At 42.3% G+C, this 72,089-nt stretch overlaps 2 protein-coding genes across 3 annotated transcripts; both read right to left on the reverse strand.

Annotated features, from left to right (window-relative positions):
* Positions 1-16,895: 16,895 nt before the first annotated feature.
* LOC136504659 (protein NUCLEOLAR FACTOR 1-like) lies at positions 16,896-29,677 on the reverse strand. 2 transcript variants are annotated; one of them, XM_066499618.1, is made up of 22 exons: positions 29,197-29,677; positions 28,997-29,086; positions 27,159-27,351; positions 26,605-26,746; positions 25,903-26,008; positions 24,503-24,603; positions 24,291-24,413; positions 23,507-23,587; positions 23,148-23,293; positions 21,701-21,773; positions 20,321-20,380; positions 19,971-20,009; positions 19,798-19,886; positions 19,576-19,640; positions 19,271-19,317; positions 19,115-19,174; positions 18,838-18,909; positions 18,339-18,368; positions 17,623-17,717; positions 17,409-17,514; positions 17,245-17,307; positions 16,896-17,148 (listed from the first exon to the last, which is right to left on the reverse strand). In XM_066499618.1, exons 1-22 carry the CDS (start codon positions 29,234-29,236, stop codon positions 16,972-16,974), a joined length of 1,998 nt encoding a protein of 665 aa, XP_066355715.1. In that variant the 5' UTR covers positions 29,237-29,677; the 3' UTR covers positions 16,896-16,971. The 2 variants fall into 2 exon arrangements, with proteins under 2 accessions (XP_066355715.1, XP_066355716.1); XM_066499619.1 differs by having other exon boundaries at positions 16,898-17,148; positions 27,159-27,348.
* A 25,998-nt stretch (positions 29,678-55,675) lies between these two features.
* On the reverse strand, positions 55,676-59,604 carry LOC136505497 (stem-specific protein TSJT1-like). The gene is made up of 5 exons (XM_066500654.1): positions 59,260-59,604; positions 56,889-57,132; positions 56,687-56,807; positions 56,376-56,485; positions 55,676-56,020 (listed from the first exon to the last, which is right to left on the reverse strand). The coding sequence occupies exons 1-5, from the start codon at positions 59,460-59,462 to the stop codon at positions 55,985-55,987; spliced, it is 714 nt and encodes a 237-aa protein (XP_066356751.1). The 5' UTR covers positions 59,463-59,604; the 3' UTR covers positions 55,676-55,984.
* Positions 59,605-72,089: the final 12,485 nt, after the last annotated feature.

A 72,089-nucleotide genomic window follows, 5' to 3' on the forward strand; every position in this document is an offset into this window, starting at 1 on the left:
GGGAGGAGCGCGGGTGCGGGGAGGAGCAGGCGCGCGGGTACGAGGAGGGGGTGCGGGTCTGGGAGGCGGTGTCGGTGGAAACCCTGACGGCGTCGGAGGAGAAGAGAGCGCCCAACAACAGCAGGCGCGCGGCGTCGGAGGAGAAGAAGCGGCGTCGGTGCGCCCTTTCTTTTATAGTCGGGATGATTTGTACGGGCGGTTCCTGATCCAGCCGCCCCTACAAATGCATTTGTAGGGGCGATTCCTGATCCAACCGCCCCTACAAATATTTTTTATTTTTTTAAATTATTAATTCTGTATTATAAAAACAATTGTGTATATATAAAACAATTGTGACCAAAATAAAAAGTACTATAAAAACAATTGTGTATATGCACAAATATAATATTTTGTATTATTCTATATATGAAGAAATATATATAAACAATTATAAGTCAAAATAATATAGAAAACAAAAAAACAAAAATTAAAAATTTTAATTTTAAAACTTCGACTACAATTTTATGACATTATATGAAATAAAATGAAAATGTTGTAAACATAAAAGTTGTATAACTCATCAACATGTACAACTTTTATTTTGGTCATCTTGTCGTGTGACTTTGTTTGAACAATTCAAAATTTGAAATTCAAACAATTTCAACTTGAAACAATATTTTGAAAGAGTAAATGATTTTAGATGAAAAACTCATGAATACCAAAGTTGTAGAACTCATCAATATGTACAACTTTTATTTTGATCATATTTTCATTTGACCAAATTTGAACAGTTGATATTTTGAATTTCACTAAATGACAACTTCAAACAAGATTTTGAAACCTTAAATGATTTCAACAATAAAAGTCGTGAACATAAAAGTTGTTGAACTCCTCACTATCTACAACTTTTATTTTGGTCACTTCTTCATGTGACAAAGTATTAGTAAACATTGTTCATAAATTCACAGATGACTCATAGTTTCATGAATTATACGAGAAACATGTTGATTTGTGAACAACATTTACTATCACTTTGTCAGATGAAGAAATGATCAAAATAAAAGTTATAGATCTTGATGAGTTATATAACTTTGGTATTCATCACTTTTTCAGCTGAAAATCATTTAATGGTTGAAAATCTCGTTCGAACTTGTCATTTTTTTAAATTTGAAAATTTGAAGTGCTCAAACTTTGATAAATGAAATTTTATAGTAATAGAGTGGATATTCAAATAGAGTCATCTGGATGTTGCCAAGGGTAGTCTCACACATATGCATAAAATGTAGTCTCACACACATACAAAAATATGTAGTCTTACACACGTACATAAATATATAGTCTCACACGCATGCATAAATGAAGTCTTACAAACACACACTTGCACAAACACTCTACGTTCAACAACTAGCTAGCCCGTTGTAACGACTTTCCCTTTGACACCTTTTCGTTCCCATGGCATTATGTCTTTGGGGAGGTTCTTTTCCACAACACTGATCTTCTTAGGAAAGTCTATGAATAGCGGCATCTCATCGTAGTTATTGTAAGCTTCAACATCGTCCACGCCATCAACTCTAATAATGTGTTGTTTCCCGGAGGCAACCACGTGCTTTGTCTTCTTCTTCGGGGGGGGGAGGTTACTTTGTGGGTCAGACATATAGAAAACTTGTGCGACACGTGAAGCGAGCACCCAAGGGTCAATTTGGTAGCATAGATTCTCGAGGTCCAGGACTCTCAATCCGATCTCATTCAGTTGGTGTTGTTTGATCCAGCGGCATCAAAACAGGGCCATCGTTACATCCCTTCTATAGTCAAGTTCCCATATCTCTTCAATGATGCCAAAGTATTGAATCTTTCGCCCTAATCCATCGAGAGCCTCTATTCGAACGTCGCTGTTTTGGTTCATATATTTACTATCCTTTGCGTGGGTATAGTACGTATACCCATTGATGTCATAAGCATTCCAAGATGTCACTTGTCTCGATGACCCATCCGCCAACCTACTAATGGTAATAGAGTCTATGGTTTCTCCAAGCAATATGTTTTGGTCCTTCAACCATGTAGTTAGTCATTGCTTGTGTTGTTTCATGACCCAATCATCCGAACAGCTATTTCTCTCCGCCATAATGATAGCCAAGTGTTCATCAATGTACGGTTGCATCAGTTGTGTACTCTGCAAGACACTGTAATATACCCGACTCACCTCTTTGTAATCATGGTCGATGAACACTTTTCTAACACTGGTGCCCTTCCCAGCCAGCCTACCCTTGTGACGAGAATCAGGTTTACCAATTCCTTTTTGTACTTTTAGGTACTCTTGACAGCACTCGATGACTTCTTCAGTACTGTAACCCTCTATCATAGAGCCCTCTGGGTATGCTCGATTATGCACGTATCGACTTAGAACCGACATGAACCGTTCGTAGGACCACATTTCATGCAAGTAGCAAGGGCCTAGCGCCTGTATTTGATGAACCATGTGAATCATGAGATGTGGGATTATATCAAAAAAAAAGCAGGAGGTAAACACATCTCCAGTTGGTTTTGTGTCTCCATCACAAATTCATGTAGGTCACTCAGCTCTTGCTTGTCAATCGTCTTATGTGAGTTCTTTGAAAAGAAGTAGCACATGCGGGTGATGGCCATTTTCAAGAACTCTAGCTTTATAGCCCTGATTGCAATAGGTAGAAACACTGTCAGCATCACATGGCAATTGTGAGCCTTGCAGTGTGTTATTGACAAGTCCTTCATCGACACTAGCTTCTTCACATTTGCTGAAAACCCAGTCGGGACTTTGATCCCCATCAGGAAAGTGCATATAGCTCTCTTCTCGTCTGGTGTTAGGTTGAAGCACGCCGCGGGCAGAGTGTATTTTCTATTAACCTTAGGTACCGGGTGAAGCTGTGCCATCATGTTTAGTTGCACCATGTCTTTCTGTGCTTTTAGACCATCCTTTGACTTGCCTGTGTCCATCAAGGTAGCAATGAGACTCTCAAAGACATTCTTCTGCATGTGCATAGCATCAACGGCATGGGAGACCTCTAAGTCTGGCCAATAAGGCAGATACTGAAAGAAAATCGATTGTTTCTTGAAAGGTACGCCTTCGACAGGAGGTGTGCTTCTATCTCTGTTTGTCCCATTTGGATTCTTCTTTCCATAGACGACGCGTATGTTTTTCACCATTCTGTACATGTGTTCTACGTTATGACGTCTCTCCGAAGAGGGTTCAATCTCTGGGGCGTTGTCATAAAATCTAAAGAACAATTTGCTGCGGTACTTGTGACTTGTCTTTAAGAAGCGTCGGTTCCTTAGGTAAACTATCTTCTTGGATGCATCTAGGTACACCCATGTAGTACCATCCAAGCAAACCAAGCATCCCGTCTTCCCTTTGATCTATCCAGACAAAGCAAACAACGCGGGGTAATCATTGGTAGTAACAAATATTATTGCTCTACATATGAAGTCCTTTCGGAACGCATCGTACATCTGCTCCCCATGCCTCCATAGCCTCTCCATTTCTTACATCAAAGGCTCGAGGAACACATCTATATCAATGCCTAGTTGTTTATGGCCAGAAATAAGAATAGTGAGGAGAAGGTACTTTCTCTTCTGACACAACCATGTTGGGATGCTGTACATGGTCAAGATCACTGGCCATGTGTTGTGGTCGCTCATCCTCTCATTGAAGGGATTCATTCCATCGGTGCTCAAGCTAAACCGTACATTTCTTAGGTCATCGCTGAATTCTTTGTGCTTCTCATCAAACCTTTGCCACTGACTATAATCAGCCGGGTGTGCAATCTTATCATCATCCACCTTGCGCTCATCATCCCACCATATCATGAGTGCGGCTTCTTTAGGGTTTAGGAAGATATGTCTCAAGCGGTCGGTCATTGACAGGTACCACATTACCAAGGTAGGAATTCTTCTCGGCTTTGCATCGTTGCCTAATGGAGTGTCCTCTGGGGGCTGAGATTCTTGTACCACCTTTTTTGTACCCTTCTTATTCCTCTTTTTTCTGTGGAGGGTTCGTCCCCACCATAAAGGTCATTGTTCTTGTACCGGCTGGCTCCACACCGGGGACATTTATCCAGGGACTTGAACGTTTCGCCACAAAAAAGTATACAGTGGTTGGGGTATGCATGGATTTTTTCAACCCCCATTGTCAATGGACTTATGACCTTCTTCGCTTGGTATGTGTTGGCGGGAACTGAGTTTGGTTGTGGCAGCACCCATGACAGGAGATGCAATAGATCATTGAAACTATAATCTGACCAGCCGTACTTAGCCTTCAGGATAAGCAGCTCAAGCACAAAACGTAGCAATGTCCAATGTGTCGGACAACCCTTTTCAACACCATACACAGTCTCCTTCGATGCTTTTGTCACCCTTTCCAAATTTTCTAGACCTTTCGGGCTATTTAGTAAAATCTCTGGTCTAAGGGCTTGAATCATGTCCTCCAAATCATCTTCATTCCCGACACGTGCTCCACCATCATTATTGGCACCACCTTCATCGTTACCATCCCAACCACCAGCATCACCACCTTGTTCATTGCCAAACTCGAAATCCATTCGTACATCAAGCTCTGCTGAATATTGGGACATGGATTCTATGGTTTCGTCGTCGTATTCCTCCTCATCCTCGTCGTTAACAATAACCGTTTCACCATGATGAATCCACACTGTGTAGTCCTCAACAAATCCTCGCATAATCAAATGTGATCTTATGATAGTCACATCTATCCATGTCATATGGTTCTTGTAATCTTTACAGGGGCAAATAATTGTATCCTTATTCTCTTTCAATGTCGTTGCATGCTTTTTTGCGGCTTCAATAAATTTATCCACCTCTTTCACGGAAACCTGCCTTGAACCTTAACGAACCATACATCCAAGAGTTCCTGTATTCCATCTTTTACAACAACAACAAAACAAACATTAAAGGACTACTTATTCAGATATATATAAAAATGAATCAAATTAATAATTACTTGAGAATAATTGTATATACTTCAGATATATATGAATATAAATCTAATATAATTACATGAAGCATACAAACACACCATGATAGAGGAAAATTAATTAATGGCCCATTTATCCATAAATAATTAAAATACATATTTATTAATTATAATAAATAATTTCAAAGACAACAATTAGCAACAATTATACTTTATCCAATATCTTTCATACAAACCCTAGTCCAATTTCATCAAACATAAATTGACAAAAATGAAATTAATAAAAAAACCAAACCCTAGATCTAGATCCACATGCACATGAAACATCCATAAAACTAACTAATTGTTCACTAAAATAAAGAAACATGGGTATGATCTTGTTCGCATCCCTAATTTACCGTAGTACATTTAAAACTTGGGTCTAATTTGCTTCATACGTAGCTCAAGCACCATAGAAGAGAGAAAAAAACAAAACTCTAATTACTCACTAACCAACCATTAAAACTACAAAAACGTGTGGAATATCATTTTCTTATCTTCTATAACCTCTCCACCAAAGGATTTGAGACCAAAACCTTCCCCTTAGTAGAGCAATTTTTGGGAGGTGCCCAAGGCCCCCCCACCTTTGTTTCACGGGTTGAAGTGAGTGACCCGAGGAGGAAGAAAGTGTTGCAGTTGTTTTATATATGGGTCATTTGTAGGGACAGCTGGTGATTGAGCCGTCCCTACAAATCGAAGCTATATATACGGGGGGTCATTTGTAGGGGCGGCTGGTGATTGAGCCGCCCCTACAAATCGGAGCTATGTATACGAGGGCATTTGTAGGGACGGCTCAATCACCAGCCGCCCCTATAAATAGCAACTCCAGGAGCGGTTGGTGATTGGGCCGCCCCTACAAATCAGACCATATTTGTAGGAGCGGCTTATATCACCAGCCGCCCCTGCTGTTCTATTTGTAGGGGCGGCTGGTGTCTGGGCACCCGAGCACGTCACTATAGGGACAGCTCTATCACCAACCACTCCTACAAAAAAAAAAATAAACTATCGCTAAAAATCATTTTTTACATAGTGCCAAGAACATGCATGTGCTATCTCTCCGACCGATTCGATTTCCTGTGGAGGCCGGACTTCAGCCGGACAGCATCCTCCTCTCCGTCCGGCGTTGATTGCCGCCCGGCCCGTTCATGTCATGACATGCCTCCATCCGCACACCAAACCGCCTACAGCAATTGATCGATAATGCAATTGATCGATAATAATAATAATAAGGTCCGTGCAACCCACCATCTTGCATGCAGCATTGATAGGTCGTTTATTTCTAGAACGTGACACATGCAGCCTGTTCAGTTGTTCGTATACGATCGTGGATTATAAGTTAAAACAATATTTTTCTCTCACACCAAACCAGCCAGCAGTAAATAATCCACGATCGTTTACGACGAAACGAACATGCCGATGCATATTAATTGCTTGGTTAGATACAGTAGACGTCGAACTCGCGATGTTTTTTTTTCACGGTTCTCTCACAACGTAGAATTTGCTTGTCTGGTAACCAACATTACGAGGGACCAATGATCTAAAACACTTGACCCGCTTGAATGAAGTTTGACTCGATGACCGCCCCAAGGGTTATATTAGCTAGGGTCATGACACTAGTGCACTGTGCACATATGGGTAGCCGTTCCGGTTGAGAAACCCCTTCTAGTCCTGATTTCCTAATCGAGATTACCAATCCGAGACTAAAGGTCCGTCATTTAGTCCCGGACCTTACAACCAGGATTGAATAAGGTCATTTAGTCCCGATTGGTTATAGGGCTCCAGACCGACGCCCGAGGGCACGCACCTCCAATCCCGGTTGTTACCTTTAGTCCTACATTGGGCCTCCACCCGGGACTAGAGGTCTTTCAATACCAGTTGATGGTCCAATCCGGTACTAAAGCTAAATTTTGGTGCGTGCCGAAACTGCCGTCGTTTCCCGCCCATGCAACAGTTTTTGACATTTCCTTTAACATAAAGAGGCTGAAAATTAGAAATTGCGTAGTAAAAAAATATAGCACAAAAAATTACAATACAAAATTGCTTTCATATACAATTTATAATGCTTTTGTTTCATGCTTTAAATGTTTAATAACATAAGCTATAAATTATAATTACATTTTAAAAATTCAAATTTCAAATCTGAGAAATTCAAATATAGTTTTCCTTGACAAGATGATTTCAAATAAAAAAGTTGACAACTACAAAGTTGCATAACTTTTCGAGATCTACAACTTTTGTTTTGGATGTTTCTCCATTTGAGGTCATTTTAAAAATTCAAATTTAAAATTTAAGAAATTCAAACATAATTTTCCTTGATAAAATGATTTCAAGTCAAAAAGTTATCAACTATAATGTTGTGTAACTTTTCGAGATCTACAACTTTTGTTTTGGTCATTTTTTCATCTGACAAAGTGTTAGTGCACATTGTTCACAAATTTACATCTCTCTCTTATAGCCACTACCACTTTGTCGGACGAAGAAATGACAAAAAATAAAAGTTGTAGATCTTGATTAGTTCTACAACTTTTATGTTTATGAATTTCGCAGCTGAATTCATTCACTTCTTTAAAATGCTATTTGAAGTTGCCATTTGTTGAGAATCAAATTTTAAATTGATAAAACAAATTGACATGAAAAGATGACCAAAATGAAAGCCGTAAGAACACAATAAATTGATAGAGCATGAATTTAGAAAATTTTAGGAAAAATCATCAAATTTGAAGTTAGTATCACGGAGAAAGACTAGTTAGAAGTTTTAGTCAGAGATTAAAAAGAGAAATCAAACTTCTTTAAAAAATTAATTTCAAACATAATTTTGAAATAGTAGATGTTTCCAAATGAAAAAGATATCAACTACAAAGTTGCATAACTTTTCAAGATCTGCAACTTTCATATTGATTGTTTCTTCATTTGAGGTCATTTTAGAAATTCAAATTTCAAATTTGAGAAATTCAAACATAGTTTTCCTTGACAAGATGACTTCAAATGAAAAAGTTATCAACTACAAAGTTGTTTAACTTTTCGAGATCTACAACTTTTATTTTAGATATTTCTTCATCTAAGGTCGTTTATGAGACGCATGCGACATCGAAAACAATAATAAAGATCTTAGAGAACATTAGAATAAATATTTAGGGTACATATACGATAACAAAGACCTAATAATAAAATTACATTTACGATAACAAAGACTTTTCTATGAGTAGGTTAATGTTACAATCAAAGTGTACCAACATATTATAAAATAACCAACTTAAAAACATTCTTCTAGCATTAAAGTAGGGTCAAATAGGTGCCAGAGGTGGATGACGAACTACTCCTATTTGGAGACGAAGGGGGTGGTTGTGCGAGCTCCGATGAACCCATGCCTCTCAGAAGACAGTACATTCATGCCTTGGATGGATCCATCAATCTGCGGATAGCCTATTCATGCCTTGCATGGATAGACAATCCATAGGCAGAGTACACCACATTTGATGGATCCATCAACGTAGCAGACAGCCCATGCAACAATTATGTTGCACGGGCGTCACACCCAGCTTCTCCAGGTTTCGACATTGCTCCATCTTCAAAAACATTCTTCTAGTACCTCTTGTGTGCATCATTGCTGACTACGTGCAATAAAATTTGCATGCGGAGGGCTTTCTCCCACAGAGTGACCATATATGTGGATAGAAAATTGGGCGAACAACAACGGATGAATTGGGATAAAATTGGATGCAACAGAACACTGCATGCATGTCGTCCTGGGAGATGAATGGCGCCCAATGGCCGGTTTTATAAGCGTGAGAAGCGGGATGGTAGGTGGGATGAGTGGTGATTAAGCGGCGTGGTAGGTGGGAGCAGTGGTGGTAGGTGGGAGACTTTTAGTCCCGGTTTGTAACACAAACTAAGATTAAAGGTACACTTTAATTCCGGTTTGTAGTACAAACCGGGGCTAAAAGGGTGTTTCTTTTTGTTTATTATAATTACATAATGCCTTGTGTTTTTATTTCTTTGATTTTTTTATTTGCATATGCATTTCAATCCTACACGGGTTAAATTTCAATCAATGCAAACATAATTATAATATCTATACAAATAAATCTTATGAACATAATTAACTTCCATACAAACATAAATAAAATATCCATATAAATAAACCAAATTAAACATAACCATTCGAATAAACCTAATTAAATATAACCGTACGAATAAACCTAACCAACACGTGGATCTTAACCTGCTGTAACCCCAGCCTATCTTCACTACCAGTAGTGTATGTCTCGAATTGTGTAACCACGATCATTGTCTATGTAATGCAAGGCCCGCACTAAAACACTCTCCATTGCCTCACAACACTGAGGACATGGCATCCCATAGATATAGCCTACTAATAGAATATCGATGGTCTGGTTCTGCCTAAATCTCACACAATACTGGATGTCAATTGTCGTCCTCTGGCCCATCGCTTCCACGAAGTCCCAAGCGTACCCCAGTCGCTTAATAGCTTGCGTGAGAATGGGCTACAAGCCACATGTAGCATAGATGAAATCATAGAGCAAAATCTACAAGCGGACAAACAAAAAATATCAGGAAGTGCTCATATAATAATAAGAATAAATAAACTTTACTCTTATATCATATACGACGTACCACATCCATTTGGTTGAATGTCGCATGCCTCTCGCTTACTCGCAGCACATCCATACTATGCTGACGTAAAGCATCTATCTTCGAGGACGAGAAATCAAGCATCCATCTGGGCGCCTAACTATCGTTCAGTCTGCATGATGTCCAGGCGGACCTCATTATTGTACCTAATGGGGATATCAAAGGCGAGACTGCATATCCATAACTCGTCTCCTTCATCATTCACGACCTCACTTGTGGTCATCTCAAAGATGTCCCACACCCCGAGCAACCATAGTCCTGCTTTCAACCACTTGACCAGTTTTATAGTCTATGACATATGCAACAATCATGTTATGAGTGAATGTATATATGCAAAAAATATATTAGCACGTAAAACTAAAAATATTTTATACTATTGATGGGTCTGGGTGACGTGGAACGGCCCTATCTGGCGATGGCGCGAATGGAAGATCTTCAGGATGGAAACCTGGTTCATGTGGCTGGGGAAATCCGCCACTATTCATCGTAACTAAAAAATCGAAAAAACATCCCAATAAGTATAGAACCCCATATAAATATACTATACAACAATATATATTAGAGAAACATATAAAAAAATAAATCATCAATATTATATATATATATATGCATGCCAAGTAAACTTCAACATTTTGCACATATTTTTTTAACAATTATTAACTCTCATCAAGAAATAATGTTTCTAACAAAGATCTAGAAAACTATAAATGTTTAAGGTTACGTAGAAATAATGTATAAATAAAAATAAAATCTACCATTATTATGTTTATTACTAAATCATGAAATGATCTACATTATTAACAATAAAAGATTAGAAGATGAAGTTGCTAACCTTTAGAAGATTGAAGATGAAGCCAGCGGCCGAGAGCAAGAACTTGCTCCCCCAAGCGAGAACATGGATGAACACACGCGCACAAGCAAAGACCAAAGATTTAACCGCCTGTGTCTCGGCCTTGGGGGACAGTGAAAGCGGGTAATATAGGTGGGACCTTTAGTCCCAGTTGATGGACCCTACCGGGACTAAAGGATCAACCTATAGTCCTGGTTGAAGCCAAAACCCGGCATAAAAGGCCAGCGGGACCTTTGGTCCTAGTTGGTGGTTCCAACCGAGATTGAGATGCGACCTTTAGTCCTGGTTTTTACCATAGACTGGGATTAAAGGTTCCTGCTGCACTATTCATTGGGTGGGGGATTCTAGTCCCGGTTGATGGTTTCAACCTGGACTAAATCTTCTATTACTCCCGGACCAAATTCTGGCCGGGACTAAAGCCAAAAATTAAAAGTCGGTTCTCTACTAGTGTCACGAGGCTGGGGGGTCCTCGAATGACATAACTTGCTGCTAGGAACAGCTAAAGACCGTTGCATCTGTTGTAGCAGTCTCGAACATCACCCTTGTATACAAAGGCCCTGTTCGGCTTACCCTGTATTCGGCTTGTTCGACTTCTTTTTTCTACCGGAACAGTGTTTTTCTCTCACAACAATTCAGTCGGAACGGTATTTTCAGCTAATTTCAGTCAAGTTTCAGACCCGCGAACGGGGCCAAACTGCTTTCCATGGATCGGGGATGGAAAGCCTAGAATTGTGTGTTGCGACCAGATTACCTTGTGGATTCAGCACGACTTGGGGGGCGTAGAGTAGCTAGCTAGAGAGCTAGTACCTTGGACCATCGCAGAACCATCGATAGGTTTGTTTGGTCAAGCTTGAGAAAGATTGAGGCGTGAGATACTTCGTACTACATACCGACAGGTTGTATGAGCTCTATCCTCGCTCTTGAGTGGGTAAAACATGTATGGACTCCTCTACAGAGTTTAGACTATGACGATTACTATTCGAATATTGCGCCCTCGTTCATGAGCATTTTCTATGACTTCTAGCTTCATAATAGTGTATGCGACGCAAGAACTCGTGGAAGATCAAGCTTCAACCTTGCTTAGTTGATTATGCTCATTCAACCATGCTATACTTTAGATGATAGAAAACCTTTATGCCTTTATGCGACATTCAAATTTTATCCCTTGCTAAAGCCATACCACATGGCCATTGCACTTATTTTTGGATAAGACCTGTTGAGTATTACCTTCTTATACTCAAGGTGTTATTCTAATATAAGTTGTTTTGCAAGTCATCAGCATGCCCCTATATCTACGACTACTTCTATGCCCCCGATTCCTTGGTGAGCTAAGATTATTAGTTAGATGGCCCATCTTGTTAGTTGTAGCCTGAAACTCCATTTTTGTATTTAATAAATCGGATTTGCTAAACAACATCCGGTTGTTTTAGCGGCCGTGGACGTGCGATTTTCTAGCCGCAGGATCTGACTCTCTCCGCTGTCCGATATGACTTGCTCTTTCTGGGCAAGGGTGCGCCTCTGCGAGCCTGCTGGCTGCTGCTGCATCCTGCATGTGACCGCAGAGAGAGAGAGAGGGTGGTGGCCGCGCATGGAGGCTCTGGACCGGCGCACGGGACCCTAGGTCTGCTCCCATCAATCATCTTTATAATTTGTATTTTTTTCTGAAATTTTTTAGAACAATTTGATGACATTTGTGAATAATTTAACGTATATTTATCTGATGTCTGGAATCCATAGAAATAATTTATATATTTTTTAAAAAAAATTAGCATATATTTGTGTTATTCCTAAATTACATCACTATGTCCAATAAATTACACCGAAGAAGTTATTGTAAATATAGTAATAGAGTGATGTAAATATAACTATAAGATAGTGTAAGTGCATTGACAAAAATCTAATTATTGGGAGAGGCTAAAACAACCCTTGTTGGCTAGACGTTTGGCTTGCCCTTCATGTTTCACTCAAACAAAAAAAAGTATGGCATGGCTGGCTGGTGGTTTATGAACTATGTATGTTTGTCTGTTTGATGACAAACTTCTGATGTTGATCTTAGATGATGTCAACTCATGTGATGTTAACTGATGTATCGTTGAATCTACGCTGTAAGACTTAAAACTTATGTTTTTATGAGAAGTGAACTTGTGTGAACTATATGTGCACCTATGTGACATGATCCCAGATGAACGCTTGCTGGTAGCTAGATAGTTAGCATCGATCAGTGGTGCTACCAGGGGACGACGTACTGGGTTAGCTAGATTAAACCCCTGTTTGGTTCGCCTAGTAGCTACTAAATTTAGTAGATTTTAGTCACTTTAATTTTTTAACCAAACGCTATGACTAAAAGTTACTAAAAGGGCTTTAGTCCTCTCTAGTAACTCTGGAGTTACTAAAAGTGACTAAACCGTTTAGTAGCTACTAAAGTTTAGTAGCTCGAACTAAACACCCCCCTAAGTTGAGTGTGGGTCAACGGTGATAGCTTAATTTAGTCCGATATACAATTGGAGGGTCATCACAAAAAATACGTAATTCTGAAATAGGCATATGGTAGATTGAGTTATGCTTTTTCAATTAGTTTTCTTATATATAATGCTGATGATACTTTGTTGATACTGCCAGGAGATGCAAGAGTGCTCTTTAACCTTAGGGGTTTGCTTAGGCCCTTCTCAGATTCTACTGGGCTCCATGTGAATTTTAACAAATCTTTCCTTGTGCCAGTTAGCATGGACAATAACAGAGCTTCTCACCTAGCCAACACCTTTGGTTGTCAGGTCGGCAGTATGCCATTTACCTACCTTGGTCTTCCTCTGGGAACAACCAAACCTTCTCTGCTTGAATTTACTCCAATAATATCCAAAATTGAAAGAAGACTGTCTGGCATCAGTAAATATTTTTCTTATCATGTAAGGCTGACCTTGGTCAATTCTGTGTTCTCTGCTCTCCCAACCTTCTTCATGTGCAGCCTCAAACTTCCACCTCAAGTTATCAAGCAGAAAGATGTTTTCAGAAAACATTGCTTATGGAGTAAAGGTGACATCAATAGGAAGGGCTCATGCCTAGCTGCTTGGGAAACAGCTTGTAAGCCAAAGGTTCAGGGAGGACTAGGCACAATTGACATCCAAAAGCAGAATGATGTCCTCCTGATGAAATTTCTAGATAAATTTTATAACTGTGCAGATGTCCCCTAGGTGAAGTTGACATGGTCCATATTTTACTCCAATGCACAAACTCCCCCTCAAGCAAGATGTCCTGTTGGTTCTTTTTGGTGGAAGGATGTATTGAAACTCTTTGGAAAATTCCAAGAATTGGCAATCTGCTCCCCTAATAAAGGTAACACAATCCTTTTCTGGTCAGATTCCTGGACTGATCAGCCCCTCAAGGATAAATTTCCCCAGCTGTTCTCTTTTACAAAGAAGCCCAAATGCTCAATTAGATTCCTTTTGGATCACAATGTTGATAGAACACTCACCCTGCCCCTGTCTAGTATAGCTGCTGATCAACTACAGGCTGTTGACACCCTCCTGATTGAAAGAGACTGGGATAATGAGATGCATGATATATGGAACTACTCAAGGGGTTCTTCGAAATTCAGTAGCAAAAAGGCCTACAATATCCTAATAGGTTTCACTGCAGCTTCCCCTCTTTTTCAAATGGCTTTGGGGCTCGAGCAATCCGGGGAAACATAAATTTTTCTTCTGGCTTCTGCTAAGGGATAGATTGAACACAAGAAATATTTTGAGAAGAAAGAATATGGATCTGGATGATCACAATTGTGTGCTTTGCAACTCAGGAATGAAGAAACTATCTTCCATCTTTTCTTTGAGTGCTCTTTCAGTAATAACTGCTGGTCAACTATACCAATAACCTGGAACTTGAACCTCACACCCCTTGATATGATACTACAAGCCAGAGCTGATTTTGATAGTGTTATTTTTAGAGAAATCTTCATAACATGTTGCTGGGTGATCTGGTGTACAAGAAATGGTGTCATCTTTGATAATGGTAGAGCTGATGTCAATGAATGGAAGAGACACTTCAAGAATGAACTTGGATTGGCTTGTACCAAGGCCAAGCCTGCAAGACAAGCATCACTTAGCTCTCGGAGAGATAGCTATCTGTAATAGGAAAGTTTTTTTCTTTTGGGCCTGGTTGCCTTGTACTCTCCTTTTTGTTTTAGCCTTCTGTACGTAACATTCTTTCATTTAAGTGAAAAGGAAAAAAAAAAGACAGGAGATTTCCCCGCTGATTCGATCAATAATGTGTCACCCGCTGCCACCTCGTTTGCTTTGCTCTTGTCGCCGCCCTGCTTAGTAGTACCATGGATCTGATCAGTTCACAACCCAACATGCAACTTAGTACTACCTGCTAGACAGCGATCTTGACCATCAAAACCGATTGTCTATATCGCTACTTTTTTTTTTGAGCAATACCTGGTATAGGCAACTTTGCTAGACACTGACCCAATGTCTTATCCCAAAGAGCCCCCCCCACCCATATGCCTGGGGCTAGCTGCAGTGGCGGACCCAGTGGGCAGTCTAGGTAGACCTTGCAGTGGCGGACCCAGTGGGCAGTCTAGGTAGACCCAGGACTACCCACAAATTTGGCCCAAAATTCTATTACTACTCTTCAGAAAGACCCAAACGCTCTCCTTCCGGCTTTCCCGGTCACTCTCGTCTCAGCCTAGGCCGAAGACACCGCAAATCCACGAGCTCTTCAAAATAATAACGAGCCTGATCGAACTGGGGACCTCTTGCATCGGGCTGCAGCGCGCTTACCAATCCAACTATGAAAGTTTGTTGGATAGGCAATACCTGCAACCTTATTTAATAAGGAAAAACAGGGAAAAATACCCCTTAATTAATCATTCCTTGGTATGCTAAATCATGTCCTAAACGACTTTCTTTACCAGTATGGAGGGAGTATTTATGTAAGTTTCTAACCTTTTAAATGTATTATCGTAATTTGGTTAATTTATAGCTATGTTTGCTGAACTTTTTATTTGAATTTTATAGTAGGGCTACCTTGGTCTCACATCCTGGGTCCGCCACTGGCTAGCTGTGCCGTGAGCTGAGCAAAACGCCGGGCCGTGCAAAAGATTAGGGCGTCGGCAGCGTTGGTCACGCGACTGCATCGGAATGATGGCCGGGCGGTTGGATCTATCTGGTCTCGTCTCTCGTCCAGGACAAGCAGTCAGCAGAGCAGTCTGTCTGTCGTCTCACTCTCGCCAAGCGCGGAGACTATTTTTTATACTCACGCAGCCGAGCCGCGGCCATGTGATTGCATGCATTGTCGGCAGTGCACGAGCACGGACACAATCGCTCATGAACGGCTGAATGGCTCGGACGCTCGGTTGCCTTGCCATGCGCGGTGTTCACGAAGCTAAGCACACGTACCCGACGTACTCCTATGTACTATCTTTGTCTGCTGTCAGGAAGGTTTAAACTTTAAATCATCGATTAAATCAGTTCAATACTACCAACAAATCAATCAACAAATATCCAATTGATTTTTACGAGAAACTTTTCTGCATTCAAGTGCTCTTTGATATTACCCTTCTAGCCTTCTAAGAAAGGTTTCGAGTTTGCAAAAGATTAAGGCCTCGTTCGTTGTTTAGTGGGGATTGAGGGCTGGAAACTGATCATCATTGCTGTTATAAATAGACTTGTCATTCCATCCGAACTGTTCCAGACCTCCTTTCTCCGGTAAACGAAGTGAACTCTCAAACCCTTAACCTCCTTTTCTTTCTCCATTCTTCTTCTTCTCTTTCTCTTCTCTGTCCCCCCCGCGCCCCCCCCCCCCCCCCCCCCCCCCCCCCCCCCCTGGGGAGTTTGTTGATTGGGTGAGCGCTGCAGGCTAGGCGTCATCCAAACAGCCCGTAGTGCTCCGGTGCATCCAACAACGTAACTCTTTGGCTGACCTTATAATTACATTGAGATCCCCAGACTAGATATTGGTCAAAACATAGCTTATGAATAGATATACCATTTATACCATAAAAAACATTCGTCTGCTCAACAGTAGGGTTTAACCTACTAGGCTGCTGCTACATGGCTACATCAGCAGAAGACAAACATGCCCTTGTCCGAGGAAATCAACCTTCGTGCGGAAGATGTCCCAACAATCCGCTCTAACTGCAAGTTAGCAACAAGTCAGTTCACACGAAGACGAAGGATAACTAACATGCTGGTCGAGATTAACTCATGGAGTCAAGCAATGCATATGAACTACTAAAAGATACAGCATAAGAAATTGGATATATATTATATATACAAGAGCTAACAAATAATCAGGAGAGAACTGCATGTGAAACTGTTGAGCATCAACCAAAACTAGGTGAGACAAACTTTCAAACAGAAGCTCAAAACCCGAAAGCTTGTCATTTTCATCTTGAATCCAAACTTTGTGAAATATGATAGTGTGACCACAAACATTAAAATAAATTTGTTCATACTGCTAACTGAACAGCTGAACTGCATGATAGAATGGATCACAAACTCCATGAAATAAATGTTTCTGCAGAGCATGAAATTAATAGCAGGACAAGATTACAGTTTCCACGATGGAACCAAACTAAGTGAAATAGTGAACTCGCCTTAAGAAGATCTAGACGAGAGAAAAGAACATTGCACTTCCGGATTTCTGATTCGCCTAGCATATTTACAAGCTGAAAGGAAGATACAAACACAAGGGAGATTAACTATCAAAACCTCTTCACCGTAAACCGTGAGACAAAGCAATGAAATTGCAATTTAGTCAATACCTCCGGATAAAATTCTTTTCTCCCTGGCAATGAATAAATTAGTAAATGCTTTGTTCCCCTGATCTGCACGTCAAGAAATAATGATGAATATCCTAGACAATACAGCTAACACAGAAACAACAGGAATCACATAATACAATAAGTAATGCTTCAGACAATTTTACCTTGTATCGATGGTAGAAGTGAGATCTTTCACTATAAAGCAAGATCTTTTTCTTGCCCTCAAAAAACCAGAGTTTTGAACGAGATATATCCTGTTGAGATGTAGCCCTGATTTGGGAGCACATCGAGAGAAAAAACCACTTGTCTTAAGACTAAGGAAGATAACGTAAATTGAACAAATAAAATAATCTATAATGAGAAGGACGGTCTACTCACTCTCCAATTCGACAAAAGGACGCTTCCTTAGATTTTAAGAAATTGCTTATTCGAATATATTCAAAGTATGAACTCACGAATAGCAGCAATCCACCCTGCATTGCACTAGACAATTAGCAAATCTTGCAAGAGATGGTCATTGTAGGAGCATGAACATTATCAATATATTTTTTCTCGAATATGTAGGAGAGCTGCGTATCGTTTCATTAAGAAGAAGAGTTGCAAAGTACAACACCCACAGCACTCACACACCCCTTAACATTATGAATATTTACAGGAGATGCCAAGCATTAAGAACTAAGGCCTTGTTTAAATCCAGGGTATAAAGTTTTGGGGAGTCAAATCAGGTGTCACATGGGAGTGTCACATGGGGTGTTCGAATGCTAATAAAAAAACAAATTACAGAATCCGTCAGTAATCCGCGAGACGAATTTATTAAGCCTAATTAATCCGTCATTAGCACATGTGTTACTGTAGCACCACATTGTCAAATCATAGCTAATTAGGCTTAAAAGATTCATCTCGCAAATTAGTCGCAAACTGTGCAATTAGTTATTTTTTTAGTCTATATTTAATACTCTATGCATGTGTCCAAGCATTCGATGGGATAGGGAGTAAACTTTAGGGGAAGGAACTAAACAAGGCCTAAGTTCCTACAAAATTTCAGAAGTATCAAACACAACTGAACATTCGTACACAACAGATATAGAGCATACCTCATCCAAGTCTTGAATCTTTGGATATACCTGTAACACATCATAAATAATAAAAAGGACACATGTATTAAATAATATATTGATACACATTTATATCTGGAATAGATCACAAAATGTGGTGAAATAAAAACTCCAGAATTTTCTGCAGCAGCCAAGACACTGTCATGGTGGGGCACACCAAAAGGCCACATGCCAATAAGCCTCCCTCAGCTTGAGCTAGCCCAGCCGAGTAAGGTAGATATTTGCTTAGAGATTTAGTCAAGTTGATAAGACCAGTTAGCTGGTTATCAGATAAGTTTACTGACTAGACTGTCAAGATAGTTCAATTTGCTAGGATGTTTGTAGAATTTGAACTAGCCTAAGTACACTTTGAAGGATTGTACAAAGTTGCTCAGATTATTTTGTAACTAGTAAATCCTTCATTATAAGAAATATACTATTTGAGCTAACTCCAGTACATTGGCAGATATATATCTTATACAAGCATAAAAGAACAGACCTTGTTGCAGAAATAATCAAAGCGCGCATCGTCAGCTTCAGCAATAGAAGATGCATCAAATCGCTCATACACCTGTTTAGTAATTGCACATTGAAAAGGATTAGAATAGTTAATAACTGTTTTGGTAAATAAGATGCATGAACTTTAGTACTGAGGAGGATTCTGTATCCATGGCATTAAGACTTTGTTTACACAAATATATCTATGAGTAATATTTAAGTTTTATTCACTATATATGCAACAATGTGGCAGAATCAGAATGGATAAGAGCATTCACCTGCCGCAAGTCAAGTTGTATTTTGGGAAGAACACCTGCATACTCGGTCACCATTTTAATCTAGTAGAAGTTGTAAAACTATTAGTTCATCAATACATGTACCCCCTTAAAGGGCGGAAACAAACAGCTAAGTCAGTGATTTCAATCACAGCATACCTTTCCTTCATAATTTAAGCATAATCCGTTAAATAAAGCATTAATCTCTGCATAACATGGAAAACAATTGAAATTTGAAATGCACATAGGTATATGAACAAACAAATGGACAACTATGTAATAGATGCAAAAGAAGCTTGCATAGCACCATTAAATTATCATTTATCAACCTCATAACTAATCAAGGTCTCACGGTTCCTGTGCATAACAACTAGTCACCTTGAGCACCAGGTTCTACGTTACTGAAAACACGAGGAGAAGAGGGAAGGGGGCAGGTTAAAACCACATTCCAGCTGAATCCATACCTGGTGTAAGGTATGAGCTTAACAGTATTGTCTGCCGATAGTACTGTGCATGCCGATCCAAGTACCTTGGACATCAATGAAAAATCTTAATTAATATGAATATAGTTTGAGAATACACATAAATAACTAATAATAAATCGCCATGAAAATTGACAGTCCAATATACAGAGAGTCGATGTTATCAGAGCATGAACCTAAAAATATTCAAGGAAACAGAATTACCATGGCCTAATTCGCATCACATTGGTTCCATGTTCTTTTGATGGCAACTGATTAAGTTGTTCAAACACAGCCTCCAGATGCTCCCAGTTCTACATCCATGCATAAACTCTCATTTGTACCAAAAGGTATAAAACCAAATATAAGTTGAAAAACATGTAAGCCATGAAGTTTACCTGCATAGATATCACATCCACATGATCAACAACCACTATCTGCATACAAACCATTTTAGAAATAAGTAAACAAGGAGAAAGGAGAAACAGAAGGAAAAAATGCACTCTGTTCCATTACTAAGTACAAGTCTATGTTGAGATACAAAATTTTGAATTAGTTCTTGTTCAAATAGACTAATACATTATCAATCTGCAACATAAAATATTCTCAAGTACTTTGGGTGAAAGATACAATTTATACGTTTTTTTTCATGTGAATCTGGATTGTCGACATATTATTTATGGTTTAACAAAAAGACTTGTATCTAGTAATGAGGTGGCGAATACATCATAGGATCAAGGGAACTAACTTCAATTGAAGATAGGAAATCAAAATCTTTCTCCTTGCCATGTTCTCCTCCATCAATTTTCTGATAACATAAAAGCATAAAGCATAAACAATAGAACTCCATAACAATAAACATGTTCTAGAAGTTCAATTTAATGTAATTGATTAGAAAGCAAAGTTATGTGATGAGATGAAAGAAATTGGCGTTTAACAATAAAAAAAGAAATAAAGATAAAAAGTTTATGGCTGCTATATAGCTAAGTTCTAATGGTGTGGCATACAAAAGACTTTTAGATGGGATAACCGCCTTAATCGCTGGTAGACTTTTTGTTTATTTGGATCACAAAGAATTTTGTGTGGCGTACCAGTCAGGCCTTTTGATTTTTTCCCCCTTTCTAGGACTAGCGTGTGAGCAATTTGGCAAAGAAGGAACAAGATGGGCCATTGAGAAGAAGTTTTCTATTAAGACAACAGAGTATTTTCTGCTGGATTGTCTTGTTTGCAGGGATGGAGTTTGCTACAAAAGGAGGGGAACAAGATGAAGATTGACAAGATCATAGCAGGGATGCTGAAATGGCTTGGTTTCAGTGTTTTATACCCCCATCAAAGTTCAGTATATCAGACAAATCTCCAATCATGCTTGAAATGCCTAAACTTGATGACGCTATTTATTGCTTTCAATAATACTGTTTCGTCCATCCAATCAGACAGGTGCCATCATTTAGATTGACCAATCCAACAGCTAATCTCTATGAAGGCTTTCTTAATGCATTTTCCTCAACCAGCATTTTCCCGAGGATCCTGTCCTGCAGCAGTTGCTACTTCTCAAATCCATCACACTAGAAGTGTAGTGCCATTTACATTTACCTGTACCCATATCCAAATAAATTACATGGCCTAACAAGTTGTGCCATCAGCACTATGATACATTCTGCATACTCCTCCCATTCTACGAAGCAAGATTGCAAAACCACCAAAAAAAACAGCTTCTTGCTGGCATACAGCTGTTCCCACCTGGATCTCCCCACAATACTACTGGCAAACCACCACCAGTCAATGTTATCAAGTCGTCTGACTAATCGCGATTAGTCAGCCTGATCGGTGCCTTGGCAATCAGCTATGCACTATGATTAGTCGCGATTAGTCACGACTAGTCGGGATGATTGGTGCCATGGCAACTAGGATTGATTAGACGATTTGATAATATTTCACCAGTGTCATATCCTAAGTATTCTAGCAATTTCCATATACTTTTCAGGAGTACATCAAATTCTAGATCAATGGGACAACAGCATACAAGGTCTGCCCAGAATAAGAGTAATGTACAACTGCAGAACATGAGTAAGTACAGGTTATCAAGTCTATGAAGAAATCTTGTTTTTTGAAAAAAAAAAATACTTACACGTTTCAGCGCTAAAGGAGATGCAACTATTATATCAGAAGAATAGAAGTTACTGTACAGCTTAATAGATTTCCTGCAGAAACATTAGTGCAAACGTTAATTATTTAGATGTTCTCAGTCGATGTGCTAGAAAAAAATAATTAGAGCATATATTCTCTGGAAGACTAGCTTATCTGTTTCTGAAAGTTATTTTTTTGGTTTTAAAAAGTACATAACATTGTATTCCCTTCGTTTCAAAAAATAAGGCACGGTATGACTCGTGGCAGTCTCCAAACTAAACTTTGAGCATTAATTTCTCATAATATATTATTGATAATGGCAATATCACGTTCATAAGAAAAAAAATCAAATATGAACCCAATGGTTTTTTTAATAAATACTATCCACATATTGTTAGATTAATTGTTGATCAAAGTTCATGAAGTTTGATCTTAGACTGCGTGTAGCTGTGTACAAAGAAACAGAGTATGCCACCTGCCACACAAATGGGTATCATAGACTAAATTTTTTTAATTTAAGGCGCCACAACTATTATAGACTAGAACAAACAGCATCATTAAATTACAAAGAATGTGAAACAACTTCTATTCCATAACCAATATCTATTTTAAAACACCATAACACCTGATGCATTACCAGCAAAGATTTTTTTGAATCAAATTTTTTTTTGCAAAGTGAGTTTCACGAATGAGGACAACTGAATTTAAATGACAAAGTCTGAAAATAGAAGATCAAATTATCGAACCGTTGCAAAAGACAAAGACAAGCACGTGACTATGCTTGTTTTGTAGAAGGTAAAGATTCAGTGAAGTCCAGGCAAATGGATGACTACTGAACATTGTAATGATGGAAATAAGATAATGACATGAGGGGATTTCCAACAAAGGACTAAAATAAAAGCTGCTGATTGAATCTCGAAATGGGAACATAGTGAAATATAGAGTTATAGATCCACGACTCAGTATATATTGAAATCCAAACTTTCAATTAGTCATGTGATAGTAAAAGGAGGAAAAACCATTTTAAAGAATAATAATCTGTGGGAAGTGTAGAGAAACAAGCTGCAGTCTGAAACTGAAAATTATTATAAGCAACTTAAATACTTAATACTCCTTCCGTCCCAGTATATTAGGCGCAACTCCCTTGTCCGCACAAACCAAGAAATGCATTTACTCCTGCCCAGCTCCAAGGAAAACGCTTCACTTCTTCTGCCTCATGCAAGATGCTGTACGAGGGAGAGACAGAGAGAGAAGATCTTGTGCCAGTGTCTAGCTGCATGCGTGTGGGAGCCAAGGAGTGTCCATCCAACACCACACTAAATGTTGCATGCACGAAACAGGAGCCCAGAAGATGCCACCCTGTATTCTGGGACTACGAGAAAAGGTAGTTGCGCCTTCTATGAAGGAATGGAGGGAGTAAATATTAAGTAATTATATAGAATACTCACTTCGTTAATTTTACACCAAAAAGAAAGTGATCATCAATGTCTCCAGCAAAAAGAAGATCAAAGTCTGCAGGTTTTGTGCTATGTTCAGGTATCCCCTCGCCATCTGATTCACCAAACTCCTTTTTAAATTGTCCCATGGCACTATCCTAGAGAAAAGAGAAAGATATCACTTAGCACCAGAAATAAAAGCATTATTATTGATATGGTTACATAACCCTATCAGCTATTGTATCAGCAGAAAACAGGATCAAATGTATGTATAGGGATAATTGGATTTTTTTTTTATAAATTTGCTTCGCATCTTGAAGAAATCAGAACCCAAATCATTGCATATAAATATAAGGAAATGAAAATTTTACCTTTTGTGGCAATGGGGAAAGCTGGATCAATCTCTTCACAATGCGTCGCGCAAAACTTTTGAGAGGTAACAAGAAAAGAACCTAAAAATATATTTAGACAAAAGAAAACAGGATTAATATGATGTATCTTAAAGAGAGGGGCTAGGACAAGATTAAACTTGTGGCTATATATATGAAAGTCACCCCTCCCTAATGGGTGTGAGGTGTTCTCCTATCTTCCTACATATTTGAGAAATCAGGGAATCAACATAAAGGTCACATGCATCTTAAGAAGCATGACATGCCATGGTTTATAATTACACAAAAGGATAATGTAGCTGAGCTCTACAGATCACATATAAAACATAATTCCTCATAAATTTTGAGTAAACGTGAGGAGTCTAACTGTCGAGACCGCTTAATTTGTTCTTATAACCCTATCCACCTCACATAATTATGTCTTTTTCTTCTTGACAACACACATCACAAAGGAAATATTGCAAAACAAATGCAGGATAACACACTAAAAGGGCGTACCCAGTGCAGAGAGCTTCCGCTCTATGCGGGGTCTGGGGAAGGGTGTCAGTGGCAAGCCTCACCCTCGCCTGTGCAATGCGAGAAGACCGCGACTCGAACCCAGGACCTTCCGGTCACAGGCAGTAAGACTCTACCGCTTGCACCAGGCCCGCCCTTTAGGATAACACACTAAAGTACAACTAAAAATATCTGGTATTGCAATCTCAGTTAATGTATCCATGGCAACAGAACAGGTGCTCAACATTTCAATATTTTTGATGCGATATACCTTCGGGCGCGTAAAACCCTGATCAAGGTATGTCTTATCATCCGAAATATCTCTGTCAGCATCATTCCTAAGCTTCGCGTCATTTCTAATTACAACATGTCGCGTCCTATGAACATGATTCAACTGCACAAGTAGTACGCTCTGCAGATTAGCCAGCACCATTAAAAGGTTCAAGAATAATATCATGACCACAAAGAGATAGTAAAGCTTACAGCATGCATAAGATATGCGTCCATGGTACTGGAATCAGGACCATTACTTTTCAGATAAAATGGCTTCTTATTGCAATGCATTATGTCACGATAACTGTTACCTACAGTAATACATTAAGAATAAAATTATATCTAGCATTAAGGAAAATAGAAAGCATACCATACATCGTATTGTGAGCAAATTTAAAAAGATACAGCCCTAATTTGGCTGTTTAGTTACTGTATATCACAGAAAGTAGGGTTGGGAATTGACTGGTGGAGCTAAAATTGTATCAGTAACCCTTCTTTTCCGCAATATGATTAGACCAAGGATCGAATAGGCATACACCATGAATAGACTTCACTCTTTGGGATTTAGAACAACTAAAAGTGCTATCTTGTTCCATATATAAAAAGTAACACAAATGGCCAAGTGTAAGATCAACACTTCAGTAACAGTGGTAAAAAAAGTCACCAGGCAACAGCTGGTTCATGCTAGATTCTAGAAAAAACGGCCAGAGGCGTTATATCAAAGAGATAATTTGGATCATTGCCTCGGATTGGTTAACAATTGTGTTGAATCATCAGTAAGCTTGATGTGGATTTATGACCACACTGGACTCTACATCTAAAAAATAAATTACCAGATTTAAATTCGCCATGCACTTCTTCTTTAATATAATGATACACAGCTCTCATGCAATTTTGGGGAAAAAAATCGCCATGTGGCCCAAGTACCAGTGGTTTATTCCACATTGGTATTTTTGTTGGGTGATTACAGTAGCATATAATGCTTGTTATCTCAAACATAATATTTTCATGCAAAAAAATTGCTGTGAGATGAGGACTAAAGAAAAAGAAAGATACTGTAAAATTTGGCCTTAGGTTGATTGTCAGAATCATGACATTTTGGCAAGGGCTGAGAAGTAGTTCCTTCCTGGTTTTTTAAAATCTGATAACTTATCACCTAGATACACATTATGTCAAGATACATAGTAAAAGTTATGTATCTAGAAAAGCCAGAACGACTTACAATTTGAAAGGGAGGGAGTAACATATAATCCAGAAATAGTTAAAGCAAACAGGTTTAGAGCCACAAATTTCACAAATTCAGCAACCATAAAGCCTGTTCAGGAGACCTCCAGCTCCACCTATTTCACAAATTCATGAAGGTGGAGCTGGAGTCTGGAAGAAGAGTGAGGGTTGGTGTTTCAGTAAGCTATAATGGTTCTCATTTAAGATTGGAAACAGAAGCTTAAAACTTCATTTTTAACCTACAACTCTGTATTTTGGTATGCTATAGGAATGGAGCACTCCCAAACAGGCCCGTAAGTGTAAAACAAGAAAGAACCATGACCTTCACAGCTGTGATTAAGGCAGACAAGGAAGATATGCTGTTTATTGCAATAAAGAGAACTTACAAAGAGAGAAGAAGCTCATTCGAGAATTTAAATGATTGGATAGCATATGTTGCCAATGGTCTCTCAACTTTCCTTTGACATCATGAAGATGATCATCACAAGCTTCCTAAAAGAACAAAGCATCAAGGTTCTCCTTAAGATTAATCATCCCAAACTGTCATGCACAGTTGAGAAAGTGTATAAAGTACATAAAATACAAATGTACTTATTTTCTAATTAACTCACTTAAAAAAAAAGGGCGTACCCAGTGCAGATTAACTCACTCACTTGCTTATAAAAAAAATATTAGGTACCAAAAACAAGCTTAAGGTAATAACTGATTTAGTAGTAAATTTTTGAAAGGTCAGCTACAAATTCACACAAATTCAGTGACCAGATTTCAGGGCTGAAAAGATCAAGTTCACCTGCAACTTCATATGATGTGTGTGATTCAATTTAGCCTTAAAACATGGAAACCCAATCAAAGAGGTATACAGTTCGACAGTGACCCAATTGCCACTATAATGGGCACTGCCATTATGCATAGTTATTTTTCTCGGCAGCATTAGGCATAGTTATTATTCCAGGGTAATATAGCATCCCAACTTGAAACATATTATAGAACATCTCAATACTGGATAGTACACCCTATCATCTAACAATATTCAGATGACAAGCATATAAATTTCAAAATACAAACATAAGGACTAACCAAAACTATACCTGCACTTTTTCACCTGTTCCAACCCATTTGGACCTTGGAATGTCCACAGCAGGCATTTCCCATTTAAATTTATAGTTCTTCTTCATCAACGCCTTGACTTCTTCATTTGTTATGATGTGGCTTACATGACGATGAAATGAACTGCAAAACAGATAGATGAGACGGTGTTGAAAAAGGAGTGACAATGCACACAACAACAGGAAATGACCAATATACAGAAAGGATAAGCATCTTTTGTCACTTCTGCTTACTGATAATCATGGATGGAATTGCAAAGAAAAATTGCCAGTTCAACTGTATCCCAACAATAAAAGTCATGAGGGCTAACCTCCTCAGATTGGTCTAAAAAGATTACTACTAACACAAAAGTGGCTGTAGATGAAGTTTTTTTTTTTTAAAAAAGGAGTTACCTGTTTATCAAAGGCAATCAAATTAGTGATACAAAATTATATACTACAAAAAGATCAAGTTAACATTCTGAAAATGCAAACATGGAACCATAAGACTCCACAAAGGTGACAGATAATGAACAAATCATATATGCAGCACTAACCATGAAGTCTCTGTTTCATCAAAACAATCATTTCCATTGTTTATCGTATCACCTGGCGCATCACCACTAGGAGCGTCATACTCATCCTCTATGTCCTCTTCATCACTCTGCGCTGTGCCTTGAAAGCTCCCATTCTCTTTTTTATCACGTTGAACAGCCCCTGCTGCTCCAGATTCAGTATCTACAATTTCTGCTGCACACAATGCAAGTTCAGTAAGAACGAACATGAGCACTATTTTGTCACAGGAAGGGGAAAAAAAACGAGAGAAAGTGGACGAAGGCCGATGGTGGCACAAACTAGCAACTTAAGCTTCTTACTATGCAAAGAAATTTGAGTTCAAATCTGTCATCGGTTGAGTAACACCACAATAAAACTCTGTGGTGGCACAAACTAGGAACTTAAGCTTCTTACTACTAGATGCAGACCATTAGAGGCCGGACGCACCATTCCACAGACCGCTCTGTACTCGCACTTCACTTCCCCCCGCTCTGCCCGCTGCCGCCACTCGCTCTCTCCCGCACTCACTCCGCCCGCTCCCCCACACTCGATCTCTCCTGCGCCGCTCCTCCGCCCGCTCTCCTGCCGGCTCTCCGGGCCGTCCCCGGGACGGGGACACCGTGCGCCGCGCCCGCGAGCTCGCTGTGCGCCCGCCCGCCCGTGCTCCCTTCCTCCCTCCATCCCTCGCCCTCCATGCACCCCCCACTCTCCCTGCGACCCGGCTCCCGCACCCCCACCAAAGACGAGGACGACAGCGGCGGCTCCGACGAGGTAGCTCGCGGCTGGATCTGAGGCCTGCTCCTCCTCTAGATCTGGATCTGAGCCCTCCTCCTCCTCTGGATCTGAGCCCTCCTCCTCCTCCCCCTCCTCCTCCTCCTCCTCCTCCTCTAGATCTAAGGGATGCGGCGGTGGCTAGGGTTCCGACGAGCTCTCGGGTCAGATCTCGCCGTGTTACACTGGTTTTTTTTTTTAGATGTTGCAACAAATGATTTCGAATGTTGCAATGGGATTTTTTGGGGTTGTTGCAACAGATGTTTTTGCGATGTTGCAGTACTACTGCTTGAGATGTTGCAGTACATTTTTTCGAATGTGGAGCATAATTTTTTGATGTTGCAGTACATGTTTTTCAATGTTGCAGTACACATTTTTTCGTTTTTGTAGTAGATATTTTTCATTGTTGCATCAGATTTTTTTAGATGTTGCGGTGCATGTTTTTCGATGTTCCAGTAGATATTTTTTCGATGTTGCAGTACATATTTTTCGTTTGTTGCAGTAGATACTTTTCGTTATTGCAGTAGATATTTTTCGATGGTGCAGTGTATGTTTATCAATGTTGCACTACGTATTTTTTTCGATGTTGCAGTTGGGAAGGGGGTGCGTTGGGGAAGGGGGGACAGGAGCGCTTTGGGGAGCGGAGCCGTCGTCGGGGGGCACGACGCAGTGGGGAGTGCTCCTGCGAGGGCGAGGCAAACGGTTAGGGATGGGGATGGGGATGAGGATGGCGATGGCGATGGGGACAAGGTGCGGAGGCGCGAGGTGCGGACGTGCTGGACGTGCGCGGGGGCATCCCGATGGAAGCGGGCTCGGTTGCGGGCGATGGGGACGAGGTTGCTGGTTGGGGTTGGGGTTTGGGTTGGGGGGGGGGGGGGGGGGGGGGGGGGGCATCCATGAGCAGCGCGAGCGACGCTAGCGCCCGGACGTCCGGGCGCTAGCAGTTCCCATAAATGATCCAATGAGGGTCACACGGAGGAGTTGCTCGTGAAGTCAATAGCCGATTAAGAACTTTCCGCTATTCAGCATTGGACCTAAAGAACCCAACGCAAGAAGAAGAGGATCAGACCTTCATCGTGCTCCGACAGTTGGGGATTCTCCTCCCGTAACTCAGCTCCCTGCTTCGCGGACCTTGGCCTCTTTGGCCGGTTCTTCGGTCCTGTGACGACAGCAACAGCAACAGCAACACGAGGAGGGAAAAGGCACGTTAGGAAAGCTCGAACGGAGGGGAGGAGGTGGCGCCGAATCGGTTCGGGCAGGGCTTCGTACCTCGAGCGGCGGCGGAAGGCATGGGCTTGCGCTTCCCCATATCCCTTGGGGATGGCAGTGGAGCACGCCCGACCTGAGGGAGGAGCAGGAACGGGAGGCCGGGCCGGCGGCGCACGGCGGAGACGGAGAGGGTTTGACGAGCAGCTCAGGCAAGGGCGTGGCGGCGTCACACCGGGAGATAGCAAGGCAGGGGCAGACTGGGAGGTAGTGAGACAGGGGCAGACCGGGTGGTAGCGAGGCAGGGGCGGACTGGAAGGTTGAGGTGGAAGGGCGTGGCGGAGACGGGAAGGGTGTCGCGACGGTTGGGATGTGGCGGCGGTGGGGGGAGGTGGAGCGCGAGTGGAGGCTCGTGACCGGGGAGCAGCGAGGAGCAGTGGGATGGAGGTGGCGGGCTGGCGATGAATCGGGTACAGAGGTGCGGCGAATCGAGGACTGGTGGCTGCGGACGGACAAGGACTCGAGGAGGAAGACCAGGGGTCCGCAGGCGGGCGGCGGCGGGGAAACCCTGGGCATTCGGTTAACCGAAACCGTTCGGTTCCGGTTCGTCGGTTCTTTACAAAATTCGGTTAGCATAAAACTGGAACCGATCGATTAGCTACAAAACTTGGAACCGAGGAAATTCGGTCTCGGTTAGTTTGGTTCGGTTTCGGTTAGAACCGAACTAACCGAGCCATACATTACATCAGCGACATAGAAGGGAAGAAAATGAGAAAAATGAAAACCGAGCCATACTATACAGTTCGGTTCTTTTGGTATTAGGCCAATATGTACAGATTCGGTTCTTCGGTTCTGTTCGGTTAACCGAGGTCTGGAACCGAATTACCCGATATTATTTCGGTTCCTGAGAACTGGGAACCGAACTAAGAACCGAAATTTTCGGTTTCGGTTAATTCAGTTTCGGTTCCGGTTATTTCGGTTCGGTTCTCGGTTCTCGGTTATTTTTGCCCAGGGTTAGGGAAGAGGGCCGTCGAGGATTTGGGAGCGCGGGAGGGTGCGGGCGTGCAGGTTGGGCTGTGGGCCGTGGGCTTATGGGCTCAATATATGAAGTTGCATATAGTGTTTCTTTTGCGTTTTGTAATGTGCCGTGAAAACAAAATATTAGAATTTGATTCTCGAGGTAACTTCATTTTCCATTTGGAATTCTATTTGCTTTTACCTAACACTACTACTACTCTGTATTGTACCGGACAAAAAACAAGTAACACTCTCATAGGATCTATCTGTTTCTACGATTGTTCCTCCTTTTGCCGCACCAAAGACAAAGTTCCTGCAAATGGCTCACAACGGCGTCTCCAAGCGTACCCAATAATCCTTCCCAATCTATGATTTTTAGGAAAAAATTTAAAAAAAAATCCATCTCCAACAACTCTCAAACTCACCTCCAATCTTTTGGCGCTTGAGAAAACCTTCCTTCCGTGTAAAGACGTGCGGAGATCGCGCGTTTTTATCCTTCGCCCAATCTAAAGGTGAGAGAGTGGAGAAAGAATAAAGAGTACAAAAAAAGTTCTGGATGCAAATATACAAGAGAGAAAGAATATATAAAAGTGGTTAGGATTCCTGATGTAAAATTGTCTTCTATATTTTCGGAGTGAATTATTGGGAACTGTTGATGATGTTCTTATTTATTTCTTCCAATACCTTTTGGCGAATTGAAAAACTCAATGATTTTGGAAGAAATTCTTAGAAACTTTTGGAGATGCTCTTAAGTTTTACTTCTACACCTCCTAAAAGAAGCTGGTGCCAGTATATGTGAGTGGAGAAGAATGGCGAAAATACAGGACTTAGCTCTGGTAAACAGGCCCTTAATAAAGTGAGTTTTTATTTATATACCTGCCGACTTTTTAGAAAGACAGGATTTATTTTTCGATCACCAAATGATATCCCAGTTTATTTCGAAACAAATGAGAAAAGCTTCCAAACGAGTTTACATTCCTTCAAAAAAAATGCAGTTCAGAAAAAAAAGCCAGCGAATAGACAGTTTCAAACGAAGCCAAGACTGCAATCATGCAAAACTCTGGGCGCACAATATTTGTTACAACAGCAAATTGAATACACGCTAGGGCACTGCTCCTCCAATCTGTTGGCACATGCGGACATGCCTGCAGCCTGAACAATTGCCGGCATAGTTAACACCGCAAGACAGATCCACTATGGACTTGTTAGCCCCCGGAGGTCCGATCCAAGCGCTAGCGTCCGAACGCTCCACACACAGGGAGCGATCGAGCGCCTAGCGCGTCAGGCTCGCGAGGAGAGCGCACCAGTAGTGGTCTCGCATTGTCCTGGACGTCATCCGTGCCGCCGGCCGTTTCCCACGCGTATCCATTGCGCAACACCCGATTTATTTTTGAAACATCCAAATGCAACACTGCAACATAAAAAAAAAGATAGATAAAACACTTGAAACAAACGTCTGAAACACTTGCAAAAAAGTTTGGAAAACATTTGAAAACCATTGCAAACATATGCAACATCTAGATGAAACACTTACAAACATATATGTATGAAACACCTGAAAATACTTTAGAAATATATACTTGCAACATGCATGTATATGCAACATCTAGATCTACTTTGCAATATCCAGACAAAACACTTGTAACATTCATTTGGAACAGATGAAACATTTAGAACATACACTTGAAACATACGTGTATAGCCATTACAACATGTGCAACATCGTTATACACACTTGCAACATACCTTGAAAACATCTGAAACACTTAAAACATACTATTACAATATATGCTTAGATCTACTTTTGCAACATCGATATACAACACTTGCAACATACCTTAGAAACATCAGAAACACTTAAAATATACTATTGCAATATGTGTTTTCAGTCTAGTATCTGCTTGCTGCACGAATGGAGGCTTGTCGACGTGGGGCTCAACGCCGGCACAGAGCTTAAAAGCCGTAGAGTGGCACGGAGGTCTGGTGGTGACGATGGACATCAAAATATAACATATGGTTCATGAATGTTCGAGTATGTCAAAATCCAAACTGAATTTTGCTATCAAGAGCTAGAAGACAAGTTCCACTCTTCTACTATGAAAAGATACACCCATCTCTAGACACTTCAAGAAGTAGCTGCAAATTTGGTTTTTACTACTACTACACTAATGTGATCAAGAAGTATCTTGAAGTTTAGTTGCCAATTAGCTATACATGAGTTATTACGTAGTTGTCATATGTGAGATGTTATCTAGTTGTCATATTAGTTGCGTGTGAGTTGTGTAAGCCTTATGAGCCTATAAATAGAGGCAAGCCTCAAGTTTGTAAGAAGGTTTTGATGTAACCACTATAGTTATCAATAGAACATGTTGCTATACCCTTAGATCAGCAGCAGCATAAGCTTGGTGACACCATCCAGAGATAGGCAAGCTAAGCTCCGTTGCTTTGTTTCAATCAACAGAATCATTTAAGCATGATATATATATACTGAAAGCTGCATGCCAATGGTCATTGCCATACCAGGTGATAAGCACAAAATATTGCAGAAGCTTCAGGATCGTTTTCAGATTGAAAATCATGGAAAGACTTTGGTACTTTAGGCAAAGGAAATGATATTTCAGGTCAGGAATTATTGCAGTTAGGTCGCTCTGAGTCAAACACAATCCAAATCGCTGGAAGAGATGTAGTTTTGTAAGGTTATGCATGAAACATTGCCTAGCAGTAATGGTTAATTTAAAAAATGGGTGATGGTATGAAGGGACATATGAAATACTAAAGGTGAAATACGAAATATTAGCAATATAGGAAGGCGCGCAACTAAAAATGAGTGATGGCGCAGGATACTAAAGGTGAAATACGAAAGATTCCACAGAATAGACCTTGACAGATATTATTAATAGTATTGCTGAGGGGGGAAATCAGTGTACAACTGTGCGGCGAAGAAAACTGCTATGTACGTGTCTACTCAAACAAAGGTCAAAGCTTCGAAAAGGAGATGTTCTGTGTCATTATTCATAAGCAAAAACAATTGCAGGTATTCTTTTCATCTAAAGGTACCATGTTCATAAATCATAACATGAGCTGCACCGTTCCATCCATATCTGATCTCATATCATTCAGTCACTTGAATTTGAAACACAATTAGTAAACATGAAGCAATTTTGATTTGGGTCGAGATATCGGTAGGGTATGAACAAAAGCCTCCTTTTAGGGACGCTGAGGGAAACCAACTTGTTACTGGTAGCCGGTCATTGTACATAGAGAGTGTCATTTTTACTGTACTAAAACTGTCCAGTTGACTTTGAGGTGGCACAATCTTAGATGTAATGCATATATATAGGGATCGATTCCTGAAACAGAAACCTCAAAACCACTGTCAGATAGAAAGTGTAATTTACATTGAATTTACATATCACGTGTTGGAAGATGCCAATGAAAGATAACTCGAATTTTGCTAGATTTGATTTGTTCCGTCCAAAGGGAAGTGCACAATCTAATTCGTTAAGATACTGACAAATGCAATTCATTCATAGAACTGGCCAGTGGGGTGCATATAGACAGTGGATAAATTGTTCCCTCGCTAATTTCATTCAGCACACAAACACACACAGCAGAAATCAAAATGACTCAATCCAGATTAGATTCTTCATAAATAGCACTGCATTTAGCTGAACATTATTGTTCGTAACAGATGAAAGAGAGGTGCAAGGACCACAAGTGTACAACATAATACTACAGTATTACATAGGATTAAGCTTGGTCATACATCTAGAGCATTTTGCCTACAAGAAATGCAAAAGGAGATAATGGCATGGTCTGATAACATTGTTTCCCTGCAAATACAAGCCACCTTTTCACGGTCCAGATTTATGTAAGATGGTCTGATAATGGCATGGTCTAATAACATTGTTTCCCGGCAAATACCAATGAGTCCCTCTTGCACCATAAAGGTAACCACTAATAAGCTAGAAAAGGTCCTTGTACTGAGCTAAAGCCAGAGCCATGTGGCCCTCATAGTTGTACTGTAAGTCCCAGATGATCACTTACAGATAAGTCCTTAAGAAGAGGAATCTAAAGCATCTGGAAAGTAGCCAAACGCTCCAGCCCCCTTTAACCATGTTGCTAAAAAGTTATCCTTTAGTTTTTATTGCATATTCCATTAGTCAAGTTACAAGATCATGACTTTAGTTGAGCACTAGCATCATACTACCCAATGCAGTACCCCATAGGTGACAAGGAATCCAAGATATCAAATAGCTAGGAAAATTTGCTACGGTTGCCAAGGTAGACATATGCATATGATTAAATTATTAAAGGACAACAAGGAAAATCCCATGCTATACTTTCCTTAAAACTTAGATCCTTCTTCAAGTCAAAACCTTCAATGAACTGTTTCTCGATTCACCACGTATAGCTCACCAACTGGACAAGATCATAACGCACCACATAAACATCCATGCAATCATATACGAAGCAAACAATAGAAATAAATTAGAATAGTACACCAACCATAAAATCAAGATGAAAAGTTTTTAAAATAAATCTATGTCTCGCTACGAACACACAGACCACAAAAATCGAAGCTATAACGAAGAAGTTATGATTTAAACAAGATTTTCTTTAATAAAATAATAGATTAAAACTAATCTTGAATTTCAAAAGTTGAAAATATATTTAATAGTAGCTTAAACATGTAGATTACTCAATTACGAATCTGACGCAACTTGAACGGATCAAATTGGAGTTAAAACGAAGAAGTTATAGCTTAAATAAAACTAGTGGCAAAATTGTAAATAGATGAAAGCGTATTTTGGATCTAGCTGAAGTAACTACATTTTCAAAAGAAGAAAACGCATTTTGAATCTAACAGAGGGAATCCACGCTTTCCATAAAGAGAAAATGTATTCTAAAGCTAACCGAAGGAAACTACGCTTTCTGAAAGAGAAAATGCATTCGAAGAATACGTCATGGACTGTGGGTTTAGACATAGAAAATTGCAGGGGCTCTTATGCAAAATGCCATAATGAAGGGGTATTGCGCGATCTCGGCCATTGGATCTAAGACGTACAGCTAGGATTAGAAGGGAGAGGGAGAGAGAGAAGATGCGGTCGGCCGGAACAGTAGCCCGACAACGGCGCCATTGCTGGAACTTTATCGGCGTTCGCCCAGTTGGCGATTCCAGTCATCATCAACCAAAACAAGGGCATGGGAAGGGAGAGCAGAGCATGGCGGATCGATCTAGAGGATCAGGAGGGACCACGAGGGCACGGTGACGGTGCAGGGCTCGCCTGAGCGGTTCGGACTCACCAGTGAAGCTTCGGCGAGCTTGTGAAGGCGGCTTAGAGCGAGAGGGAGAACAAGAGAGGTACCTGTGGGTTCCTTACCCTTAGGCGAAGCTCAGGAGGGGCTCACGTCGTCGCAGAAGTAGCGGAGCGGCGAAGCGAACGGCGTCAGCGGCTTTAGGGTTTCAAGCTCAGATGTGGCGCTGTGAGCTCAGCAGAGGCGATGGCTACGAGCTAGGGTTTGGGATGAGGGCAGTGCGACACCTACGACTTTGTTTTATAGGGGTCCAGGCATGGTGCGCACGCCATGTGGCAGAACCACCTAATCTAATGCCTCCTAGGAGTGCTCGTCTTCCATTAGACACTAAGCACCCAAGGGAGAACACTAAATTACTCAGTTTCGTTGGGCACACCACAGGGGAGAACCCGAAAATCCATATTTTTGCCATCAGGATCACAAATGAGAGAATAAAGCTTACATCATTCTTAACCATTTCTTACATCACTTTTAATACAACATCAGAGTATAATATTTATTGTAATACAACATGATGTAATCATGTTATCAGAGTTATGAACAATTTAATTTAACAGCGGAATATAAACATGTGCTCAGAATTACAGCGGAAATAAATATCTATTCATGACATGATGAAGTATTGATATATAAAAACTATGACAACAGATTATAAACTTTCCTTTATAAAAATATTTGGTGAGAGTTATCAATAAAACTATGATCGTAGCGTAAAGAAAATCCTCTCTGAGCCCACCAGGAGGAATCCACACACAAGGATCAGCTCTAGCCTCCACCTGTCACCTGCAACAGGGGGAATAAAACCCTGAGTCTCAATTGTACTCAGCAAGACTTACCTGATAGGAGAAAAGAAAAGACTCTAAGGATATGCAAGGCTATCTGGCTGGTGGGTTTATTACATTGACGGGAAGCATTACTAAGCGTGTGTCTTTATATTCGATTTTTATTAATAGCCATTGGTTCGTTAACTAACCATTCTATGTAAGCACTTGTACTACTTTCAAGCAGATGGTAAGCAATCAGAGTTCATTTTTCCATTCCATCTTTCATCTTTCAGTTCTTACTACGGTGCTAGACCGCAGACAAGCCATACCGGAACGCCAGCGATTCGTGAATCAATGCCCCCAGCTGGGTACCCCGAAAACACATGCCCCGATTGTACCCTGGGCACAAGCAGGACCAACCCGTCACCCTCCTGTCCTGGGGTCCTAGGTCCCCGTCCAAACTGGGACTCTGAGCCCCTGCCCCTGAGTTCTGGACTCAGTACGGTGCAAGGACCTCCTCCACCAAAACAAAACCCTGACAGTCGGTCCGGAAAGAGCCGAAACCCATGACAAGAGAGCAACAAGTCTTCCAAGTGTCCATACACAAGTATGTGCTCGGGATAATAAGTCTATGACTTGCCTAGAGTCTTATGCAATGGCCGGTCCTTAACTGACATAGACAGGGAAAGCAGTGTAACCAAGCCATGCCCCACATCCACGGCGACACAACCTCTTACACCCACCAATACCCAAACCATATCCCTGCCCCGTCACCATTTTCCTTTCCACCATTTTTATATCTTTCCAGTGATAATAATCCAATAATATATTTCCTATTTCTCGCAAGTGACAGACAATCACTCGACTTTTATCGGAGTCATGTAGCATAGCATTCTACACGATCCTGTCATACTAGTAAGACTCATAGAATATATATATATATATATATATATATATATATATATATATATATATATATATATATATATATATATATATATATATATATGCAAGTGGGTTTCATTCAACTCCTTAAAACTTAATGCACAAATATAATTTAAACTACAGAAAAGTAGGGGTTATGCACCGGGGCTTGCCTGGGTAAGATATATATTAAAAAGTTAGTATCTGCATCTTCAAATCATCCACCATCAGCTAAATAGAATGCCCATTGCATCATCTCCTGGAGAGAATACCATTACACCATCTTCGGATTTCCAATCATCCTTCAATTGATCCGTTGATCCATCATCGTACCTATATGATATGTAATGCGATGCAATGCAAGAAGTAATTAATCAACTGCAACCGTGATTCGTACAATACGATTTACATCTCTCAAGTTAATGAGCTAGTTCTAACGACCACCATACTTATCTACGTATCCATGTTGTCGAATAAGACGTTATTTTTCAACAATTATTTTAGTTATATAAACCCAAGTTGTTTCCTGATTCTATTCTATCAATTTAATCTTTATTTGCAATAGGACATCATTATCTGTTTAGCAAACTAATTATTCTGGAGCTACAAAAATTATAGTGAGTACCTAATATTGCTAGGAGCCTACTGTCAAAATTTCAGATCCAACACTATTATCAATTTATCACAACAATTCCTACAAGTTTATATTTTTACCATATTAAGTACCTTAAATTAATTATATAGCTTTCAAGAATATTATCAAACTATGTGAACAAAATATACTAACAAGTAGATCATGATTTTAGGAGACTAACAAAATTGATTTCATCATTTTTGGACCCCTATACTATTTTACATTGATTTTACAAGTTAATATAGAAACATATATTAGAAAAGCATTTATATAACGTAAAGGGCCGAAGGCAACCCATTTCGGCCCAGCAAACGCGTGGGCATGCGCACGGGCCCTCGCGGCGCGGCGTTGGCCCAGTAGCACGGCGCGGACCACCGACCAGGCGCGGCCCAGCCAGGGCGCGTGGTGTGCGCGGCCCACAGAGGCACGAGGCCCAGCGCACAACGCGGCACTAGGCGGACACACGGCCAGTGGCCCAGCAGCAGTGAAACATCATGGGCGTCCCATCAGCGGTGAATACCGCGCGAGCAACCCAAACGGCCAGTCAACCGGCTGGCCTAGCGCGATGGCGAGCGCGGCCCAACAAGGCGGTAACCCGCCGGCCCAAGCGGACGCAGCGACGACACTTAGCGATGAGGCCCCTGAGTTCTCTCTAAATCAACTAACGGTACAAATGTACTATTTATGTGAGTCTCGTATTTTACAATAAGAACCCCGTACAAAATTTTACTTGGATTTCTCACCTCGGCTCCTCCCACAAAACAGAGCACCGGCAAGGAGGACATCTGCCGGCCACGGAAACGGCTCACCGGCGATGGGCAGCAGGCGGTGGCACGGTGGCTGGCGAGGGCAGACCCATAGGCACCGGCAGACACAGCGCACCCTCGGCTAGACCACGCACGTGCCGGGGCAGGGCACAGCGGCCTGGCCGTAGGCGTAATACGGCAACGCCCCGAGCAGGGGCGACTGTGGCTCCCGGCGATGCGGATACGACGAGGATGGGGATGCGGCGCAGGGCTTGGGAGGGGCAGCGCCAAGGCGGTGGTCCAGCGCGGCCGTGGGGGGCCCATGCGTGCTCGTTCGCACATGCGACGGACGAGCCACAGCGGCGCACAGCGACTGCTGTGGGCATCGGAAGGGAAGCGGTAGGGGCGCCGACGCGCGGGACGCTGCGGTTCGGGCGTGCAAATGGACCAGGATGGACACAGTGGCGGCGGGCGAGTGGCGCAGCGACGGCGGCCTCGGCCAAGGCGGGAGCTCACACGAGGTAAAGCAGAGGAGGGGGCGACGCTCACGTGCGGTCACGCGGGGAGGAGTACGCGGCCGTGCGGTGGCGGCCACGGCGCAATGGGGGAAGACAGCGGGGCACAAGAGGGGCTCAGTCTGGTGCGGCCGCGGCAATAGCGCTGCGGACGCAAAGGGAGGTGGCATGGTGCTGCGTCGTCACGGCCGCAGGCGCAGGCAGTCGCGGAGGTCGGCACGACGGCGGGCACGCATGCACGGCATGAGGCCACGACGGGCGCTGCGATTGGGAGGCGCGGCTGCTCGGCGACTACGGTGATGGCCATGGAGCAGCAGGGAGCACCGATGCTGGAGGTGGAGCAATGCTAGGAAAAACTGGGCGGCGCTAGCAGGACGGCGAAGGAAGCGACCAAGGCGGCTGCGGGGAGTTCCAGCGAACGCCGGGGTGCCAAGCGAGCACGGCACGGCTAGCGAAGGCAGCCCTTCGTCACCGGCAGGCATGGAGATGGAATGGGCGCGGGCCACGATGGGGCTCAGCATGGCGGCACAGAGGAGCTCGAGACGAGAGGACGCGGAAGGAAGGAGCGGGGAAGGAGAGGGGACACAGGTGCAGGACGCGCGGGTGCTCGCTAAGGAGAGCAGGGCGGAGTTTCAGGGTGAGGTGGTTGCGGGCTACACATGGAGGAGCAGCAGGGAGCGAGGCGGCGCTGTGGGGGGGGGGGAGCCGAAGCGGAATCGTGGCTCCAGCGTGGGAAGAAAGGTGCGACGCGTGCTGTCGCGCGAGGAGTAGGCCAAGGTGATGGGGGTGCTGTCAAATTGATTGCTTGGCTCGGTACAGAGGCAGTCCAGACAAGCGAGGACAGACTGAGACAAGCCGCAGCAGGCAGACACAAGCTGAGCCATGCAAGGCAAGCAAGCTCAGAGAGCAGAGACATTCATGACGCCGTAGAATGAAGCGACGGAACAAGCAGTGACGGAGGGAAGCAAGAAAGCAGTATACGACAGCAGCAGCCCGGCCAACTTTCACTAATGCAGGAGCAGCGTGGCAGCAGCAAGGACGGCATATGTTCCACGCGCTACGGCACGGCGATGGCTCATACTCGTACCGAGCCCTGGAACGAAATATTAAGGTGTTATGCAATTATTTTGCGCAAAACAAATCGCCACAACCAACGCTTTAAAATATAATTTCTGATTTTTACCGTTGGCGCGAAAGGTTGGTTTTTAAATTTTAAAATCCGAGAAAATTGTTTCAAAAATTTTACTTAGGCCTAAATCACGGTGCTAAACGAGTTCGTAACACCAGGGGTGTTACACGTCGAATCATGGGGAGTACGGCGGCGGCGAAGATTCTGATTCGGGGCAGAGTCCTGGTTTGGCACGTTGCGAGGAGGGAGACGACTGACGTGCATGTCCCACCGGTCAGCAAGACAAGGGTGGATGGCCCAGACGTCAGACGGAGAGAGGGAGAGGAGAGTTGTCGCGCGGACGCCAAGAGGGAGAAAGGGAGGGAAGGAAGCTGACCGAGTGGGCTGCGGGGGTGGAGCAGGCCTTCAGGCCGAATGGAGAGGGAGAGGGTGAGTTTTTTTTTCTTTTTATTCCAAACTCATTTTCAAAAGCAATTCAAACCATTTTAAATTTTAGACAAAGTCACACATTTTAATAATTCAAATGCACCAGCATGTATGCACAAATAAGTTGCTAAACCTTAGGATGAATTTTTAATTTAATGAAAAATATTATTTTTCCTATATTTCATGAACATAAAAATACAAAATTTAAATCACTTTAACTCTATTTCAAAAAGAGCAAATTTTAGGGTGTTACACACCGTTTATGACTTCTTCAACTTATAATAAAACAAGGCCAATGGAGGTGAGATGAAACAGATCAATTACAGATGCTTTGTCCGTTTTCGTTACAGTTCACTAAAGACCATATAATAAATAAATAAACTCTGATTTATGCACCTCGTCCTTCATTCACACGTCAATAGTAGCAAAGTAAAGAAATTGCAAGATAATGAATCATATACCTCCTTGAGCCTACAAATCCAAGATATGCGATCCTCTTGCTAGACGTGCACCAAACAGTTTTCTCAAGCCTGAAACTTACAAAGTAGTACTACGGTTAGTGTTGACGAGATATCGCCGATAGTCCACCAAGGGGTATACCCACGATGGTAGATTGTGTGGTAGAGGTGCGCGTGATCAGGAACTAGATGGCAACACAAACACAGGAACATAAGATTTATACAGGTTCAGGCCATCAAGATGATGTAAAACCCCTAGGTCCTGTGTTATGTTGGTTTGTATTGATTGGATAGAACAATGAGGTGATGAGATTAGTTTTGAGGGGGTCCCCTACCCGTCTTATATAGCTCGGATATAGGGTTACAGGTCGGTTAGATCTAAGTCTAATCAGATAAGCGATAAGCTTTACATGGAATCAAATATTCGACATATCCTAACAGATTAATCACCATCTTTAGGATATCTTCGGTAGCCTTACAGTGTACGCCGATTAGTTTTGTGCGCCGCAAGTCTTGATGTCGTGGGCGGGACCGTCCCTAATAGTGCGGCCCATGTCCCTCGTCGTGAGTAACTGGGGTTATACCCCCCACAGCAAGTCTCCGAGCACCTTGCATCCGCTGAGCAACGCCGTCTTGATCAAGTCCGAGCAGTTAAACTTGGAGCCGACCAATTTAACCGATAATTTGACCAGTTAAACTGGTAGTCCCAACGGTTGAAAATAGCAGCTATCTCTACAAATGCATTTCTTGAGGAGGCTCAATTGGGACGCCACTGTATAGGCAGCTGTAGATTGAGCCGGTTCTACACAAAAAGGGTCTCGTTGCTGAAAATAAATTCTGTGTAGTAATGAGAATTCAGGACATACAACTAACTAAAATTTCTTATCTGTGTTTTCTTTTTATTTGTTTCTTTTCTAACCCAATAGCCATATATGTACTTTGTTATTTCCTTAAGGTTGTGATGATATTGACTAATTATCAATTTACTATATGCATTTTAATCCTGATTCATAATTGTCATCCATATGTCTGACATAGGTTTAGTTGAAACCTTTGCTTGAGTTATATTAACTCTCATTTAGCCCACTCTAGGTTTTGTTTTCTGAGTTTCAAATATACAATGATTTGTAAGAAAAGTTTTCCTCTCCATTTTAAGTTAACCATAGTGCCTGTAACACTTCTAATTGTACTCTTAGTTGCTAGTTTGTACAATGAATAAACATGCACTTTCAGCTTGGCTTGTGGTGCAAGAGATCTCTTTTCTCTCTCGAAGATGTAGGTGCAACCCTATAATTTTTTTTTTGAAAAACTTTAGAGTGGTTACAACTAAACTACATATCAATATAAATATATTATAATATATATTTAATTTCAAAATATAAGAATATTTATCTAAAATAGCAAGTTATATTCTTTAATATCATGGAGCATTAATGATAATTTAACATGAATTTTTGTTTCTAAACATGGCATAGGTGGGCAATTTATATGTTAGTTTATGACATTTAGAGCATCTCCAGTAGACTACCTAAATGGACTACCTATCCCTAATTTAGGTAGTGGGAGCAAAAAACCAGCTCCAGTAGACTACCTACTTGACCCAACAGATTTGTTAGCTACCCAAATCACCCCTCTGAAAGGACCTAGGATGCCGTCTAGAGGAGGGGTGAATAGGCGTTTCTGAAAATTAACGCATTTAAATGCAAAAACAATTAGAAAAGGGAGTTTCCAAAATGAAAACTCTAAATTAAGAGTAATACCACCCCTCATAAGTTAGCCACAGAGTAAACAAGGTATAAAGAATATATCTAGAAGCTACAACCCTGCAACACAAAGTTAGAACAGAGAATAAATATTTTCAGCACAGGTAGGAAATACCGGACGTGTCCGATATACACGAATTCTACAGAACAGCCCCAAACTTGCTCCTTTCGATTTCTATCTTCGAGCCAAACTGCAGGTACCTACTAGAGATGACAATATACACAGAGAACCTGCACAAGAGCTGGAGCAACACAAATATCAAATGAAATGTGAATTGAGACACGATATTTGTTTTACCGAAGTTCGGACTCGTTCGAGTCCTACTCTCCGTTGAGGGGGCTGCGGGCGACCCAGCGAAGATCAGCCCTAGAGGGTACCACGAAGGTCACTCTAGCCGGAGTCTTTTCCAACTCCTTTTTCTCCTTCCACTAGTTGATTCCGAGGCGGCGGAATCGGCCGTTACAAACTTTTCGAGGCAACCACAATCTCTCGGGTGCTCTCCGGCGATGCCTAGCCGTATAGGACCAAAGAGTCCAACAGTAACAAATGCGAATCACGAAATAGACAATATGCACAAGTGCTCAAGTGGTGGCTATCTCTCTTTTTCAAATTCTCTCTTAACCCACAAATGGATTTTGCGATTTGGATTACACACTCACTAAGAGAGGGTTTGGGAGAGTTGGCAAGGCTCAAAACATGTATGTGTATCAGCAGAATCAGCAGCCTCCAAATGTGGAGGCTTGGGGGTATTTATAGCCCCCTTGGAAAAACTAGTCGTTTTATAGATGTTGCCATACTGCATACCGGACACGTCCGGTATGACTTATACTGCCCCAACTGTAACTAAGTTACAGTGACAATGTGAGACGTCGGAACTCCCGATGAATGCCAAAACTCCCGACCGTTGGAACTCCCAACCCTCAGCATATTTGAAAACCATATAACTGAGTTAAAGTATGTGAGGTGTCGGAACTCCCGACTCATGCCGGAACTTCCGACCGTCGGAACTCCTGACTCTCAAGGCATTTGAAAACTAGCCGTTGACCTCTAGTCGTCCATACCGGACACGTCCGGTATGACCACCACAATGAACTCTCTAAGTCAGTTAAAGCATGAGACGTTGGAACTCCCGACCGTCGGAACTCCCGACAAACCAACCCGAGAACAACAATTTTACCATTGCTGGGCAAATACCGGACACGTCCGGTATTGCCAGACCAGCCAGAAATCAGTTAGCTCTTTTGTCTCTCAAATACTCAAAACTCACATGGGTTGGCTTAAGCACTTATGAAATATTATCTATCAATATGATGCATCCCTCTTAATAGTACGGCATACCTATTAAACTCAAGATTAAAGGAAAAACAAATTTATACCGCTTGAGTTGACCTTTTTTGAATTAATGCCGTCTCTTTCAATCTTCATCAAGTAAGGGTGCCAACATGTTGATATTGATCTTGTCACTTGAGGATAGCCATCTTGAGCACATGACTTGATTCCATTCATCAAATATGAATAACTCCAAATGCATCAAGTCACTTCAAACACTTTGTCCAATATAGATTTGATCCTCCACATCAATATGACCATCAGTAGCTTGATTAGTACCTCAACTAAATGCAAGTACTTCCTTCTTCACCCTAGCTAGGTTCTTCGGCCGCCAAGCCGTCGCTTGCCCTTCACCCTTGCTTAGTACCTCGAAGCCTTTCCTTGCTATCTTCACCATCTCAAGCCATCAAGTCACATCTTGTGTTGAATCAACCATTCATTTGTATTGTTATCTTTTTCATTTCAATTTAGCAAGCTTCAAATATGAGACCATTCCATATGCAATCCCTCATGTCTCATTAATTAATTCTTACGAGCTTGCTTTCACATAGTAACATGGAAATCCCACAATAAATAAGCCTTTGCATGAATTCCATTTGCATTGTTGTCTTGTGCTTGAACTAGATTGTTTTATACAACAACGCATCATTTTGGCTTTCATTAAGTACCTGTGAGATAACCTATTACCTGTCCACACTTAGCAAATGGTTAGACCTTTAATCACGTTGTCATTCAATCATCCAAAACCCACTAAAGGGCTAGATGCACTTTCAATCTCCCCCTTTTTGGTGATTGATGACAACTTGATTAAAGCTTACAAAAGAATATAAACATTTAAACTTTTGGGTTCAATGATTTATGAGAGGCTCCCCCTTAATATGTGCTTATGATTAGAATTCATGAAATGACCTCAAATGTCAATTGCACATACTAAAACATATAGGAGACTCCCCCTAAATCATTGCATCCGTGGAGTGCATGTGTGTGTGACAAAGTAAAACCGTGATGCATATGTCAAGATATATCACACAAGAATAAATATAAAGACATCACATCAAATATTTTCATTCTAGCATGCATAGTCCTTATGAAAATAAATATAACACATGTATGTCACACATAGCACTCATTACACATTTTCTCAAGTCCACAAGCCACTAATATAATATAAATAAAGATCATGTCTCAAGAGATACAAAGATAAAACATAAGTATGTCTTATCTCTCACATGATACAATCTATTTCAAACTCAAGATATACATCAATGAAGCTCACAAACTATAGCCTATAGTACATATCTTCAGGTGCAAAGAAAAGCCAAAAGAGACAAATATCCTGAAGCTTTAATCAGTCTCTCTCTCCCTTTGTCATCTATCACCACAAAGGTCCAACAATGACATACTAAGGACAAAGGGGCTGCAAGCTGTCTTTGACAGCTATCATCACTCATCATCATCTTCATCTCTACCAACATCCTCATCATTTGAGCGTGTAGCACCGACTGGACGAGAACCACCCGCACCAGACGGGTCATAGAAACTATCCGTGAGGTCACTCCACTAGTTTGAAGCATACTCGTCTGCTGCACTAGGATGTGGCTAAGAGTGAGTAGGCACACGAGCCTATAGTGGTAAAGTGTCAGGGTGCTTTGGTGCCTACTGCTGTCACTGAAGGAACTCAGCAAGCTCTGCGTCGTACCTGCCTCTACTGCTGCCTCAGTCTCAGGCTCACTAGCTACCTCATCTGATAGTGGAGACATAGGAGGATCAAGCTCAAGTCTAGAAGCAATCTGCTTAAAGTCCGAGTATCCTTCCTCCTAGCCTCCCTCTCCTTCTGCTGAACAGGTCTGTATGTCCTTACACATCCCAAAGATAGCACTGAACATCTTGTGAATAGGAGAAGGAGGACTACGGCGACGTGGAAGAAGAACGTGATGGAGCATGTGGTAGAGGGAGAAGCTCATCCTACTGCTACCACCACCTACAAGGTGCATCTGCCTCTGGTGCTGCTGCTGCTCCTCCTGGTCCTGCTGGAGGTACCCCAACCTCAGTCAAATCTGCAACAATCTTTAGGGCCTTATGTACCTTGTCATACTCAAAGGTATGCCCTGTGACCTGCTCAATCATGTGCATGATGTAGGGAGCAAAACCACAGCCCTTGAGGGGCCTCTCGCCGACACTCCTGATCTCGCACCATATGAAATCAAAGACGCTAAAAGGTCGTGCATCAGGTGCCATCCTATGGAGCAGGTTCCTGGAGTAATCTGCAATGTTTCCTTTATCTCCACCCTTGCAATCAATGGTCTTCATGAACATTCTATCCAGGTATCTATAAGTAGGGTGAAGACCTAGAACCTTCCCTACTGCTCCTCTCTCACCCCCTAGTAGGTACATGTAGGCAAGCTGCTCTAGAGGTAACACCTGCTCTGTGTGGATCCTATCTTTCTAAAGATCATCATTTGAGAAGCCAAGTAGAGCTGCAAAAGCATCATAATCAACACTATATCATTGGCCCTCAAGCATCCAGTGCATACGCCTCTCATCCTCCTCAACATATAGGGTGGCATAGAACTGAGCTACCACCTCTGTGTTCCAGTCATGCTAGAACTCCATAATCTCATAAACCCCTGTATGCTCACAAATGGTAATAGCGTGATCAATGGAGGCCTTCTGCAAATCTCTGACGTACTGCCAATCAATCCACTGAGACTTGGCAATCACAGAGTTCCTGGTGAGGATCACACTAGTGTAGAAGTCCATATGAAAGGCTGTCTGAAATCGATGATCAAACTGAATCCTTGACAAGCCCCTTGGATCAATACTTCTTTCATCTCTGGCCCTTCTGGTCATGCCTTTCCCTCGATAGTCAACTCTAAAAACATAAGAGGGTACACTAGGTGGATGTGGCTCAAGTAAACCATAGTGCATACCCTGACCTGGCTGGTGCTGAGCTGGAGGTACTGCCTGCTCATCCTCAATCTCTTGCTCATCATCTGAACTGCCACCATCTAAACCTCTGTCAGTGCTCTTCCTCTTTCTTATACTGGGCTCCACTCTATACTCCTCTGTATCTGTGTCAGAGGAAGAACTGTTATCTCTCTCTCTTTGTATTGTGGAGCACCTCTAGTAGCCCTAGAGAGTCCTCTGCTGCTCCCATGCTCAGCTGACTATATATGGGATGCATTTCCTATCTTGCCTTCTTGTATTTCTCCAAAGCTAGGATCATGCCTATGCTTGGACCTAGGCTCCTGTCTTCCACTCATAGCTGCTTGTCCTGTATCCAAATATTTGCAAGGAATTTTAGATACATGCCCAAATGATAGCTTATTTTAGTTGATATATAGAAATAAGAATAATTAGTCCTATGCTTTGTAATCACCTCAACCAAACTAGGTCAAAAGGTTCACAAAACACAATAGACAATTAAACTTAGTCCTAAGAATCAACCACTGAGAAGATTGAAACAAGGGAGCAAAATCTGCTCTGCTAGTCCCATACCGGACACGTCCGGTATGAGCGGACAGCAACCCTAACCAGGGTCCTTGGCTCAATCTTCAACCAATCCAATCCAAACTCTAGGCATTGCTTCTAGACAGGTAATGTAGCATCTCTACCGAAGGGATTTCAAAATCATGCCCTAACCGCTTAGATCGGATGAGGTCCTAGGATTAGGGTACCTTGAGAGAGTGAATGAAGATACGATTGGAAATCCAAGTCCCGGAGCCTTCGATCTTGATGCAAATCTCCTCCGATCCAATCTCCCTCTCTTCCTTTTCATGGTGGAAACTTGAAATCACCAATGAAGGTCGAGGAGAGGCGGCTAGGTTGGCTGGAAGATGAATAACCTAACTTGGCCAAAGGGGTACCGGCAGTTTTTATAATCCCGCTCATACCAGACACGTGCATACCGGACACGTCCGGTATTTGCGGGATGGCTGTTCTTTTTCCAAATTTATTCACTTAATTCCAATCCCCTTCTCTATCATTTCTTGATCCAAAAACATGTATGTCCTTGATCCAAATAAGGTGTAAATACTTTTCTTATCCAAATGCCATGAGTATCACTTCTCTTTTCCAATATTTGGCATATATAGATTTTGATTACTTGAGAGAGATGTTGTGAGACATAGTAGATTGTGGACTTAAGAAAGCCATAGTCATGTGTGATTAGCCAATCAAACAATCAAGGAGAGCTATAATTATCACATGACAAGGCTAGGTCACAAAGACCAAGATTCAAATAGTTTTTCAAATTCACACCACCTACACATGCTAGTTATGGGTTTTGAAAAACATCTCTCCTATGTCACACAAATGCACATTCTAACATATAAAGGGCCTTAGATGCACTTACAATGCATGTATGTAAAACATACCTTTGCCTTGAGCCCACAAGAATACCACTAAGAAGATACATAGCATGATAATCTTTATGTTGACCTTAATTGCCAAATAATCATGCTAGATACGAAATCAATTTTTCATCCAAAGGACTACAAAGAATGCTAGATAAATTTGTTAGTCCACAAGGTGCAAAATAGAAACTGAGCTCCCCCTAAATAAGTGCTTTAAGTAATTTGAATGACTTTCAACTAGCACTTTATTCTATTAAGAATTTGGGAGTCAATTTTCTATTTTGAACCACAACCAAATAATTTGCCATATTTAAATTTGAGTTCAAGAGATGCTCACAATCCACTTAGATTTGGTAAACCACAAGCTTCTGAGTAAATTGAGGATATATGAAAATATATGGATTAAAGACTCAGTTGTAATCCTATTAGTGTTATGGTTCCTGCAATACCGGACACGTTCGGTAGGTATACCGGACACGTCCAGAATACGTAAAATAGAAACACTTGCTTTCTATCCCTGTCCATACTGGACACGTCCGATAGTAATACCGGACACGTCCGATAGGTGCAGGACTAGAAGGCAAATAACCCAGCTGCTTGTGATTCATCATTTTAGCGATAGTATTTATTTTATGTCCCTGCATCTCAACAAATAAATTGCTCCACTAGAGAGCCATTAAAAGCATCATATGGCAAAATAAAATACTTTTCAATTAGCCACTTTCAATATTTCACAAATATGCCTATTTGTGAACTATTGAACACAAAACGAGCAAGGTGGCTATCCCTATAAGGTTTAGGTACTTGTTACCAATGGTGAGGATGAAATATATGATATATTCATTGAATTATCATTGGGTCAACCATATAAGAGATTATGATAAGAATTGGTTGATAGATTGAGTGAATATTATTCAAATTGCTTGCTCAACCACCCCGAAGCCTTCATCTCATCACCAAGTACCTACATCATTAACCTAAGCACACTTTGGTACCCAACTCTTGTTGGGTCCTTTTGGGTTAGTCAACAAGTGCTTAGGCACCCAAATGGCTTTAGCACTAGTTTGTGGTGAACACATCACCTTGCTAGTGCTAACTCCATTTGTGGTCTTCCTAAGCTTATCATTATAAACAAATGTGTTCGGCTTAGGAGCGTTACCATTTGGGCATTCATAGCTTAGATGCCCCTTTCTTCTACAAGCATAGCATATGCGACCTTTGTTTGCTCTATGCTTGTTTTGCTTGTATGGACATCTATCAACCTTGTGGCCCATCTCATTGCATCCATAGCATCTTCTTGTTGCAACTTGGGCTTCCTTTCTTGCCTCTTTGTACATTGGGCATTTCTTGGTAGGATGCCCCAATTTCTTGCTCATGAGACAAGCGCTTTGTCCATCACTTTTCTTTTGGTTGGCCAACTTGTTTGAGGCCTTTTGTTCGGCCACTTCACACTTGTTGGCCCAACTCTTATGTGGACACATTGCCCACTCATGTCCATATAATCCACAACCATAGCATAACCTTTTTCCATGTTTCTTGCTCTTGGTTGTGTTGGCCTTACTTGAAATGTGATTCTTTTGTTGGGCTTTGGAGGAAGCAAGGTTTGAACCCTTCTCAAGCTTCTTCACCATGTTATCACGGTTATCTTGAGAAGGTTGTGCTTTCTCCTTACCCTTCAACCGAATCACATCTTTCTTTAATCTTTTCACCTCTTCTTTGAGCTCTATGTTTTCTATGAAGATTTAGCTCAATCGAAGATTGGCTTGCTTGAGGAGCACACTCATTAGTACAAGAAATATTTAATTGAGATGGTGTACTAGTGAGTGAATGTGTGAGAGGTTGAGAAAATTTTACCGATGTGATCACAACCTCATGAGCTACCTCAAGCATGATGCTTGATTCTACTACTTCATCATGAGAGCACTTTAGATGAACATAGTTTGCTTGTAGCACATTATACTTGCTTGATAGTTCATCTAGCCTTGCCTTGAGCTCAAAGTTTTCCTTCTCTAGTTGTGAAACACTAGAAGAGGAGTTAGTAACTAAAGCATGCTCAATTGACAATTTTTCATACCTTTCACTTAGAGCCTTTAGTTCTTCCATCTTGGAGATGAGAAACAATTCTTGCTTTTGAAGTGATTGCTCTTGCTTCTCAATCTCTTCTTCAAGCTCATCATTCTTTTCAACTATCTTCATGATGATGAACTTGTCTTTGCGGTTGAGATGATCAAGGTTGTAGTTGTCTTCAACTTCAACATCACTCTCATCTTGATCATCTACTTGTGCTTTCTCCTTTTCTTGATCTTTCTTGTTACTCTTTTCTTGCTTTTCTTGGCCATGAGACACAAGTGATGAGTATCATGAGATACTGAGGTTGACTCATCACTTGGTCGCCACCGGGCTTGAGCATCGTTGCAAACAGCTGCTTGCTGTTCTGCTGCCTCAGTCATACCAGACACGTCTGGTATGTGCAGGCAGACAGCAAGTCATGCACTGCTTACACTTCTTGCTCTGGCTCGGTGCTCTTGAGGTCTTGTGAGGCTTCTTCGCTGCATGAAGACACAATGGACATACTTTCCATTGACTCGATCTCAAGTGCATCATCACATTTGGATTTTCTGTATAAATCAAAAAGTCTAGTCCAAATGAGATGAGCACTCTCCGGAGGTGGTTGTCCTATTGAAGATTGCCTCATCTTGAACCTCTACACTTAATGTACTCAAAATGACATTAATAGCTTGAGCATTGAGTTGCACACAATATCTCTTCCTCTTTTGACAATTTTTGTAGTTGCTCTAATCAACTATAGGAAGAGTTATGCTTGCATCCACAATATGCTCAACAAGAGGACTAATATCCCTAAAAGTATTGAGTACATGAATTGACCAAGGTAGAAAGTTTGAACCAATCATTTTGGAGAAGCACCGGCTCCAACTCGATAGGCGTCGACATCCTTTTCTCATGGCGGTGAAGCTTTAGGTGAGAACCTAGCTCTGATACCAATTAAAAGGACCTAGGATGCCGCCTAGTGGGGGGGTGAATAGGTGTTTCTAAAAATTAACACCTTTAAATGTAGAAACAATTAGAAAAGGGAGTTTCCAAAATGGAAACTCCAAATTAAGAGTAACACCACCCCTCACAAGTTAGCCACAGAGTAAACAAGGTATAAAGAATATATCTAGAAGCTACAACCCCGCAACACAAAGTTAGAATAGAGAATAAATATTTTCAGCACAGGTAGGAAATACCGGACGTGTCCGGTATGAATATCGGACGTGTCCGATATACATGAATTCTGCATAACAGCCCCAAACTTGCTCCTTTCGATTTCTATCTTTGAACCAAACTATAGGTACCTACTAGAGATGATAATATACACAGAGAACCTGCATAAGAGCTGGAGCAACACAAATATCAAATGAAATGCGAATTGAGACACGATATTTGTTTTACCGAAGTTCGGACTCGTTCGAGTCCTACTCTCCGTTAAGGGGGCTATGGGCGACCCAGCGAAGGTCAGCCCTAGAGGGTACCACGAAGGTCACTCTAGCCGGAGTCTTTTCCAACTCCTTTTCCTCCTTCCACTAGTTGATTCCAAGGCGGTAGAATCGACCGATACAAACTTTCCGAGGCAACCACAATCTCTCGGGTGCTCTCTGGCGACGCCTAGCCATCTAGGACCGAAGAGTCCAAGAGTAACAAATGTGAATCATAAAATAGACAATATGCACAAGTGCTCAAGTGGTGGCTATCTCTCTTTTTCAAATTCTCTCTTAACCCACAAATGGATTTTGTGATTTGGATCACACACTCACTAAGAGAGGGTTTGGGAGAGTTGGCAAGGCTCAAAACGTGCATGTGTATCAGCAGAATCAGCAGCCTCCAAATGTAGAGGCTTGGGGGTATTTATAGCCCCCTTGGAAAAACTAGCCGTTTTATAGCCGTTGTCATACCGCATACTGGACACGTCCGGTATGACTTATACTGCCTCAACGGTAACTAAGTTACAGTGACAATGTGAGGCGTCGAAACTCCCAATGAATGCCGGAACTCCCGACTCACGTCGGAACTCCCGACCCTCAGCATATTTGAAAACCATGTAACTGAGTTAAAGTATGTGAGGTGTCGAAACTCCCGACTCATGCTGGAACTTCCGACCGTTGGAACTCCCGACTTACGTCGGAACTCCCGACTCTCAAGGCATTTGAAAACTAGCCGTTGGCCTCTGGTCATCCATACCGGACACGTCCGGTATGACCACCACAGTGAACTCTCTAAGTCAGTTAAAGCGCAAGACGTTGGAACTCCCGACCATTGCCAGAACTCCCGACCGTCGAAACTCCCGATGAACCAACCCGAGAACAACAATTTTACCATTGCTGGGCAAATACCGGACACGTCCGGTATTGCCAGACTAGCAAGAAATCAGTTAGCTTTTTTGTCTCTCAAATACTCAAAACTCACATGGGTTGGCTTAAGCACTTATGAAATATTATCTATCAATATTTATAGCCCCCTTGGAAAAACTAGTCGTTTTATAGATGTTGCCATACTGCATACCGGACACGTCCGGTATGACTTATACTGCCCCAACTGTAACTAAGTTACAGTGACAATGTGAGACGTCGGAACTCCCGATGAATGCCGAAACTCCCGACCGTTGGAACTCCCAACCCTCAGCATATTTGAAAACCATATAACTGAGTTAAAGTATGTGAGGTGTCGGAACTCCCGACTCATGCCGGAACTTCCGACCGTCGGAACTCCTGACTCTCAAGGCATTTGAAAACTAGCCGTTGACCTCTAGTCGTCCATACCGGACACGTCCGGTATGACCACCACAATGAACTCTCTAAGTCAGTTAAAGCATGAGACGTTGGAACTCCCGACCGTCGGAACTCCCGACAAACCAACCCGAGAACAACAATTTTACCATTGCTGGGCAAATACCGGACACGTCCGGTATTGCCAGACCAGCCAGAAATCAGTTAGCTCTTTTGTCTCTCAAATACTCAAAACTCACATGGGTTGGCTTAAGCACTTATGAAATATTATCTATCAATATGATGCATCCCTCTTAATAGTACGGCATACCTATTAAACTCAAGATTAAAGGAAAAACAAATTTATACCGCTTGAGTTGACCTTTTTTGAATTAATGCCGTCTCTTTCAATCTTCATCAAGTAAGGGTGCCAACATGTTGATATTGATCTTGTCACTTGAGGATAGCCATCTTGAGCACATGACTTGATTCCATTCATCAAATATGAATAACTCCAAATGCATCAAGTCACTTCAAACACTTTGTCCAATATAGATTTGATCCTCCACATCAATATGACCATCGCAGCTTGATTAGTACCTCAACTAAATGCAAGTACTTCCTTCTTCACCCTAGCTACGTTCTTCGGCCGCCAAGCCATCGCTTGCCCTTCACCCTTGCTTAGTACCTTGAAGCCTTTCCTTGCTATCTTCACCATCTCAAGTCATTAAGTCACATCTTGTGTTGAATCAACCATTCATTTGTATTGTTATCTTTTTCATTTCAATTTAGCAAGCTTCAAATATGAGACCATTCCATATGCAATCCCTCATGTCTCATTAATTAATTTTTACGAACTTGCTTTCACATAGAACATGGAAATTCCACAATAAATAAGCCTTTGCATGAATTTCATTTGCATTATTGTCTTGTGCTTGAACTAGATTGTTTTATACAACAACGTATCATTTTGGCTTTCATTAAGTACCTATGAGATAACCTATTACATGTCTACACTTAGCAAACGGGTTAGACCTTTAATCACGTTGTCATTTAACCATCCAAAACCCACTAAAGGGCTAGATGCACTTTTACCCTCCCGCTGTCCATTCCTGTTGGGCCAAACCGGACTACCCAAATCTTCTCTCTCCTATGCAACTCTCTCTTTCTTTTTCGTGCTCGCCCGTCCGCAGGTGGCATGCCCCGGCATGCTTGTCCCCCTGCGTGCCCGGCGGCACGGCTCCCCTGCCCCGGCGTGGCAGAGCTCTGCGGCCTCCTCCTCGGCGCGGCGGAGCTCTACAGCCTCCTCCCCGGCGGTGCTCCACGGTCTCCCCTACGGGCGCAGCTCCCCAGCGGCGCGGACAGGCCTGTCTCTGGCGTGGCCAGCCTGTCCGGATAGGCCAGCCCCCCTACGAACGGAGCCCCTGGCGTGGCTTGCCGGCATGAGCGACCTCGACGGCCTTCCCTGACGGTGCGGAGCTCCCTCGACGGCGGACACCACACTACTACAACAAACTTAACTGTGGCAGGCGTTTTTCATTACTCGAGGCGGGCAAAGGCAACCGCCTTTGTCCAAAAGGTCACGGTTAATCCATGAATAACGGAGGCGGTTGCCCTGCCCGCCTTGGTTAATCGATTAACCGAGGCGGGCTCCTTGCAACACCCGCCTCGGTTAATCGATAAAAAAACAAAAAAAATCATGAGCCCACCGGCGAGCCTGTTCCTGAGCCCACTAGTCAGATCCAGTGACGCAGGATGCCGCCGCCGCCCCCACGCCGCCCGGCCGCACGCCACCACGGCCTCATGCCGCCCAGCTACACGCCACCACCCGCCACCGCCACCGGAGAGAGGGTGGGAGATGGAGAGGAGAGGGAGAGGGAGAGGGAGGAGCCGCCCTGCACCAGCTGTTGGGGAGAGGGAGGAGCCGCTGAGGGAGAGGGAGAGGCGAGTGAGGGAGAGAGAAGGGCCGGGGTGGGGCGCCGGGCTAGGGAGTGGGAGGGGAGCGGGGGCGGGATGGGGAGGGCGCGACTGGGGAGCGCGGGGGAGCTAGACGGGTGAGGGAGAGAGTGTTTTTAGGGTTTATGATTTCATTTATATATTGGAGATGATAGCGGGTAGGTGTGGGCTAGCGGGTTCCGGAGCGCACCTACACCTAGCCCAATGGAGACTTTGAATAAAACGGCCCAGTCCGTATTGACGTGTGGCACTAGACATTGGCCCAGAAGACCACAGATATCGGTGTCGACGGTCTGGGCTTGTAGGAGCCCATCAAGTGCTGCTGCGAGCCTGTTAAACATTTGCAATTTTTGTGATTGGGTTGGATGCAAAATCAAACTAGAGTTGATGTATTGCTGAGTGCTGAATCAAGCAACTATATATATCACACGGACAACAACGACTGGAGAAACAAAGCTTTGTTATTAGGAACAGATTACAAACTTCATATTCCACGCAACCGACCGATTATATTAGCACTGCCATGTCTCAACCACCAAGTTCCATGTAAGCTGAACAACTAGGGATACAGGGTCCACACACAACCATCACCCCTTAAGTGCTTCCGGTACTTCTCTTTTATGAAAGATAACACACAGATAGATTCAGTTGCATGAACATGACTTGCCACTATGTTACACCACCATCCATGTACAAAGTTCTGTATTGCATTGCATCGCGCCACATCCACGCCTCCACACGGAAATCTCGCCCTAATGCAGCGCTGTCAGGACTGTAGACCCTTCCACCTTCAATTACAAATGACAAATACGTGTGGGTCAGTTAACAGCGCTTAGATAGCATTGCATCATATACAAATTGTGCAGAGATATATAAAATCTGAATGGAAAACAGTTAGTTTTGTCGTCAAGTCAATTAGCATTGTCATGCAAAGTTCGTCTGCAGTTATGCTTCCTACTAACTAGGAACAAAATTGCGCAGACTGCAGAGTACCCCAATGTTCCTTCCTTGTTGTGAGTGCTCCGATTTATTACTAGTACTGTACTAGACATTGCATGATTGATGCATCTCTGACGTAACTACATGCATAAAACTGGAGTTGATCTTCTCCAAGAATACATAGTACAAGCCATTTTTTTTTACCTTGAAAGTTGCACCACAGATTTCTTCCTCGTCTGCAGGAACAGCAGTGACCTTGTGCTTGGGGTTCTCGTAGCACTTCAGGCCTCCAAGGGCGTTAGAGTAGAAGCAACCTACAATAATGCAGCATATATGACATTAGCTAAAATGGCTAAATGAGAATGGGGGCTCTTTGGATGTTATACAGAAACTTTAATCTTCAGACTGCGTTCAGCAGTTGTTGGCAAGCAACATTTTCAGGGATTTGGTGCTTGGCAACACACAAATCAAGACATGATCTGACAGTTGCTTGATGAGGTCGCGTGCGTTAATACCTTGTGGGAAAGGCGCGAGCGATTTGCCACATGATCCTTTGAGCATGTCAATGTCATCAGAGAAGGCGACGCAGCCATCAGCAGTGATCCCCCAGAAGAGCGGCACCTTGCCCTCAGGATCCTGACAGAGCAAATCCCATCACAACGATACGAGGTAAAATAAATAGACTGAATCACCACAATGCACATCCACTGCACTTACAGATGCGACGAGGAGGGAGTTGGTGGACTTGTCGAAGAGCACGAAGGCGTAGCTGCCGGTGAGCTGGGCGAGCATGAAGCTGGCCGGGTAGGGCGCCCGGTCCCGGAGCGTCTTGTAGGCCTCGATGACGAGGAGCACCTCGTTGGCGCCCTTGGTGGACAGCCCGTACTGCTGGTTCAGCCGCCCCAGGTTGTCCAGCACCCCCTCGAACAGGCAGAACACCTCGTCTTTCGCCGCGAACGACCTGGTCAGCGTTCAGCAAGAACACAAATTTTGTTTTGTCGGCATCAGCTGCGTGAGCTGTGACTTGTGACTCAGCAACTGTTTGCACGGTGCATGCATCATCAGGCGTAGGAAAAAAACAAACAAACGTGGGAAGACGGCATATTGAACAGCGTTGGTGAGTGTGTTTGGTGCCTAGAACAAGCACCTTAATTTCGCCTGTTTCTTGAATGACTCACTGAAGAACATGGTCATCATGTCATTCAGAGTTGAGAGTAATTAGGTGGGACGTTTGACTTGATGCGGTAGAGATGCACCTAACACAGAGAATTAGAGTACTTAAGCTTGTTCTTAGCAAAAGAGAAAACAAACATGGATTCCATGATACGATCCTGAACATGCACGAAAAGGGGTAAGACAGGTTTGAAGCAAGCACTGAAAGAAAAGAGAAGTCAAAACTGAATGAATGAATGGAGCGAAGGAGTGGGATTCCTCATTCCTTGGATGCTACTTCTTCAGTGAATCTAGTACTGGTAGGATAAGACACAATAGCACACAGAGCAATCAGGGCCCACAAATCATAGCCCCATCCCCGGCCCCTGGCCCATCTAGTGCGTGCGCAGGTCTGCAGGATGGAGTACCAAACTTTTCTTCAGATCTGTGGGCAGCAAAGCCGGATTGCCCACAGACTAGCACTCACTACCATACCAAGTGACCTGTGCGTGTGTCCCTGTGCTATGATGCCAACCATGTTGATGTGGACTTTGAGCTCTACGACAACAACAAGAAAAGAAAAAAAAGTGACCAAATCAGAGTTACTAAATACTTTCACTGCTCATGAATCTAGTAATTAAATTTTTTTTGTGTTCATTCAATTAACCAGTAGATTGCATAGGCCTGTCGCTTTCATTAAACCATAGTAATTCTAAATTCTCAGCAGCCGCCTAATGGAGACGGAGAATATGAGGCTCCGCTCCACGGTTCGTTTGTTGGCAGGTCAGCTAACAGACGGCACCTTGTTGTTGTCTTGTCTATGTAAGGTGGTGTCGGCAGGATGTGGACGTGCAAATTGCACCCTGCCCCAGCAGCATAGGGGAAGAAGATCACTTTCTTTTTGGAAAAAATAACAAGGCCTCCTTTTTTATCATCATAAAAAATAAACAAACATGATAATATTTCTATTTCGAAATGTGCACGTCAGAGGTATACATCGGTGAAGCTTTCTTCCCATTTTCTTCCTTTTGCGATGATGTGAAATGATCTGGTCATCACCAACCCTTTGGCGCAGGAAACCTTAGAAATTGGATTTCAAGCAGAGGCAGCCATGTCCAGAGATGTCTAGACGCCGTATGCCTTAGCAAGCCACGTGTGTTGTTGATACTATACGAGTGTCTCGTGCTTCTGTTCATCCTCTTCTAGTGTTTTTATTGGTGCATATTTATTTGGTTTTCTGAATTTCTGGACCATGTAAAAATGAATATCCCTTTCTGTGGCCTGAAAATCCCAGTGGTACGCAAAACTAAGTGTGGAGTGGTCCCCTGTTCCTAGCTAATTTTTGGGGCTAACAGTTATCAGGTACGAAAACGATAAGCCAAGTCGGGTTGGTGGCATGGTCCTGCCCTACAGGACTGGATGAGGAGGAGAAAGACCTGCCTGCATGATGTCCAATTACTGGCACAAGTGGGTGTGGCTTGTGAGCCATAGATCATCATACATACTAGTAAAATCTGGCCATCAGGAAATTAATTCCGGAAAACAGTCGAATTTAGCAGCAGCCTGATGAATCACTATCTAACAGAAAAATCATCTGTCTCTGTCCCTCTGCTTCTCCCTCTCCTCCCTCTTTGTATGTGCGGCTGGTAACGTGTGACAGAAGACGTGCGGCTGGTAACGTGTGACTGACTGGGATCGTGCGGTTAGTAACTGATGAAGAACCAAAACAGAAAGTGGGAAATCCATCCATGAATCCAGTGCAAAAAGGGAAGTTCTAGCTTTTTGACTCGGCGGATCAAGCATCCTAATAAATTATATAATAAATAAAAGAGAGATACTAGTATACTAGGATCCTCCAGCCATGGAGGAGGATGCAAAGCATAGCAGGTATGGACTCGACGGTGCAACAATCGTCAAGTAGTATATGATGGTATACCTTGGGCGGAGGAGGGCCTGGTTGGTGTGGGAGTAGGCGAGGTGGCCGAGGTCGCCGAGCTGCACGGACACCGCCGGCTCGGAGGCCCCCAGGAATCGGCCCACGAGCTCCGACGCCCTGGTCTTGGGCGACGGCGTCCGGCTGCCCGCCGCCACCAGCTCCGCCGGCACCTCCACCACACCGCCGCTGAACACCGCCAACATCTTCCTTGTAGCAGCAATTAATCCTACTTGTACTCCTAATCTCCCCACGCCCTAAGCAGGTAGGTCAAGCTACTGCTGCTGACGGATCAGGGTAGCATACATAAGCAGCAAGCTGCTTCCACACCCCTCCCTCCGGTGAAGCGACGGAGGGGAAGGAAGGGGGCGGGTTTATATAGGGGAGGGAAGGGGATGGAGGCTAATGACGTGACGTGGACCCCAGGTGGCATCCAGCGCTGCTAATATTTCTGTTGTTATAGTATGTATCCGGCTCGGTGCCGGTGCTTACCTTGCAGGTAATATACCAGGTGGCCTGGTTTGTTTTGCTTTTTGCTACTGCTAAATATACCAGTCGTGTCATGTCCCTACTCCGATCCTGTGGGACATCCAGCGAAATACTGTTCTGATAGGACTGAAAATTATTATTTCAGTTAATTATTGTAAGAGAAAAATATTATTCTAATAAGATATAAACAGTAATTTCGTGGGTGGGCTGGCCAGAATCGCACACCAGTCCACACGCGCTGATCGATTCACGGGCCGGTTCCCTGGTGGACGGAATCGATCCGCCACTCTTTCAGCAACAACAGTGACTGACGCTGCACTCCAGGTTGCTCCACTCCACTAGCTACACACGCACCAACACGAAACACACACATATCGCCATATATATCAAGATAATAAATGGTGTGTGCCATAAGAAAAAAGACCTCCACTAATAAGCGTACGTGAAACGGACGTGTCGTGCCGTCTCCATCCCCGGCCCGTTGGCTGCACGTAACGTAAGCACTGGCTACCAAAATTCTCTTCATCACAGCCTCTAGCTCCAAGGGGTCAAGATTCACCTCCTCGCCAGCTTGTTTTTGGTAGGCTGAACAAGCTAACCAAAATTTCCCAGCGGATCGGATAGGAGGTCACTGTTAGCTACAATGATTAATTCCCATCGTGAAACAAGTCTGTTCCGATGATTTCCAGCAGCCGGTAAAATTCAATTCCCAGTGGATATGTAGAATCTATGGTTCTAGATCAGATTGGCTTTAGAGGTTGTTAATATCTGGTGGTTGTTGAATGTTACGTTGATGATGGACATGCCATGGGAGCTTACTCCGCCGAGCAATGGAAAAGGAAACGCAATGAATTCTGCCTGAAATGCCAACAGAAATCGAGCTGCTCAGGGGCTGTTTGGTTCTACGGACTAAACTCTATTCGGCTGACGGTTTCTGCAACTGATAAGCCAACTGATGCTGTTTTTGTTGTCAAAGAAAAACACTACACCATGGCTGATAAAGCCGGTCTAATAAGTTTAAGCGAACATGGCGATGCCACATCGACACTAATTTAGAGTATTAAATATAGATTATTACAAAACTAATTACACGGATTGAGACTAATTTTTACGAGACGAATCTATTAAGTCTAATTAGTCCATGATTTGACAATGTGGTGTTACAGTAAACATTTGCTAATTATGGATTAATTAGTCTTAATAAATTCATCTCGCAAATTAATGTCTATATGTGTAATTAGTTTTATAATTAGATCATGTTTAGCCCTCCTAATTAATATCCGAACGTCCGATGTGATAGGAACTGAACTTTAATCTCTGGATCCGAATTAACCCGTAACATTTTTACGTTGCCAAACACATGGATGGGACACGTTGTACTATTAGCTCCGTCCTAAAAAAATGTACATCTCGCTTTTTGAAATAAGATTAGTGTATGTGTAAAATTACGTATTTACCCCTCTTCTATCATTTTAGAAATGGTTGCTTTCTGGAACGTTCTTCTTATGGATGGATAGAATATAGTAGTTTTTAGGTATTTTTAATAGGTGGGTCCAATTGAAAAAGGTGATCTCTAGCTCTCCAATTACATTCTTTTTTATAAGGTTTGAAACGTAGAATTCCATTTTTTTTTGAGTTGCAGATGCAGATTGGCTGAGCTACTACAGTACAAGGGCCCCTCCTCCTGTCCTTCCTGGAGTATACAGTACTCATAAGAATTGCCCCCATTTAACTACAGTACAAGGGCCCCTCCTCCTGTTCTTCTCCTGGAAAAAATTTGCAATTACTCACACAAAGTCTAGAACACAGATCCAGACTAACTATTTTTTAAACCACGAGTAATCCAATCATTTTGCACGTATTAGTACTAACTCACTATTTTTTTACCAAGTATTCACGCCAAATTTGGAACATACAGTTCCAAAGGGTTTACCTCCAATTATTCAGTTTATTATCGCTATCGCTCTCAGACCATGTTCATTTTTTTACCAAGTATTCTCACCAAATTGAACATACAGTTCCAAAGGGTTTATCTCCAATTATTCAGTGTATCGTTATCGCTCTCAGACCTTGTTCACATATATGTAGTCCGTAAGCACGATACAAATGCCGTGATACATGCTGATTAGTCACGTTCACATATGAACAAAACAAAACCCTGCAATATATATGCTAGAATATGGATCGGAGTGCCATGTTACATCAGTCTCCTCGCTAATTGGTGAGGAAAAAAGAAAACTTGAAGATATTCCTGCGGTGACAACGAGCACAGGAATCGTGTGGACAAGTGGCTCGACATTTGTGGCAAGAAATTGACGCGATGACGTGGAGACAAAGAGAGGAGAATATATATAGTTTTTTTTTATTTGTACTTTTCTTTTGAGCACCGTCCGGTTATTTCATTTGATACTGCCTGTTTCAAATAACCCAGGCAAAACACAGGGGACACTGCTAATTATATTTACCCTAACGTTGCTGTCTTTGTCTAGGTGAAATGGGGTGTGGATCATCTTACTCCAATAGTTACTGAAAGTGATGTTTTTTATGTACTGACCTACAAGGCTACAACTCTACAAGAAATGTCAATTCACCAAAAAAAAAAAAAATTTGACATCATGTATCTAATTATATAAGAAAGTTTATAAAAAAAGTTCTGTAAATGTATTTGAAATCATATATAACATCTTCTTGCAGGATTTTATCTCTAAAGTCTCACCGTACGTACTGAACGAGGGAAGAAACTGATGGAAAGATTTTTCCTGTTCAGAAACCAATGGGCGCCCACAGCTTTGGATATTGGATAAGACAATGACCCACAGATTTCCGATTTTTTTTCGTGTGGCTCGTGGACTGACAGAGGGAATCTACCCATGTGGCCTTTCTGAATTTTGTTTTACCTTCCCCTGATCGTGTTCTTGAAGCTTAATTTGTGGTCCAGGTGCACTGCAAAGGAATCAGGAGGGTGTTCAAGATCTGTCCTCTTCAATTGCTGGGCCCCATCATTTAAGTGGTTGGACTTGGCACCTTCTAGGACGCTGTCACCACAAATTTCTTCTCCGTTTAAATCTCTTTTTCATCAACCCATGGCCGTATAAGATACTTCATTTGTTCGGAAATAAAGTGTATATAGAGATTTTAAAACCCAATAAGAAAGAGTGCAAACGACGGGTGCACCATGCATGACTTTGTTTCATAATTAGTTTAAATCATGTGTATATAGAACAATCAACATTGTGATCAACTGGGGATTGTTTGATTAATGACGGTAACAATAATATAATGTCTACCAAATTTAACATGCAAAATCATATTATTTTTAATGCCTTTTATATACTATATTTTAAGACGATGGAGTATAGCATTACTTTTCTACTTGAATGACAAAATAATAATTTGATCCCTCAGCTATCTTTTGAGGCTCAATTTCATCCTCGAATTTTCAAAATGACCATTCTAGTCCTCAAACTTTACTTTTGGGTTTAGTTTCATCTGAGAACGGTTAAAGTGACCATTTCAGTCCTTAATTTGCATTTTGGGCTCAATTTCATCCCTCAGCTATGAAAATTCAAGAACTCGAATGAAATGCACTTGATAGTTCATGCATGAAATTGAGACCAACGTATAAAGTTTGAGGACTAAAAAGATTACTTTAATAGTCCTAGGATGACACTAAGCTTAAAAGTAAATTTTGAGGACTGAAATAACCACTTTAAAAGTTCAAAGATGAAACTAAATCTTGAACGATGGTTGAGGAACTAAAATAACTATTATGCCTACTTGAAAAACATTGATGAAAATAGTAAGAGGCTTTTATGTACCAAATAGAATGCACTTATCAACAAACGGTAGTGGTGAATGAGGGCAGGATCAACCCAATGCCATACCTGCGTGCTAGGGTTTGGCTTGATCTCAAGAAACCTCTGGTGCACGTGGTCCCAATCACGCTCAAAGAACGGATGAAATATCTAGTGCAATATGAAAAGCTACCGGCCTTTTTTTTTCTGTGGCTGCATAGGGCATGATGTTACCGAATGCGGAGATGGAATCCATAGCAAAGAAAGCTATGAGTGGGGAGATTGGTCGCGTGTCCCTTTCATGTCGATGGTGTTAGGGAGGGATGATTCATGTGGAGGTAGGGGAAGAGGTCATGGTAGAGGGCGAGGAAGAGGAGATTGGGTTGATGATGAAGTAGAAGACATGGAAACTTCTCTAGGAGATGATGAAGACCCGGATAGTGCACTATCCAAGAAGAGGGAGGGAACGGATGGAGATGTTATAGGACGTGTAGCTTGTAACAGAACCGACCAATTATACGAAATTAAGTAAGAAAATCATCCACCAGAGCAGACGATTGAGCAAACTTAAGCCCGTATAACCCGGTAGTCCGTGAAATCACGAAGGATTTCAAACCAACTCGTGTCCCAGCCATGATCGTAATAAGTTTAGCGGTCACCATCACATATTACATAAAAGTTTGCATCACGGATACATCAGAGTTTCAACATAGTTATTACAAAACCAGTTCAAATAAAAGTAGCGGAAGTCATTTGTTCAAACCACACACACACTCACGCGGAGTTTAAATATAGTGCCAGCGAATGATCATCTCCAACAAAAGCATCAGATGAGACGTAAGGAATGACCATGCCCATGGTCCTAAGCATCACCCATCGCAGGATAAAGGCAGTTGATACAGTAGCCGTAATACATCTGCCCATCTGCAACAAGTGGGAATAAAACCCTGAGTACGAGAAGGTACTCAGCCAGACTTACCCGACATAACCGAAAATAAACTGACACCAAGGATTATGAAGGGCTTTATAGTAGGGTAGCTGACTCATTTGCAAAAAGAAGCATTTTAGCATTTCAAGAACCTTTTCGAAGCATTATTGTTGAATTAATTGTTATTAACCTGTCGACTAGATTTGCACCTATACTAGAGTAAACATGTGATTAAGCAGATAATGATAACCAATGATCATTAAGCAACTTCCATACTGTCATATTCATTATAACTGCCCAAGTGTTCCATAACATTTACTACGATGAAGTAACTCAAGTCAAGTGCTCACTATCCAGGAGCGATGGCGATTCGAATCGATTCCTAACCAGCTGGTGATTTGTTCCTTACACAAATCTCACTCACCCGCTAAAGTGAGATATTGATCACCGAGTCAACTTTCCAGGAACCTCGAGTTTGCCAGGAACCACATGTACCCGGGGGCCGACCGACTGCACTTTGGCCTTATCATCCCGCCCCCGTGTCCTACCACACCTGCTTCGGCACAGTGCGCTGCGGGCAATTTACTCGGCCCGAAAAATCTCCCAGCTTCGCGGTCGGAAGGTACTTTATCCGGCCAGCTAAATGTAAGGCATGCGTTCAACATGACTCGAGGCCCAACAACGGCCGGTCCTTAATCGACACAGACGGAAAACACTACAGTCCAAAACACTGCAAGTCTCCGTCCGGTCTCAACTTCATTTAACACTTAGTTATACCATGACTTCATAGTCATCCAAGCAGATCCAGGTAACCACCTATAGCTCGCAGGTGACAGGAAATCACCCGACTTCTACCGGTCTAAGCCAGCTAAGCATTTACTCGACTGCGGATACCAGGGTAACAAGGATATAGTATAACAAAGGTAAGCAAGGTATAATGCAGCAACGGTTGCAAACAACTCCTGAACGTAATGCATCAATTAAAGTAAAGCATTTAATTAAATCATTGCAAACCGGGAGAAAAATGCTCCGGGGCTTGCCTCGCTCGAAGGAGCTCGGACGGTGATCGGGGCACTCCGGAAGTTCCTTCAACGTCCTCCTCGTCGGCTTCTGGCACTTCCTGCTGCTGCACCTCGAAGCTGCTCCTCTGGCTCCTCGGGTATGACGACTGGGTTCTCGGTTTGCGATCCTGTATGATGCAATGCGCGTAAGGGATTATGCAAACGGTGCATCGAAGGAGATGGATGCAATGGATATGTTTAAATGCAAGGTAGTCAACATCATCCAAGAAACTATACTACAAGCACATGTCATCTACTGCATTCTCTTCTACTACTAATATGTTAAGTTAACCTATCTTATGAAATGCTTCAAAGATACACCAAAGCTTTACTAATTTCTTAATCACACTTAAAGCAACACTTGCTTAAACCCTAATTAATAATAGGTTTGAATAGCAACCTATATTTCTGATGCTCCTAAAAATCTGAGAAAATTACAGTAGCATACTACTACCCTAAACAGACTACCATAAAAATTTCATGGCATTTGGATAAGTAAACTATCCTACACAAAAATGACAAGCTATAGCATGAAAATGATCATGAAATTACTTTGTACTATGAAAAGTGTCAAACAACAGAATTAATATTTTTCCTAGGTTCTTCATAGCCTATAATGACTGTACAAAAATTACCACATGCATGTTTTATACAAAGTTTGCTCTCTAGCAAAAATAACAAAATCAGCCATTAAAAGGGACTTGAACTACACCTCAAAATTTTCCCATAGCACATGCATGAAACCTATTTTTCTTAGGAAGTACATGACATAAGAAGATGAACAAACTTGAAATCATATTTTTCTGAAGCCTATATATTTTTATACACATTTTTCAAGTTATCAGCAATTTACATGATTAAATAAAATCCTATAGAAAAGTATCTCAAAAATGACATGCAATAATTTTCCCTAGTAGATCTGGTGATAAGGAACCTAGCAAATTTTGTTTCAACAAATTTGGAGCAAGTTTGATCATCCAAACATTTTTTCAACCCATTTTTGATTTCAAATAACAAATAATAAGGAAATCAATTCACTTTAAACAATACTGGGCCGGCCTGAAGGGAACAGCCGGCCCACGGCCATCACCGGCCTGCGCGGCCCGAGCGCGAGGGAGGGGAGACGGCCCAACAGGGCGTCAAGCCCCCGGCCTGGCTCGGCCTGGCCAGCCGAGGCAAGGTGCCTCGCCGGGGCGCGCGCTGGCGCGGCGGCGCAGCTCGGCCAGCGGCCGGCGGCCATCTCCGGCCACGGCAGCGCAAGCGAGCGAGCGCAGGAGACGTGCGAGGAGAAGGCGAGCTCGGTAGGGTAGCTAGGCGAGGCTGGAGGGGAGAAGGAAGACGGATTCCATGGCGGCCGAGCACGGCGGCGCCATGGCCGTCGGCGGACGAGACGCGGGGAGGCCCGACCTGTGCTCGGAAGGCGGAGCAAGCTCGAGCGCGACTTGAAGGAAGGCGAGGCGGAGTTGCGGGCGCGAGGAATTGGAGAATGGCGCGGTGGTGCGGGAGTTTGACGCCGGCGGAGCTGCGGGCGCGGCGAGGGCGGAGCTCGGGGCTCGCGGCTCTGGCGGAAGGAAAAGGCAGCGCGGGAGGAGTGAAGGAGGGCAGAGCGCGTGCGGCTGGCAGCAGGGCGCGCTCCTCTTCAAGCCAGCCAGCGCGCTGCGTGGTCAGAGCTAGCCGGGCGCGTGGCGGACACGCGGCGGGCGTCGCCTGACGCGGTCGGGACGTGGCGCGGCGACGGGCACGGCGCGCGGGAGAAGAAGGCGCGGCGCGCGGAGACAGGTCGGGCTGGCGCGGCGTGGGGCTGGGCTGGGCCGAGGCGAGGCGCGCGGCGTGCGGGAGCTCGCTGGGCCGGCTTCGGCTGGCGGGCCAGAAGCGAGGCGGCGGCCCAGAAAAATAGAAATGGAATTTTTCAATTTATTTTCAAGAAATTTTTAAATGCCATCTTTCAAACATTATTTTGAGCAAGAAAATGACCTCTTTTGAAAATGTACCAAAAATGAAAGTTTCTTAGAATTCAATTCCCTACAACTTTGCTTTTATGACCAAAGTCCAATTCTATCTAGATTTTAAATTATAGAATCAAAGTTAAATTTTAACTCAAAACCCTAATTTTGGGAAATTACTTTGGAAGCAAAATTTTGAATTAATTTGAATACAAACCTTGCTCCAAAAAAATTGTGCTAAACAATTCTAGATGATTTACAAGCATAACCAACAGTTTCTACTCAACTAGCAAGCAAGAATCAGAGCAAAACAACTCTAATAAGTGTATGCATCATTTACTTTTCACAAACATGTTTCGTATGTTTCGAAGTAATGTTTCAGTTGTTATATGCAAGATTACGCATGTATGAATAGGATGCTTGATGATGCACGATATGTATGATTAGCAATGCCTAAATGCAGGCATAACACCGGGGTGTTACATAGCTATGCAAGTTAGTCTTCTAGAGCATCCATCCGAGAAGGATGCATCTATAAGTCCTTTGAAAGAACATGAGAAGAAGAGGCCAAGGAAGAACGGAGGAGGAGAGGATGATGATTTGACAAACACAAATATTACATCGGCGCTCTCCTTCGAGGAGAGTGACCGGGCACAATGAAAATCTTGGCCTAGAACTGCCAGGGCATTGCTAGTGCCCGAGCAGTGCGTGTGCTTCTGGAAATCCAGAAGTGGGAGAAAACAGACGTGTTTTTTCTGTCTGAAACACATTTGGGAAAAGCAAAGGCAGAAAGTTGGAAAAGAAGGCTGGGATATGATCATTTCATCATCAACGAAAGTGATGGTCGAAGTGGGGGTTTGCTTATTGTAACACCCCTGGTGTTAAATACCTGATTAGCAATAGGTTAAAGATAATAAAACTTGATTAGTAAGTTCATGTGCTCTGTAACGATCTTTTGTTTGTAATACTTAAAATGTGGAGTAAAAGTTCTTTTAAATTATAGCGAACTTAAATCTTTTTAGGGAAAGACAAATCTTTTGTTAGTAATAAAAATGTGCATAAATAGTGTTGCTTAAGTGCTTTGCATGAAATGATAAGTACCTATTTGTTTGAATCACTTTCGTGAATAAAATCAATATGTGTGATGTCAATCAACCTTGTTGTTGTGATTAAACATCTCTAAATGAGTTTGCGAACAAAAGTTATTGAGGGTTCATGTTGGAAAATTGTGGAGAAAATGATTAAAAATGCCAAAAAAACCTTACCTTGTTTTAATTTCTCAATAGCTTTTTGGAGGATAAATAAATAATTATTTTATATAGAAACTTTAAAATATGTTTGTTGGTGCAGAAAGTGACCAACACGTAAATATTTATAGTTTTGTCGTACGTTGTGATCAGAGGTGGCCTAGCACTCAATGACACTAGGTTTATACTGGTTTAGGCAACGTGCCCTACATCCAGTTTGAGTCGGTCGGTGACTTTATTCCTGAGCCCACATGCTCGTAGTTTGCAGTGGGGTTACAAATGAGAAGGAGGAAGATGGGGGGTACAAGAGGTCCGATCGAAAGGGCTGAGAGTGACGGGAGCCCCGCTATGAGCTAAGTATCCGAGCGTGTGCTCGTGGTTTGAACCTGGTGGTTCTGCTATTGTGTACTAGTGAACTTGATTGATCTAATGAATCTAAATCAACCTGAATGTTCGGAGAGAGCGCTGAAAGGTCCTAATGGCTAGAGGGGGGAGGGTGAATAGTCTAATAAAAATTTCTACAACAATACTTAACAAAACGGTTAGACAATTATGAGGCGAAGCAAGTGTTGCGCTAGCCTAATAAAAAAGGCAAGCCACCTATCACAATTCTAGTTTAGATAGTATCTATTCACACAATAGCTATGATACTACTCTATGTTAGTATGCTCTCAAAGGCTAACTAAAGAGCCACACCAACCAAGCAAGCAAGCTCTCACAACTAGCTACACTAAAGAGCTTATCAACTAGTTTGTGGTAATATAAAGAGAGTGATCAAGAAGGTTATACCGCCATGTAGATGAAGGAACCAATCAATCACAAGGATGAATAACAATGAAGACCAATCACCTCGGAATCAATGATGAATACAATGATTTTTTACTAAGGTTCACTTGCTTGCCGGCAAGCTAGTCCTCGTTGTGGCGATTCACTCACTTGGAGGTTCATGCGCTAATTGGCTTTACATGCCAAACCCTCAATAGGGTGCCGCACAACCAACACAAGATGAGGATCACACAAGCCATGAGCAATCCACTAGAGTACCTTTTGGCTCTCCGCCGAGGATAGGTCAAGAACCCCTCATAATCACCACGATCGGAGCCGGAGACAATCACCACCCTCCGCTCGACGATCCTCACTGCTCCAAGCTATCTAGTTGGCGGCAACCACCAAGAGTAACAAGTGAATCCCGTAGCGAAACACGAACACCAAGTGCCTCTAGATGCAAACACTCAAGCAATGCACTTGGATTCTCTCCCAATCTCACAAAGATGATGAATCTATGATGGAGATGAGTGGGAGGGCTTTGGCTAAGCTTATAAGGTTGCTATGTCAATGCAAATGGCCAAGAGAGTGAGCTTGAGCCTGCCATGGGGCTTAAATAGAAGCCCCCACGAAATAGAGCCATTGTACCCCTCCACTGGGCACAACACGGGCTGACCGGACGCTTCGATCATGTTGACCGGACGCTGGACCTCAGCGTCCGGTCGCCCGATGGTAGCCACGTGTCCCAAACTCAATGGTCACTTGAGTTGACCGGATGCTGCGCTATAACTGACCGAACACTGAGCCACCAGCGGTCGGTCGTTTCTAGTAAGGTTCTAGAAACACATTTTGCCCACCGGACGTGTCCGGTCAAGCTCAACTGGACCCTGCCAGCGTCTGGTCAGAGACCCTAGCCTCTGTGTGCTGCCTAGCAACAGGACCAGACCCTGCCACCAGCGTTCGGTCGCTGAGCGACCTAGCGTCCGGTCAATTGACCGACGCTGGCATCTTCGTGGCTACAACTGATCGGACGCGCTGGTCTGCCTGAGACCAGCGTCCGGTCACCTTGTGACCAGCGAGACTAACACCTTTTTACCTCTAACTTCTTCACCCTTGCTCAAATGTGCCAACCACCAAGTGTATCACCTTGTGCATATGTGTTAGCATATGTTCACAAACATTTTCAAGGGTGTTAGCATTCCACTAGATCCTAAATGCATATGCAATGAGTTAGAGCATCTAGTGGCACTTTGATAACCGCATTTCGATACGAGTTTCACCCCTCTTAATAGTATGGCTATCAAACCTAAATGTGATCACACTCTCTAAGTGTCTTGATCACCAAAACAAAATGGCTCCTATGGTTTATACCTTTGCCTTGAGCTTTTTGTTTTTCTCTTTCTTCTTTCCAAGTCCAAGCACTTGATCATTATCATGGCATCATCATCATCATGCTATGATCTTCATTTGCTTCACCACTTGGAGTGTGCTACCTATCTCATAATCACTTGATAAATTAGGTTAGCACTTAGGGTTTCATCAATTCACCAAAATCAAACTAGAGCTTTTAATCTCTCCCTTTTTGGCAATTGATGACAACCCTTTCACAAAGATATGAATTGAAATTCAATTAAATCCATGTTGCTTGTCCAAGCATATTTACCATGTGTAAAAGAATATGAACAAGTTTCATGAACCCCAAATGGTAGCATTTGCTCCCCCTACATATGTGCTAAAATTTTGGATTGTAGCTTGCACATATGCTTAGATAGGAAATATAGGAGACAATGTCTACCAAATGATGCTAAGGTATAAAAGATGGACCTTTGAAGCGTGATACCAATCGGAGTGCACCATTACACCATCCTTAGCACCATGGTTAGCTTTATACCACTTGGAAACATACTTTGAAAAGATACCACTTGTAAAAACTTGGAAATGAAAGTTATCTAGTGATTTCATTTCATCATTCAATCTTACAACTAGCATACATCACACAAGCATAGATATTTTAAAATTTAGAACTTATGCCTTGCAAGCAAACATATGAAATGCACATTCAAATGCACCATACAAGTTCATGAGCTTGCTCCCCCTACTTGTGTGCTCAAAATTTTAATTGATCCCTTTCCTTTGTCATATTTCTCCCCTTATGTCAAATTCTCCCCCTATCACTTGTATCTTTATTTCTCTCCCCTTTGTGCTATCTTTTCACTTATCTTTGTGCACTATTTCTCCCCCTTTGTCATCAATGACCACAAAGGCTTAAAATATACTCCCTCCATCCCAAATTGTAAGTCATTCCAAGAATCTTGGAGAGTCAAAGCTTCTCAAGTTTGACCAAAATTATAAAAAAAATTACAAAGATTTATGACATCAAATAGATATACTATAAAAATATAATTAACAAAGAATCTATTGGTACTTAGTTGGCATCATAAATGTTATTATCTTATTATATAAACTTGGTTAAACTTGAGATGCTTTGACTCTCCAAGATTCTTGGAATGACTTACAATTTGGGATGGAGGGAGTAGATAAGTAGAGATTATCAATGTCAATCAATGGGGTGGGGATTATTTTTCCAAATTTGGTCCAATCTAGAT

Source organism: Miscanthus floridulus, chromosome 14 (assembly GCF_019320115.1).
Source record: "Miscanthus floridulus cultivar M001 chromosome 14, ASM1932011v1, whole genome shotgun sequence".
Classification (NCBI taxonomy): domain Eukaryota; kingdom Viridiplantae; phylum Streptophyta; class Magnoliopsida; order Poales; family Poaceae; genus Miscanthus; species Miscanthus floridulus.

What these genes read in the sequence shown, in the direction of transcription:
- LOC136504659 (XM_066499618.1), bottom strand. Translation starts at nt 29,236, where the DNA reads ATGGGGAAGCGCAAGCCCATGCCTTCCGCCGCCGCTCGAG. An exon ending in AGGGTTTTACGCGCCCGAAG is followed by an intron (nt 23,588 to 24,290) that starts GTATATCGCATC and finishes ATATATTTTTAG; the next exon opens with GTTCTTTTCTTGTTACCTCT. An exon ending in ACTTCTACCATCGATACAAG is followed by an intron (nt 17,308 to 17,408) that starts GTAAAATTGTCT and finishes CTTGACGTGCAG; the next exon opens with ATCAGGGGAACAAAGCATTT.
- LOC136505497 (XM_066500654.1), bottom strand. Translation starts at nt 59,462, where the DNA reads ATGTTGGCGGTGTTCAGCGGCGGTGTGGTGGAGGTGCCGGCGGAGCTG. An exon ending in CAGGCCCTCCTCCGCCCAAG is followed by an intron (nt 57,133 to 59,259) that starts GTATACCATCAT and finishes AACGCTGACCAG; the next exon opens with GTCGTTCGCGGCGAAAGACG. An exon ending in TCTGTGGTGCAACTTTCAAG is followed by an intron (nt 56,021 to 56,375) that starts GTAAAAAAAAAT and finishes TTGTAATTGAAG; the next exon opens with GTGGAAGGGTCTACAGTCCT.